This window comes from Bos indicus x Bos taurus, chromosome 3, assembly GCF_003369695.1.
Source record: "Bos indicus x Bos taurus breed Angus x Brahman F1 hybrid chromosome 3, Bos_hybrid_MaternalHap_v2.0, whole genome shotgun sequence".
In the NCBI taxonomy this organism is placed as follows: Eukaryota; Metazoa; Chordata; class Mammalia; order Artiodactyla; family Bovidae; genus Bos; species Bos indicus x Bos taurus.
Window position 1 is genome coordinate 70,108,633 of NC_040078.1, and position 72,089 is coordinate 70,180,721.

At 40.0% G+C, this 72,089-nt stretch overlaps 2 protein-coding genes across 3 annotated transcripts; one reads left to right on the forward strand and one right to left on the reverse strand.

Annotated features, from left to right (window-relative positions):
• Positions 1–3,676: 3,676 nt before the first annotated feature.
• Positions 3,677–26,223, reverse strand: TYW3 (tRNA-yW synthesizing protein 3 homolog). Its single transcript, XM_027536871.1, has 6 exons — positions 25,956–26,223; positions 21,917–21,997; positions 18,978–19,076; positions 18,688–18,759; positions 15,832–15,965; positions 3,677–4,163 (listed from the first exon to the last, which is right to left on the reverse strand). Exons 1-6 carry the CDS (start codon positions 26,127–26,129, stop codon positions 3,947–3,949), a joined length of 777 nt encoding a protein of 258 aa, XP_027392672.1. The 5' UTR covers positions 26,130–26,223; the 3' UTR covers positions 3,677–3,946.
• Positions 26,224–26,264: 41 nt separating this feature from the next.
• On the forward strand, positions 26,265–54,959 carry CRYZ (crystallin zeta). Of its 2 annotated transcripts, XM_027536870.1 has the most exons (10): positions 26,269–26,366; positions 26,902–27,045; positions 31,491–31,614; positions 33,207–33,359; positions 36,933–37,096; positions 43,496–43,547; positions 49,317–49,466; positions 53,010–53,111; positions 53,210–53,305; positions 53,721–54,959. In XM_027536870.1, exons 3-10 carry the CDS (start codon positions 31,504–31,506, stop codon positions 53,883–53,885), a joined length of 993 nt encoding a protein of 330 aa, XP_027392671.1. In that variant the 5' UTR covers positions 26,269–26,366; positions 26,902–27,045; positions 31,491–31,503; the 3' UTR covers positions 53,886–54,959. The 2 variants fall into 2 exon arrangements, with proteins under 2 accessions (XP_027392670.1, XP_027392671.1); XM_027536869.1 differs by lacking the exon at positions 26,902–27,045 and having other exon boundaries at positions 26,265–26,366.
• The last annotated feature ends 17,130 nt before the right edge of the window (positions 54,960–72,089 follow it).

Consider the following 72,089-nt stretch of genomic DNA (forward strand, 5'->3'; position numbering starts at 1 on the left):
TTAGTCATATATTCTCTATATAGTAGTATGTATGTGTCAATCCCAGTCTTCAATTTATCGCTCTTCTCCTTACCTACCAATAACCATAAGTTTATTTTTTACATCTGTAATTCTATTTCTGTTTTGTAGATAAGTTAATTTGTAGCCTTTTTTAAGATTCCACACATAAGCAATATCATGATATTGTATTTCCCTTTGTCTTACTTACTTCACTCTAAGACTTACTTCACTCTAAGTTCTCATAAGAGTATGTATTATAGCAGTGATCCTCAAATATTGTTGGCTAGATATTTACCCCCAAAAAATTTTTAAAACTCTGTACCTAATATAAAAAATTTATTTGCATTTTATGTATAAGTTTAAATCACTACCAAGGATATAATTTCTAACACATTAAAACATCAGCTCTTTATAGTAAATGTATGCCATCACTTTCTAAAATATAGCCAAAATACTCCCAATATCTGTCTTAGGTCAGGTTCTTGCAGAAGACACCATTCTGGTGCAAGTGATTTATTAAGCAGGAGCTCCCAGGAGAAATGGGGAAGGGAGTGGGAAAAATATGATAGGGTTCAGGTGAAGTCCAAACCTCAGCCTGATGGGAAGCTTAAATGGCAATTGCACATCCAAGTTTATCCCATTTCTGGGCAACAGAATTGTCTTTTGAAGCTCTGCACTTGTCATTATTGGCTGTGAGACAGGGAGTATGCATGTGGTGGGGGTGGAGGGTAAAGGACAGGAAGCAGACTTCCAGGCATTTTTTCCCTCTACTTTAGAATGAAGAGGCTGCAGCAGCCTAAAGCAAGAGCAGCAAAGCATACAAACTGGGAGGCAAGGGGCAATACTAAGTCGAGGGAGCTGTGGCTATCTGGATGGGTTCCAAACCTATCCTCAAGAATACCCCACGGTGTGATATCATTAATTATAAAAATACACTAGACTTCTAATTCTCAAAGATGAAGTAGATACACTTTTTCCGACTCCTTCCATTAAATGCAGCTAAAAACTCTGCACAGGGAATTCCCTGGATGTCCAGCAATTAGGACTCAGCAATTTCACTGCAGGGCCCCAGGTTCAATTCCTGGTCAGGGAACTAAGATCCCATAAGCCACACAGCATGGCCAAAAAAATAAAAACTCTGGACACTACATATAAAACAAACATAAGAAGACTCTGAAAAGTGACAAGGGAAAGGTAGACCAGCTAGGGATTTGGGAACCTCAAGAACAACACAGTCATGAGTTCCCTGGCTTTTCGCTTGACCTCACATATCCCAGACTGGGCTCTAGAAATGCCAGCAACCTGGAAATGCAGATGGGCACAAACAAACAAAAAAACACAACAAAAGTCTGCTTTCTCTAGCCAAAGAACCAGGAAATAGTCAAACAAGAGAAAACTTCTGAAAAGTAATAGCTGTACTGGAGAGGCCCAGCAGTTATTCAGAGTGTAGGAGCAGACCAGGCCAGGAGAGGCAGGAGTCATTGTCTCAGAAGGTAAGGCTCCTGGGATGGATGAGTTTAGCTAGGGTGCAGACAGGAATACAAGACGAAGGCCAAAGACAGAGACTTGGGAATGCCTACAGTGCTTTCCAGGTGGTGCTAGTGGTAAAGAACCTGCCTCCCAATGCAAGAGACATAAAGAGATGCGAGTTTGATCCCTGAGTCGGGAAGATCCCCTGGAGGAGGGCATGGCAACTTACTCCAGAATTCTTGTATGGAGAATCCCATGAATAGAGGAGTCTGGCAGGCTACAGTCTATGGTGTCAGAGAGTCAGACAGGACTGAAGCGACTTAGCACGCACACACGCACAATGTCATTATCCTTTGGTTTCCAACTAGAGAGCAACTTGGGAGCTTTAAAAAAAAATGTGCTTATCCCTGGACTTTCTCAGGTCTTTTGTGTTTTTCAACATTCTAAACATGATTCTAAGGGGCAAGAAATGTTGGAAAATGTTAAAAGTTTGGAGAGAAAAAGAACTGAGAAAGATTATAAATAGGGAAATGATTGAGAAGAAGGCATTCAGGATGCTGATGAAAGGGCAAATTCAGGGAGAAGAGTGTTAACAGGCCAAGTGCTACAGGATGGCAAGGAGATGGAGGACTCTAAATGACTAAAGGAAATATTAGTTCTTACTTTAAAGGCCAAAGAGAGAGTTCAGAGCTGTGACAGAAAAAAAGGAGTAAACCTGGGCATATATCCAGACAAAACTATAATTTGAAAAGATACAGGCACCCCTATGTTCATAACAGCACTATTTACAATAGCCAAGACATGGAGACAACTTAAGTGTCCATTGACAGACAAATGGACACAGATTCGGTTTGGTACATATAGACGATGGAGTATTACTCAGCCATAATGAATGAAATACCATTTGCAGCAACAGGGATGGACCTAGAGATTTTCACTCTAAGTGAGGTAAAAAAGACAAATGCCGTGTGATATCACTTATATGCAGAATCTAGATCACGACATGAATGCACTATGAAACGGAAGTAGTCTCATAGAGATTCAGACTTGTGGTTGCCAAGGGGGAGAGGAGCGGGGGAGGGAAGGACTGGGAGTTTAGGATTAACAGAGGCAAACCGTTACATTTAGGATGAATACAGAAATTAACACAACATTGTAAATCAACTATACTTCAGTAAAAATTAAGAAAGAATAATAATTTTTTTAAAAATAGAAAAGAGGAATAAAGAAAAATCTCAACAGAAACTTTGGAGCTTCCTGGATCCCATTCCTGATAAATTTTAGATGATAGCAGATAGTTATCAAGTTGATCAACTTTTAAAATGAGAGTATAAAATGGTATTTGTCAGAAGGAAAGCATCTGTGATGCAAATCTAAAAATAATTTATATGAAGACTTAGATAAATTATTGAAATATTAGGAAATGCCAAAACCACAACTCAGTGTTGACTACCTCATACAATTTTTATTTGATGTTCTGGTGTTTTTGTCTTTCAATTTATTAGCTCTATGGCTAACTAGTAATTTCTTTTTAAATATATATTTTTTATAATTTGATATTCTGAAAATACATTGTGAAATGTCTTCAACTTATAGTGAAAATAAATAGCAAAATAGTAATATATATGCAAAATTGTCTATTAAATGCTTTCACATTTTTATTTAACTTAGATGTCAGCACTCCTTTGGTATAAATATGGAAGGGATTAGAATTACTATTAAGCAGAAGAGGAAATGGAAGCCCTTGGAAATTGATTTGCTCAAGGACCTCCAACTTCTCTGTCGCAGTCAGAACTCAAACCAAGGCTTCTGATTCTTTGAGGTTTTTCACAGCACATTTATTTATTGAAATTTCTGTGTCTTAAGTTATCATTTCTGACTGAGGATAGTGAAAAGCTATGCCCACCTGTTCCACAGAGGCTGTGCCAGTGGCAAGCTCTGGTTTATGAGAAATAATGGGGAAAGAAGGTATAAGTATTTTGTCCTGAACAAAAAAAGATATCAGTTGTTTTATTCACAGAGTCTAAAGAAAGGAAAAATCCTGTCCTTGGACTCCAGGAAAATAAGCAGCAAAGTGATCCCCTTGAAAGCTGTTGATTTCAAAGTGAAAACTAAGAAAAATGTTATGATTTTTACTCAAATATTCCTAATGTTAAGGTTCCCTTGGAATGGTATTATAGTTCTGTTTTGAAGTAGACACCGAAACTTAGAGGCATTAAAAAAAATCATAATTTTATTTTTGCAATGACTATGTGATTTAAAAAGATAGTATATGAGTAAATATTATACACAGTTGTTTTTAAAAGTTAAGAGTTTCCCTAAAATATAGAGAAAAGTTAAGAGTTTCCCTAAAATATAGAGAAAAGTTAAATCTTGCTTTTCTGAAAGTCTGATACACTCAACAAACTCTTATTAAGAGCAGCTTTATAATATCTATTAGAAACATCATTCTACCAAGACATTTTGGAACCAAATCTCAGTAATCTTCAGGGAAGATAGTATCACTGATTCCTGGATCATCATGGTCATTATTTTCAAGTTCTTTATCATGTTCTTCATTAACATGTTTGCCACGTGCTTTTCCTGGGTTCCTTTTTTTTTTACGAATATATGATGTATTAACTTTTTCTTTAGGTTGTGAAGTTGTAGAAACAGTTTCTTTTTCCAAAGCATGTTGTAGGCAGTGGTAAAACCTGTAAAGAAATAAAACACTTCTGTTATGTATCTGTGTGTTCTCAAAAAAATGACTGAAATATACCTCAAACATAAAATTACATAAATCTGGTATCTCATGTTAACCTTAAGATATGAAATAAATCACAGAAATAATGTGCTTCTTGTTTTTATGATTGCTTATTTATGAAAAGAAATGCATTTTCAGTTCTTTAAGAACAGTCTTGAAAACTGGATTGGAATCACCTCTTGACAACCTCTATCCTACCTAATTTCTATTCCAGATGTAGGAGTCAAACAAAGGTAAAAAAAAGAACAGAAATATTTTTCTTAAAAAAAAAAATCATAACTGTAACAGAAGTCAATTTTAGAGAATTTGGAAAATATATGAAGTTACAGAATGACCTCCACATAATTACCTAAAAATAACCATTCTCAATATTTTTATTTTTTCCAGTTTATGAGTGTATTCTGAATTAATACATCTGTCCATGTATACATACACCTGTCTTTTATACAATTGTGATATTACAAAGTTTTACTTTGTTTTCTCAAATTTAATATTTATTGAAAACACTTTCCACATCACTAAATGAATTACAAAATAATACTTTTAAATGGTAGTATAACATCATGTCACTTAGACTGTCCTTTATTTTCAAGTTTGCCCAATATAAACAATGTTATAAACGTTTTGGAAATAATATGATCTGAGTTTTTAGCTATTTAGGATAGATACTTTGAAAGTAATTACATGGTTAAAAGGTATAAATATTTAAGGCTCTTGATAAATACTGTTTTCTAGAATGGGTATTCAAAAAAAAATATGCTCCTAACAGCAGAACTTGAGACCACTTCATTCATACAGTGAATATTACATCAAAAACCGCTTGACTTTGATAGGTGATAAGGGTCTCTCATTATTTAAGTTTTTATTTCTTTGAAAGTGAACATTTTTTGTTTATTGTTATTTGAATTTTTTACTGTAAATTATTCTTCTCCTTTACTCATTTTTCCAGTGGAGGGTTTGTGTTCATTTTTGGCAGACACCGGAAAGCAGCAAGTGGCTTGGTTTGCTCCGTGTGCTTCACATCAGTGCTCCACTGGGAAAGCTGAGGTTGCTAATTTCAACCTCATTGAATCTTGAATTCCTCATTTACAAAACTAGCTGTTATCCTGTACCTAGCACGGTTGTCAGAGGGTTGGTTATATATGTAAGTACCTAGCACAGACCCTGGCACTGATTAAGTTCTCAAATGTGACTATTCTTACAGAATATAAACTCCATGACACCAAGGACTCCATTTATCTTGTCATCTGTTCTGTTATATTCTTAGCATGGAGTACAGTGCAGCCACACCTGGTTAAAAATATGCCCAATAAGTGAATAAATAACAACTGAACAAAAATGGTAAACATCCGAGGTGTTATCCTAGGTCCCAAATAAAATGATCTAAAAGTTGAGAACACTTCTGCCATTGTTGAGATCTTATCATGCTTTTAACAGTTCCGCTCAGTTGTGTCCGACTCTTGGGGACTCCATAGACTGCAGCACACCAGGCTTGCCTGTCTATTACCAACTCCCAGAGCTTGCTCAAACTCATGTCCATCGAGTCAGTGATGCCTTCCAACCATCTCATACTCTGTCATCTCCTTCTCCTTCTACCTTCAGTCTTTCCCAGCATCAGGGTCCTTTCCAATGAGTCAGTCCTTCACATCTGGTAGCCAATGTATTGGCGTTTCAGCTTCAGCATCAGTCCTTCCAATGAATATTCAGAACTGATTTCCTTTAGGATGGACTGGTTGGATCTCCTTGCAGTCCAAAGGACTCTCAAGTCTTTTCCAACACAGTTCAAAGGCATCAATTTTACGGTGCTCAGCTTTCTTTATGGTCCAACTCTCACATTCATACATGACTACTGGAAAAACCATAGCTTTGACTATAAGGACCTTTGTCAACAAGGTAATGTCTCTGCTTTTTAACATGCTGTCTAGGTTGGTCATAGCTTTTCTGCCAAGGAGTAAGCATCTTTTAATTTCATGGTTGCAGTCACCATCTGCAGTGATTTTGGAGGCCAAGAAAATAAAATCTGTTATTGTTTACATTGTTTCCCCAACTATTTGCCATGAAGTGATAGGACCAAATGCCATGATCTTAGTTTCTTGAATGTTGAGTTTCAAGCTGGGTTTTTCACCCTCCTCTTTCACTTTCATCAAGATTCTTTAGTTACTCTTTGCTTTCTGCCAAAACGGTGGTGTCATTTGCATATCTGAAGTCATTGATATTTCTCCAGGCAAGCTTGATTCCAGCTTGTGCTTCATCAAACCCGGCATTTCACATGATATACTCTGCACATGAGTTAAATAAACAGGGTGACAATCTACAGCCTTGATCCTTTCCCAATTTGGATCCAGTCCATTGTTCCATGTCCAGTTCTAACTGTTGCTTATTGACCTGCATACAGATTTCTCAGGAGGCAGGTCAGGTGGCCTAGTATTCTCATCTCTTGAAGAATTTTTCACAGTTTATTGTGATCCACACAGCCAAAGGTTCTGAGGTAGTCAACAAAGCAGAAGTAGATGATTTTCTGAAACTCTCTTGCTTTTTCGATGATCCGACAGATGTTGGCAATTTGATCTCTGGTTCCTCTGCCTTTTCTAAATCCAGCTTGAAGATATGGAAGTTCTCAGATCATGTCCTATTAAAGAATTGCTTAGAGAATTTTGAGCGGTAGTTTGCTAGCGTGTGAGATGAATGTAATTGTGAGGTATTTTGAGCATTCTTTGGCACTGCCTTTCTTTGGGATTGGAATAAAAACTGACCTTTTCCAGTCCTGTGGCCACTGCTGAGTTTTCCAAATTTGCTGGCATACTGAGTGCAGCACTTTAATAGCATTATCTTTTAGACTTGAAACAGGTCCATTGGAATTGCATCACCTCCACTAGCTTTGTTCGTAGTGATGCTTCCAAAGGCTCTCTTGACTTCAGACTCCAGGATGTCTGGCTCTAGGTGAGTGATCATACCATCGTGGTTATCTGGGTCATGAAGATATTTTTTGTATAGCTCTTCTGTGTATTCTTGCCACCTCTTCTTAGTATCTTCTGCTTCTGTTAAGTCTATACCATTTCTGTCCTTTATTGTACCCATCTTTGCATGAAATATTCCCTTGATATCATTAATTTTCTTGGAGAGATCTCTATTCTTTCTCATTCTATTGTTTTCCTCTATTTCTTTGCACTGATGACTGAGGAAGGCTTTCTTATCTCTCCTTGCTATTCTTTGGAACTCTGCATTCAGATGGGTATATCTTTCCTTTTCTCCTTTGCCTTTTGCTTCTCTTCTTTTCTCAGCTATTTGTAAGGCCTCATCAGACAACCATTTTGCCTTGTTGCATTTCTTTTTCTCTGAGATGATCTTGATCATTGCCTCCTGTACAATATCATGAACCTCTGTCCATAGTTTATCAGGCACTCTGTCAGATCTAGTCCCTTAAATCTATTTCTCACTTTCACTGTATAATCATAAGGGATTTGATTCAGGTCATACCTGAATGGTCTAGTGGTTTTCCCTACTTTCTTCAATTTAAATCTAAATTTTGCAATAAGGAGTTCATGATCTGAGCCACAGTTAGCTCTTGGTCTTGTTTTTGCTGACTGTATAGAGCTTCTCCATCTTTGGCTACAAAAAATAAAATCAATCTGATTTTGGTATTGACCATCCGGTGATGTCCATGTGTAGAGTTGTCTATTGTGTTGTTGGAAGAGGGTGTTTGCTATGATCAGTGTTCTCTTGGCAAAACTCTGTTAGTCTTTGTCCTCCTTCATTTTGTATTCCAAGGCCAAGCTTGCGTGTTACTCCAGGTTATCTCTTGACTTCGTACTTTTGCATTCCAGTCCCCTATGATGAAAAGGACATGTTTTTTTGGTGTTAGTTCTAGAAGGTCTTGTAGGTCATCATAGAACCATTCAACTTTAGCTTCTTTGGCCTTAGTGGTTGGGGCATAGACTTCAATTACTGTGATATTGAACGGTTTGCCTTGGAACCAAACAGAGATCATTATGTCCTTTTTGAGATTGCATCCAAGTACTGCATTTTGGACTCTTGTTGACTATGATGGCTATTCCATTTCTTCTAAGGGATTTTTGCCCACAGTAGTAGATATAACGGTCATCTGAATTAAATTTGCCCATTCTAGTCCATTTAGTTCACTGATTCCTAAAATGTCGACGTTCACCCTTGCCTTCTCCTGTTCGACCACTTTCAATGTACCTTGATTCACGGACCTAACATTCCACATTCCTATGCAGTATTGTTCTTTACAGCATTGGACTTAATTTCATCACCAGTCCCATCCATAACTGGGCATTGTTTTCGCTTTTGCTCCATCTCTTCTTTCTTTCTGGAGTTATTTCTCCACTCTTCTTCAGTAGCATACTGGGTACCTACCTGGGGAGTTCATCTTTCAGTGTCATATCTTCTTGCCCTTTCATACTGTTCATGGGCTTCTCAAGGCAAGAATACTGAAGTGGTTTGCCATTCCCTTTTCCATCATGCTCTTATATCCTATTATAATGGGAGATTATGACAGGAAGTTTTTGACATCTACAGGATAGATTGCTATCTGAGCCAATTATGTTCTTTATTTTAATTCAATAAACAGGCTAAGTTCCACTTGCAAAAGCTCTAAAACTGCCCTTAGAAAACCAAGCTAATTGCCTCTTCCCAAATACTTCACACAATGCTAAGATATACCTAACATGATTACCACATTTCCTATCCATATTTTAAGAACTTATGTAATCACCACTATACATCTTGATATTTATCACCATTCTTGGCAGATAACTAGGGCTAAATGGTATTTCTAGAATGAATAAATCAATCTCAAAGAGGGAGGTACAGTGAAAGAGAAAACAGTACTTTACGAATTAGAGCAAAAGGTTTTGAAAATTTTAAACTGATATTTATTTTAGATCCCATAACATGGTCACAACCTTTTCATTTAATGTATTCCTTATATCCTTGCTTAACTGAAACCTGGTTCCCCACAAACACACCACTGCCTGCATTCCTGTCAAGTGGAGAATGCTTACTCTTTCAGTATCCTGCCCACCAGAGAGGTGAACGATAAGGTAAGAATTCACCTGCCTTACCAATACTTTTCCAGACTAAACTCCTTTATCAACCCCTCAGATTATGTACCAATATTCTGTTCAGTCCTTTACACTCATGAAAACTTCTACACTTGGCCTGATCTTTGTCTCCAGGTCTTGCCATTATCCTGGGTGACTTCAATGATTGGTTTTCTTCTCATTTTCCACACTGCCTATATAGCATAGTTTTTAAAAATGCCTCAGTAGAATGACTTGCTTTATCTAAAACAAATCTAAGCATGCTACAAAACGGTATGAATCACCCTTATCTGATCATAAGAGGCTATTCATGATGTTCAACATTCTCTTCTATCAGTCTCTCCCCAACCCTGCTCTTTAAACTTAGGTAACCAGGTCTTTTCTCTGGATTCTACTGTATTCCTAGAAAATTAAAGATAAGATTAAATTCCTCTTTTATGAGCACAGCGAATTAACAGCTGTGTAAAATACCTTGTTGACCACACTAAAAAGGTAATTAAAGAGGAATGGGTGTGTTACTTCTAATCTTCCATTAAACAACCTAAGAATTCAAAGCTATAATCCTTGGGGGACCAAAGAAAAAAGTGGTAAAAAGGAACAAAGACCTTTTCCGTGTTGAGAGCCAAGAATACAATTTCAACTACTTTTTTTTCTTTGTTAAGGGAACTTTTAAAATGTCCTTTGGGAAACTATCTTACTCAATAAGTCAGAAATTTGTTTCTCAATTACATGTTTTCTTCTCATGCTATGACCCTTTACACAGCATTCCAAAGCCAGATTCTCAAAGTATATTTTTCTCAACTTTCAAAGGCAACAAAAAGAGCTGGGAGAATAAAAAGAAATACATGCTCAGGCAACTCTTTTTCTGCTCCTCTCCAAAGAAAAGCAAGTTGTCTTCCGTTTTTCCACCTCTGTAGTCAAGATTATCATGACACAGAGCAACTTGTATATAGTTCTCTTCATGACAGAACTTTTCAGACCAGCTCTGGGAAAACGAATTTTTGTTCTTCAGATCAGTTAGGGGACCATGGGCAATAAAAAGCTGGTATTTCTGACTTCTTAAATAGGAACATACAATTAATGAAATCTTAAGCACAACTTCATGTCCTTTTGCATGCGTGCATGTGTGTAAAGTTGCTTCAGTTGTGTCTGACTCTGTAATGCTATGGACTGCTTCTCCAGGCAAGAGTACTGGAGTGGGTTGCCAGGGGATCTTCCCAACCCAGGGACTGAACTCGCATCTGCTGTGTTTCAGGTGGATTCTTGTAACCCTGAGCCACTGGGGAAGCCCTCACACCCTTTTAGGCTTCTATTATTCACAAATAACAAAAGAAGACTATTCTCATATATTATGTATTTGGATTTTTAACTGATTTTAAACTCTAGCATTTTATTAAAAAACGTATGTGACAGAACCTGTGCCAGGTGCTAAAACAAGTAAGAGATGGCCTGAGCCCTCAGGGAGCTCAGGGTTTGATGGGAGCGGCAGAGCTGTAAAGATACATTCAATGTGCCACGAAAAAGCTAAGATAAAACAGGAGAACATGGGGCACTCAGCTCCAAGAAAGATCAAGAAATCCTCCGTGGGGAAAAAAAACCCAAAGCCTGGGCTGAATCGCAAGGATGAATGGGAGCTGGTGAGGTGAATTCCTCCCTCTTCTGGCACAGAGAGGAATTATGAGAGGAAAAACTGAGGGGAGAGGACATCCAAGGAGAAACTACCAGAAAATGTATGTTTTCCCTTTATATTACTTACTTCTCTGACCATAAGTATATAGAGAATTGTGTGAGTTATTTATTTACCAGCTTTATTTCCATTAAAAAAAGTAAGACTTGACTCCTCCTCCTCCTCTACCCTCATTTCTATCTGCTGCCACGTTAGGATTATGCTCTGCAGGATCATTCCCATTCACCTTGCTACTTAGAGTCCTGTTACTTCTTACCCAGACTGTGTAGCAGGTCTATTCTGGTAGCCCCATCAGTAAGCCATCTTACATGTCTTCCAGAATAATGACCTTAAGTCTGTGAAGCCATAAAAGTAGCACTATTTTTTTTTAAGTAGCACTACTGTTAGAACAAGTCTGTCAAATAAATTCAGCAAGCATTTATTAACCACTGTTTTCCTACCAGACACTCAGAAAATGATAAGAAACTATACTTGCCTTTGGGGAGCTCAATATAATGTATTGACTTTTAAGTTCCTTTATTATTTATGATTAATTCAATAAAGTTATTGGGTTTCTACTCTATAAAGTTTTAGGATAAGAGATATTTAAAGTGTGGGTATGTATGGACATGTGTTTGGTTGGTATCTGTGTGTGGGGGGAGTTAGTCCTATTTAAAAGGTGACCATCTTGAGGTGGGGGAAAAAGACATACATGCAATTAAATAAGTGTAATTCAATATGGTTCACATTTCTCTTTGCACTGAGGCATAACAGTAATAATGTTTGTAAATGTTAAGACTCTGAACCAAGGAAATTGTTAAAAAAGGTTGAGACTAAGATAAGATATTAAGGAAAGGCTGCTGGGATATTTGGTTAGATATGTTCAATAGGTTACTAGATATATGGGCCCAGAACTTGGGAGATATTTGGAAGATCTACCGCAGGTGCCGGTAATGGTAAAGAACCCTCCTGCCAATGCAGGAGGCATAAGAGATGTGGGTTCAATCCCTGAGTTGGGAAGATTCCCCTGGAGAAGGGCATCCACTTCTAGTACTCTTGCCTGGAGAATCCCTATGGACAGAGGGGCCTGGAGTGCTGCAGTCCATAGGGTCTCACAGAGTCGGACATGACTGAAGCGTCTTAGCAACCAGTGTCTGGGGAAGCTAAAGCAATGGGCCATGGGAGGAATCTTAGAGAACAATAGTATTTAACCAATAGGTAGAATAACAAGAGAAACCCAGAAGGAAGCTAAGAAAAAGCACCGGAAGGAAAGTAGCAAAGTGATGTCACACAAATGCTTACCAACAGGTGTAAGAAAAATGCTCAATGTCATTAATCATCAAGGAAATGCAAATCAAAATCATAATGAGATATCACCTCACACCTGCCAGGATGGCACTTATCAAAACAAAACAAAAGACAAGTGTTGGCAAGGATGTTGAGGAAAGGATGCCAGTGAACTGTATAATGGCTAAAATTGTGAATTTTATGTTATGTATATTTTACCATAAAAAAGTAAAAACCAAAAAACCAACCATTAGAAATATTTACTTTTTTGCTCTAATTTGCTTAATTTTTATCAATATTATATGCCAATATACTTGGACTTTTTATTCTACATTTTATTTAACATTTATTTTCTTATTACACAGGTGGTGAGAAGAGGAACATGGCTAATTTCATCCAATCTAAGTCAGTCTTGATCTCTTATTAACAGCTACAAGCCCTCCTCTTGTAATTGGTAAATAAACCTCCAAAATTCCCATGTTTCACCTGGAAATCATTATAGATGAGATTATCTTACTCTTCCCATGAAGAAGTGGGCTTGGGAACCGTTTTTTATGAAAGAGACCTCTTGCTATTAAAATAATATTTTAACTTTTGATTATCACATTTCAAGAATATTTCTTGTTGCTAGAATGCTACTCATTAGGATTCTGACTTTTAAAACTTCTCTTATTACAGCTGTTTGAATTGTGAAACTTTGGTCCCATGACAAACCAATTTTATACTCAACATCTGATTGCAGAACTCATCACCTCCAGTGTTTAATTTTTCTCTTTTCCACATCAGAAGAGTAGCTCTTTTTCTGCATTTGGTTGAATATACAGCTGTTCCCCAAGGAGCTCCCTAATTTGTTCACTCTTTCTGAATTCACATGTAATCTTCTAATCAGTATCTTAAGACACTTTTTACCCTTCTTTAATTTTTCACTGATTTTATATGATGAGCATGACTCTCTTGATAGCAGCATGCACACTATAATCTCAAAACATATTTTTGAGTCAATGGATTTAAAGCATAATTTGATTTTATAGTTGGTGAACGTGGCTCAATTAACTTCACCAGGTGTATAGTTAGTTCATCCTGGGCTATATTTATAATCTTGTTGAAATTCAAGTAAGAAAACAGAAACTGATTTCCTACCTCCTACTTTTTCACCAACAGTCTCACAGTTAGAATACTAACAAATGTAGCCAACTTTTGGAATGGTACCAATAAATACTGCAGCCTGGCACACTGCAGTCCATGGGGTTGCAAAGAGGTAGACACGACTTAGCAACTGAAAAACCACCAATAAATACCTATGTACAGTTCAAACTCTGTAGCCTGGTGGAATGGAGAAGGCAATGGCAACCCACTCCAGTACTCTCGCCTGGAAAATCCCATGGACGGAGGAGCCTGGTAGGCTATAGTCCATGGGGTCGCTAAGAGTCGGACACAACTGAGCGACTTCACTTTCACTTTTCACTTTCATGCATTGGAGAAGGAAATGGCAACCCACTCCAGTGTTCTTGCCTGGAGAATCCCAGGGACAGTGGAGCCTGGTGGGCTGCCGTCTATGGGGTCGCACAGAGTCGGACACGACTGAGGTGACTTAGCAGCAATAGCAGCAGCCTGGTGGAATGGCTGGGTACCTTCAGTTACTTTCTTGAAATCACTTTTAATGCCCACAGACAGCCACAATATGTCATGAATTAATTAACTTATCTCCAATGTATCTTGGCTGATATAATTTATATGGCATTGCTGGGAGAACTGAGAAATAGTCACTTGCATAATTTTGTTAATTTTATGGTTCAAATAAGGAGCTCTGGCTGAAAAAGCCTGGATGGTGATACTGATGTAATTATAGGTTTATTCTCTGTATGAGTCAGTGAAGAAGGAGAAAGGCTATCCTAAGAATCATGACATGACACAGATGGGGCCTGTCATTCGATATATGCTGTCTAAAATATGCTAAAATTGTTAAGACAGATACAAGAAAACTGAAGCCAAGAGAGTTAAGTTGTGGTGGGTGTAGGATTTGAACTCGGTTCTGCCTCTGGAACCCAATTCTACCTCTTTCCATCATGCCACTCTGCAGCCAGAGTGGCTTCTGGCTTTAGCTGTTTCGTAAAAAACTCTAGGTATTAAAGAATGTTAAGGTATTAAAGAATGTTAAGCAGACGAGTTAAGCAAGAGGATTCCTTTTCATTTTACAGACAGGATTCTGATGGTAATACGGAGAATGGCTAAGCAGAGAGACACCCTGGAAACATTCTACTCTTAGATCAGTAGTCCTGAATGAAGAATGTGGCAGGAAGGGTGGGGAGAGAAGAATGAGTCAGGAGTGATTTCGGCAGTGATTGACTGGTTGTGAGGTGACCAAACGAGTGCTGCTGCTGCTGCTGCTAAGTCTCTTCAGTCGTGTCCGACTGCGACCCCATAGACGGCAGCCCACCAGGCTCCCCCGTCCCTGGGATTCTCCAGGCAAGAACACTGAGTGGGTTGCCATTTCCTTCTCCAATGCATGAAAGTGAAAAGTGAAAGTGAAGTCGCTCAGTCGTGTCCAACTCTTAGTGACCCCATGGACTGCAGCCTGCCAGGCTCCTCTGTCCATGGGATTTTCCAGGCAAGAGTACTGGAGTGGGGTGCCATTGCCTTCTCTGGACCAAAGGGGTGGGGAGAAAGCAAAAAGGAAATAATAAATGACAATGAGATGATTTCTTCAATAACTCAGAAATACACATTTTACTGATGGTAGGTTAGTGGCATTTATCTTCGTATATAAAAAGCAGCATAATTGTCACTTCTTTATATCAAAAATTCTATTCTGAGGAAAAAGTTGAGAAAGAGTAATGTAAAATTAATCAAGCAGAAACAAGGGAAATATAAAGATGTGCACGGACAGCCATAATCCTTCTGACTGGGACAATTATGCCAATTCAAATCTAATTCATGACAAGAGCTGAGTTCTGATCTAGCCAGAGGTATAAAATATTTATCAGATTAAAATTAACCAGGCTGTTCTCCTCAAAAGGAGATTTTAAGTAATCTTCAGTAGGTCCCATCCCGGGGGCAGAGTGTACCATGTCCCTGGCTGCCTTCGGCTGGATCAGTTATGTCCCTGTGGCTGCTTCGCTCTCACCTGAGTGACTGTTTCTCCTTAATGCCTGGTGCTGGCAGCTGCATGTCCCACTCTTCTGCCGGAGCTTCCTCCGCTTTGTGCCCCATGAAGTACCCACTGCAGTTTGGCCTTTATGTATACTATGTGCTGAGTCTCTTCAGTTGTGTCCGACTCTGGGCAACCCTGTGGCCATTACCCCACGAGGTTCCTCTGTCCGTGGGGTTTCCCAGGCAAGAATACTGGAGTGGGTTGCCACTTCCTTCTCGAGGCATCTTCCCAAGCCAGGGATGGAACCCGCATCTCTTATGTCTCCTGCACTGGCAGGCAGGTTCCTTACCACTGGCCTACTCTCATCAATTATTTTCATTATCTTTATTATTCATGATAAGGCTACAAATATAAAAGCAGCTGGGAGTATAAACTGGAGATGATGTGTATTAATATTTTCAAAGAAGACCTAGGTATATAAGACTAACATGGAAATATATCATTAACATACCTTTCAATTCTCTTCTTGTTTTCTTCCATTTTTTGGTTTGCTATCTTTAACAGGAAGTTGATATATTCCTCTGTCACCATCAGTTTTCCTTGATGGCTTAAAGGAACTTCTAAGCCATGTGTGCTCCGGACAGCCTACAAGGAACAATTTAGATTGGATGACTTATGTACTAGAGATGCTGAAGATAACTAAAGAACAGTCAACTCAGGGCTGTGTTTATATATAGTTTAGCTCCATTACAGCACTTAGGTTTGCACTTTGATACAATTTAGTCAAATACAGTTGAATCAAAGGAGAGTAAATAGATTTTCCCATCATATAAAGTCATTTGCAAAGAAAATCGTTTTATACATTGTCTTTCAGAGAAGCAGATATTATCAAAGAGCCCAATAAACTTAATAGTATCAATCTCACTAAATCTAAGGAAGTTTTAATACACTATTTAAATAAAATAAATGAAACCTCAACAGAAGTTTTAAGGAAAAATCAAAATGGCTTGGATGCTGAAGGGCCTCTTAGCACTGCTTCTGCAGGGTGGTTACAAGATAAAGCAGGCCTGTTCCATCACACAAAGTGGCTGCTTTCTTGATGCTTTAGGGTTGCCAGTCTTAGTAACCCCATTGAGGAAACAGTCAGCATGTTCCCAGTAAACCCAAACACTGGATATAGGTTCAGAAACAACAGAAACTCTTATGAGGCAGAAAAATTCATTCAACGAGCCTTTACTGAATGTCTGCAATTATCCAGGCCCCACAGAAGGTATGAAGATATAGGATGAATACACATGCTGCTACTACTGCTGCTAAGTCACTTCAGTCGTGTCCAACTCTGTGCGACCCCATAGACAGAAGCCCCCCAGGCTCCACCGTCCCTGGGATTCTCCAGGCAAGAACACTGGAGTAGGTTGCCATTTCCTTCTCCAATGCAGGAAAGTGAAAAGTGAAAGGGAAGTCGCTCAGTCGTGTCCGACTCTTCGAGACCCCATGGACTGCAGCCCACCAGGCTCCTCTGTCCATGGGATTTTCCAGGCAAGAGTACTGGAGTGGGGCGCCATTGCCTTCTCCGATGAATACACATGGTCCCCATCTAAAAGACAGCTAACACGTCTGAACAAAAAACCAAGTGAACAAAGAATCACAATCCAACACGGTACTAAGAAGAAACACATAAATGTGCGTGTGCACGCACGCATGTGCCACACACACACACACACAAAATACTAAGGAAACGTATTCAGTAGAAGAGGAGCAACTGACTGAGACAGGTGGTGGTTTTATGGGATTTTAAAGCATACATATAATTTCACCAGATGTAAAAATGGGAGAAGGGGAGCATTCAGCCAGAGAAAGAACTTTTCTATAGTAACAGGACACGAAAAGCATAATACATTCGGGAAATGACCAACAGCATTTTATCTGGCTGGCGTGGAAGCATGCTAGTGGAACATGAGCATAGATAAGGTAGATGCAAAATAGTTTAAGTATATAAGGTCTTGAAAGTCAGAGAAAATACCAGGTGACCTTGACTTCTTTAAAACGGGCATTCTGACACTACTGGCTAGAGGGACTGAAGGAAAAGATGGGGAGGACGAGGACCAGGCAGGAGACTGCTGTAAAGACAGAGGTGAGAGATGAAGAGGGCTTGAGTAGGGGCAGTGGAAGAGGGCTGGGAGAGGTGCAGTCCGGAGTGAGGACTTAGAGGTAGATGTGACAGATCTGTCACTAACTTAATATAGAAGACAAAGGAGAGAAAGGTGGAAGAGTGGTTCTGTTTTTGCTCGGGCCACCAGATGTACATAGTGGGGAGGGAGATGTGGACTCAAATCAGTACCATGAACTTTGCTTTTCTGTTTCCTCATGCTATACAGATGTCTTCTTTCGTAAGCCACCTCTTTTTGGAAAGCAGGTTATTTGTTAAAAATAGATAGAAAATTGGGAAGTCTTGGGAGCTAGAATGGAAGACAATCGGAAACACTACAAAAGCAAACAATGTGCACATTGCCAAACAGTAAACACGAACAGTAGCTACTGCAGGAGAGGGCAAAAGTCACTAGGGGCTGGCTTGGCCAGGAAAGGACTCAGAAAGGCTGTGGGACTTGCAAGGAAGTTTAAAGATCCTCTAGTCCAGGGGATGGCAGACTTTTTCTGTAAAAGGATAGATAGTAAATATGTTCAACTTTGCAGGCCATATGATGTCTGCCATTGTAGCACAAAAGCAACCTTAGACAGCAATTCATCAAACAGGGGTACTGGAACTAGTCTCCCGTGGGCTGGATGTGGCCCTAGGGCAGCAATTTGATAGATCCCTGACACAGCTGAAAAAGTTCAGTCCCTGATGGATCCCTGTAGAGGACTTTAGGGCCCATCTGTGATTCTTTGCAATACATCATGGTGCTCATTAAATTGGGCCGTGACTATTCAGAATGTGGAGGCCAAAGAGAATCAGGTTAAAAATAAGTGGTGTATGTGTTAATCGCTCAGTCGTGTCTGACTCTTTTGCGACGCCATGGACTGTTGCCCATCAGGCTCCTCTGCCCATGGGATTCTCCAGCCAAGAATACTGGAGTGGGTTGCCATTTCTTTCTCCAGAGGATCTTCCCAACCCAGGGATCAAAACCAGGTCTTCATTTCAGGCGGATTCTTTACCATCTGAGGCACCAAGGAAGCAGAAAAGTAAGTGGAGGGGAATATTATAAGGCCTCAGGTGTAAAGCTAAGAACTCTGGACTTTGCCCTGTACAGAACAGTCACTGAAGATTTCTGAGCAGGGAATGGCAGGACGATTTGAGTAGAAGGTTATTTGATAATCTGGATTACTTCATGATCAAAGAATTGCTTTTTACCAAAAGGTACCTTACCAGCATAGTCTTTCCTCTCTTTCCCACAGTTATGCCGGAGTTCCTGAAGCCAGAATCTATTGCCACTGAATGCTGTAAGAAAATAAATTTGTTAAATTCTGATCATCTGGCTAACCAGATAAACACTTTAGCTCTACAAACTGCTGAAACATAATATAACCTCAAATCTATAATTAGATAAAACATTAGTTGATTAAACGAGCATTGCATTAATTGTGGTAGAAGAGTTAAAGTTCCAAACTAAATCTACTCATATACCTATAAATTCAAGTATAATCACAAAATTTTACCAGAATCTGTGCATCCTGCAACTGTCGACACTGCACGTGAAGAACAAGTGGCTCGAATTTCAAAATGGCATCGCCCTTCGCTTTCTGCAGGGCCACAATCTAAATATACGGAAAATATTAGGATTAGACACAAATACATGATCCTATTCCTTGGTGACCCTTTATCCTATGTTCCTTCAATATTTCCAAGGAACTTTCACACTCATTCTGCATCGTTCTTCCACAGTAACTTTTCACTCTGCTTTCTTGGATCTCTTTCTCCAAAACTCATTCATCTGCTTATTCTTTTAAGAGACTTGATTTCTAATCCTCTCATAAACTATCTGTGGCATTCTTTCAAACCATACCTCAAACAAGTAAACTATTTACTTTATATTTTTAATGAATATGGAATGTAAAGACTGTACTGCTGCTGCTGCTGCTGCTAAGTCACTTCAGTCGTGTCCGACTCTGTGCGACCCCATAGATGGCAGCCCACCAGGCTCCCCCTCCCTGGGATTCTACAGACAAGAACACTGGAGTGGGTTGCCATTTCCTCCTCCAATGCATGAAAGTGAAAAGTGAAAGTGAAGTCGCTCAGTCATGCCCGACTCTTAGCGATCCCAAGGACTGCAGCCTACCAGGCTCCTCCGTCCATGGGATTTTCCAGGCAAGAGTACTGGAGTGGGTTGCCATTGCCTTCTCTGAAAGACTGTACTGCTGCTGCTGCTGCTGCTGCTGCTAAGTCACTTCAGTCGTGTCCGACTCTGTGCAACCCCACAGACGGCAGCCCACTAGGCTCCCCTGTCCCTGGGATTCTCCAAGCAAGAACATTGGAGTGGGTTGCCATTTCCTTCTCCAATGCATGAAAGTAAAAAGTGAAAGTGAAGTTGCTCAGTCGTACCTGACTCTTAGCGACCCCATGGACCGCAGCCTACCAGGCTCTTCCGTCCATGGGATTTTCCAGGCAAGAGTACTGGAGTGGGTTGCCATTGCCTTCTCTGAAAGACCGTACTAGATCTGTCTAAATGCTTTGTTGTTAGATTGAAGATTGAGACACATGTATTATTATGCTTCAGCTAGAATCTATTATGTGAACCGAGAACTTCCAGATGTTCAAGCTGGATTTAGAAAAGGCAGAGGAACCAGAGATCAAATTGCCAACATCTATTGGATCACAGAAAATGCAAGGGAATTCCAGAAAAACATCTATTTCTGCCTCATTAACTATGCTAAACCCTTTGACTGTGTGGATCACAACAAACTGTGGAAAATTGTTAGAGATGGGAATACCAGATCACCTAACCTGCCTCCTAAGAAATCTGCATGCAGGTCAAGAAGCAACAGTCAGAACTGAACATGGAACAACAGACTGGTTCAAAATTGGGAAAGGAGTATGTCAAGGCTGTATATTGTCACCATGTTTATTTAACTTATAGGCAGAGTACATCATGTGAAATGCTGGGCTGGATGAATCACAAGCTGGACTCAAGATTGCTGGGAGAAATATCAACAATCTCAGATATACAGATGATACACCACCCTTATGGCAGAAAGTGAAGAGGAACTAAAAAGCCTCTTGATGAAGGTGGAAGAGGAGAGTGAAAAAGCTGGCTTAAAACGCAACATTCAAAAAACAAAGATCATGGCATCTGGTCCCATCACTTCAGGGCATATAGATGGGGAACAAGAGAAATAGTGAAAGACTTTATTTTCTTGGGCTCTAAAATCACTGTGAACAATGAATGTAGCCATGAAATTAAAAGACGCTTGCTCCCTGGAAGAAAAGTTATGACCAACCTAGACAGCATATTAGAAAGCAGAGACATTACTTTGCCTACAAAGGTCTGTCTAGTCAAAGCTATGCTTTTTCCAATAGTCATATATGGATGTAAGAACTGGACAATAAAGAAAACTGAGCTCCAAAGAATTGATGCTTTTGAACTGTGGTGTTGGAGAAGACTCTTGAGAGTCTCTTGGACTGTAAGGAGATCATACCAGTCAATCCTAAAGGAAATCAGTTTTGAATACTCATTGGAAGAACTGATGCTGAAGCTGAAACTCCAATACTTTGGCCACCTGATGGGAGGAACTGACTCATGGAAAAGACCCTGATGCTAGAAAGATTGAAGGCAGGAGAAGGGGACGACAGATGGTTGGATGGCATCACCGACTCAATGGACATGAGTTTCAGCAAGCTCTGGGAGATGGTGAAGGACAGGGAAGCCTGGTGTGTTGCAGTCCACGGGGTCACAAAGAGTCGCACATGACTTGATGACTGAACAACAACAGAATCTGGACAAGGTAGTTGTTACTTCTGTCTGCCTAACCTACCTGCACCGTTCTCCCTCCTTCACATCATTTGATTCTGGTGCGACTGTCAGTTGTGACCCTGTCGCTCATGGCTCCCACTATATAATATCAGACAATGAGTGCCTGGGTCTGATCAAGGAGAGCATTCTATTCTACTGGCAAAGATAACTCATCTTGGCGGAGAACACCTCACCAGGCAGGATGACTCAGAATCCTTTGGAAATAATGCATGGATCTTAAAAGTGAACCTTTTTCTGCTGGGGTTGCTGGCAGCTATCTTTCCCACCACAAAGATTATCTGCAGCAGAAGAGAAATGCAAACATACAGAGAGAACCAGTACCCAGAGGAGACTGAGTGAGTACTCTGAAGACAACATTTAAGCGCCTGAGCCGGTAATGTAAAACGCCTGACTAATATAAATTTATATGAATGCACCTAAACATTTTATTTTAGGGAACTAAATAATACAGCATAGACAGCAGTCTCCCACAACTAAAAAAATAGCCATTGTAATGAGTGCTCTTTAGGCCTTGTAATCTGCAGTCATTAAAATTGTGCACATAAATTGAATTTTCTATTCTTTTCATATATATTTAAAGTGACTGTGAATTAAAGTTTATTTCTAAATTTACATATAAAAACTTACCACATCATCTTTCACACAGGCTTTGTGTGTAACCAGGAGCCAGCAACAGTTTTGTTTCTGAACCTCAGAGCCATTTACACTCTAAAATGAAAAAATAACATAATTTAAGTTAGTCACATAATATTTAGAAAATAAGAAGTACAATGTGTAGCATATTTCGTGCTTGTGCTGTTCTTAGTCACTCAGTCGTGTCCAACTCTTAGGCGATCCCAGGCTTCTCTGTCCGTGGGGATTCTCCAGGCAAGAATACTAGAGTAGGTTGCCATGCCCTTCTCCAGGAGATCTTCCCAACCCAGAGATCCAACCCAGGTCTCCCACACTGCAGGAGGATTCTTTTCCGTCTGAGCCATCAGGGAAGCCCATTTTAGGCTTTCTCCTAAGAATTAGGAATCACTAAGAACAACTGAATAGGCTTTTGGGCAAAATTAAACATAAAACAAAAATGAAATGAAATTATTTGAGATAGAAAGAAAGTAATTTGTTTATTAAGATAAAAATACTTAACATTTCCTGAAATATGGTCTTGTTTTTGTTAGGAGAAAAGGTATTATTACAAGGGGTTGTACACTAGTAGCCCCTAAGTTGTACTCTAGCTGTTTTATACGATTAGCAGAACATTAAAAACATTTTTTAAAATTCCTTTTGTAAGAAAGCACTGTTTCAGTCCCACACAGGACCTACCAGTTTTTACTGATGCCTGATCTGTTCATACCTTTCTATGTCCCTAGTCACTATAGGCATAAATTTGTGACCTCTGGATTAGACTTCATATGTAGCACCAAAGAGCACCAAAGAGCTAAGACTGAAAGTTCAGAATTTCAAGAAGGCAAATATTTTACCAGTATTCTTTGCTTATTAACTGTAAAAATGTTTATTTGTCAAGTTCTATTAGGTGCTTTGTATATAAACAGAAGAAAAGCTATGACAAACCTAGACAGCATATTAAAAAGCAGAGACATTATTTTGCCAACAAAGGTCCGCATAGTCAAAGCTATGATTTTTCCAGTAGTCATGTATGGACATGAGAGTTGGACCATAAAGAAGGCTGAGTGCCAAAGAACTATGCTTTCTAGCTGTGGTTTTGGAGAACACTCTTGAGAATCCCTTGAACAGCAAGGATATCAAACGAGTCAATCCTAAAGGCAGTCAGTCCTAAATATTCATTGGAAGGACTGATGCTGAAACTGAAGCTCCAATACTTTGGCCACCTAATGTTTAGAACTGACTCATTACAAAAGACCCTGATGCTGGGAAACATTGAAGGCAAAAAGAGAAGAGGGCAGCAGAGGATGAGATGGTAAGATAGCATTACTGACTCAATGGATGTGAGTTTCAGCAAGCTCTGGGAGACGGGGAAGGACAGGGAAGCCTGGCTTACTGCAGTCCACGGGGTCGCAGAGTCTGACTTGACTGAGCGACTGAACAACAACAATAAATATAAACAGATCCTATCCTCAAGGACAGCTGAGAAAGGATACAGGAAACCACATGCACTTTCTATGCAGTAAACATGGTTTATATATAAACTGTAATTTTTTCCAACTAACTTATTGAAATAATTCCAACAAATTGGAACTGCTAGGACTAAAAATATCCAAAATTTATTGTTTTGAGTCTAAACTATAATAGATTTCCCCCTACTATACAGAGGGGATTTCATCAATCTTGGCCCCCAGTGTTTATGTGGGTATGTTTCCTAAAACTGTACAAATGTTAATATTGGGCTTCCCTGGTGGCTCAGACAGTAAAGAATTCACCTGCAATGCAGGAGGCCCAGGTCAGATCCAAATATGGTATTGTAAAGAAATTGCTTTTTGTTTGCTACTGTTCAACTCAGTCATCTTCTTATGCTTAATCCTTACTAGTCACTCGTGTTATTTCATTTTCTTCTTCTTCTTCTTTTTGTTTTATTCATCTTGGTTTATCAATGTCTTTGTTACTGGTTTCCAAGAGCTCATTTATGACTAAGGTTAACCATTTGTCAGGCAATGAAAATGAAATACCATATTTTACTGTCAATTTACTATGATGTTTTATATTTTGGTTGTGTATTAAAATATAGTCATGCTGTGTTTCATGTAAATAAATCAATCATCATACTTCTACAAGGTGACTTTTATACATTAGGAACACAGGAGACTTTGCCATCTGGCTTTGGAATGGAGAAGTGTTGTGCTTCTCCAAATAACTGATCTGTTTTCACTGAATGACCTCAGTCAGGGACTGATGTTTCTGATCTAATGCTGGCTGCCCTAAATCTTACAACCAAATGTGTGACCCACCTCTAGCAAATTAACAGTCTAGTGATATATTTTCAGGACTAATGCCATTTCTGCTTTGTCTTATCTACGCTCCTTTTATCCAGATTTTCTCACTTTTTATTTTCCTTCTTGTAATGCCTACTTGTAAGTTGATCCAAATTCTTCCAGAAATAAGGCAAAGTGAAACAAGGTATAAGGTAACACATATAATGAAAAGATGTTCAGGAAAAAGTCCTAAAGGTAGTTCAGAAGAAGTAGTCATTGCTTCCAAGTGGACGTGTGTGTGTGTGCTCAGGTAGGAAAGGGGAGTTTGGGGAGGTGTGTCTCAGATATGCAAAGATGGAGGTAAACATTTCAGGAAAAATAAAGATGAACAAAGGCAGATAAATGTAAGAGGAAAAAGAGAATAGTTCAGTTTCAGTGACCAGCTTAAGATGAAGAGTCAGAGGGGAAAAACAGCTGAAGAACACCAGGGCTTCCCTGGTGGCTCTGACAGTAAAGAATCCACCTGCAATGCGGGAGACCTGGGTTCCATCCCTGGGTTGGGAAGATCCCCTGGAGGAGGGCATGGCAACCTACTCCAGTATTCTTGCCTGGAGGATCCCCACGGACAGAGAAGCCTGGCCGGGCTACAGTTCATGAGGTTGCAAAGAGTTGGACACGACTGAGTGACTAAACACAACAAAGCACAAAGTATTTCAGCACAGATGAGTGACACACACAAACTGTGCTTTATAAAGGGGAATCTGTTACCAGCGTGTAACTTGGTTTGGAGTAGGGAGACTGGTAGTTCAGTGACCTGTTAGGAAATCACTGCGTAAATTCAGATAAGACAGGGCAGGAGAAATGAGGGAAGAGAGAGAAAGCAAGCCAAGCAATGGAAGCAAATAAGAATGAATAGACCCTGCTAACTTGGGAGACATTCACATGACCTGTCAGTGAGAGATCTAAAGAATGAGTTTACAAGCATGGTGTCTTGCAAGCTCTGAATTCAATCTTAATGTTAAAGTGAATACACAGCTAACTTTTATAGTGCACTTAATATGCCAGGCAGGGTGCTAAAGTTTTAAAGTTGTGTCCAACTCTTTGTGACCCCGCGGACTATAGAGTCCATGGAATTCTCCAGGCCAGAATACTGGAGTGGGTAGCCTTTCCCTTCGCTAGGGGATCTTCCCAACCCAGGGATCGAACCCAGGCCTCCCGCACTGCAAGCGGATTCTCTATCATCTGAGACACAAGGGCTTCCCTCGTGGCTTCCTAAAAATTACCAGAGTTGTAATAATGGAGTGGGCCACTAGGAGGCAGTGAACTCCTTAACCATAGCGAGCAGCAATCAACTGGTTAACAATGGTTTGTTAGAGCTGTCGACCAGAAGGGAGCCGCCTCGCCAGACTAAAAATCTTTAAATCTCCTTAGTATTGAAAAAATTAAAATTCCCTTAGTGTTTACAAAAAAAAGTCTCTAACCCTTGCAACTCAACATCATTCCCAGGCTAGTAGTTTCAGCATCATTTGGGGGCTTGTAAGAAATGCAGATTATGCCCTAGCCTTGACGTATAGAATCAGAATACGTATTTTAAAAGTTCTCCCAAGTAATTAATAAACACATTAAAATTTTAGACACATCGGTTTAAGTAACGCTGTCAGTTTAAAGAGACCGAGATCACCGATCAGAGAACAAATTAGGCAAGCTGGGTTGGGGTGTTACATCGGGCGGGTGTAGGAGTTCCCGTCGTGCACACTACAGGGCAGGGCTGGAAGGGCACAAAGGGTCCTCACCCCGTCTAGGAGGATGATTCGGCCAGCGCAGGAACTGGTGGTGAAAAACTGTTCTTGCCCATTTAGGAGCTGCACAATCTCTAACACGTCCTCGTCCACACTGCCCTTCCGGCTGAGGTCCGCTTTGCTCAGACACTGCGCCTTCCACCTCTTGAACTCTGCGCTAAGATCCATGCGACGAAAGAGTTAGAGTCTGGACTTTTCACGTTAGCCTTGTTTTCCCTGGAGGCAGCCATATTGACGTCAATGGTGGCCGGGAAGGTCCAAACTCCTTCCTGGGACCCGCCCCTGGGGCGGGGCGGGGCGGAGCCTGAAACTGCTGTGGTCGGCCGGGGCCGGTCGGGCCCGCCCGCTTTTCCCGTGCAATCTCGGGGGACGCTCGCAAATTTTGATTTTCCACTCTAGAACCGGGTAAGTGGTTTTAAAAGTCCCTCAGTTCAGGATTAGGATTTCCCCAGCGCTCGTCCAAAAGGAACCGAGTTGGATTTTGGCTGCGTTCCTTTCCTGCGCCCCGTCCTCCCGGAGGACGGGGATGAGTTTGTGGCCAAAGTTACTCCGCACCGGGGGCTGCTAGTTGATCACCCGTTGGTCACCAGGGAAGTTTGACTTACTGGTCCTGAGAGCCCGGTTTTGCTTACTGGCAGGGTCCGCGTTTCGGGTCCCACAGCGGGGCGCCCACCCCGCAGCCTCTGCCTGCCTGCCCCCCACTAGTTTTCCCCTCGGCCTGGGCTCTGGATTCCTGCGGCCTCTCGCGACTGCTGTGACCCGCGGCCACTCGGGTTCGGGTTTCATAGGGCTCCTTCTCTCCGGTCTTTCCTCCTGCTTTGATGACATCTTGGAGAGAATTGTGTAGACCCCTTCTACCCCGCCATGACCCTCATCTAGAAGACTCTTCAAAAAACAAAATTCCCTGTTAACACGTCGTTGGGTATTTACACGTTTCTAGAGGAGACTTATCTCAGTGACCAAGGAAGGTGTATTAATGATTCAACCATTGAAGGGCTAAAGTTTGGACTGATTGTCAGCAACTAGTGGAAATGGCTTCCCACGTGGCACAGTGCTAAAGAATCCGCCTGCCAACATAGGACAGGTAAGAGAGGCAGTTTTGATTCCTCACTTGGGAAGATTCCCATACAGGAGGAAATAATAGCAACCGACTCCAGTACTCTTGCCTGGAAAATTCCATGGACAGAGTAGCCTGGTGGGCTACAGCCCATGGGGTCCCCAAGAGTCGGACAGGACTGAGCATAGCACAGCATTAGTGGAAAATGGCTGTGTGATTCCCACTGAAACCTTTGGGACACTCTGTGAGTGTCTGGTCAGCAGTAGTAAATCCCACGGAGCTCTGCTGCCCCAGGGCAGGAAGAGCCTGACCAGTTAGTTCCACCCAATCTTTTCTTCCCAGACACCTGCAGGGGGTTAGAATAACTATCTGATCAACTCCTCCTTCCCTCCTAATCAGAAGTGGGTACTAAGAGCCCGGCCCATGAAGTAGTATCCTGACAAGGTCATTCAGCTAAGAAGAGACTTTTCTTTGGCTGCTTTTAATTAAAAAAATTTTTTTTCTGGCTTAAGAATAAATGATATTATGAGTCATTCTTGATCAACTGTAGCACATTTATAATGTTTGATTCTCTTTCCAAGTTTTTTTTTTTTCTTGTTAGAAATTCTTGAAAAGTACGAATTTTTAAAAAAATAATATATCTTTGCTTTGGCTTTGTGAATCGATCTGTTCATTCTATGTGAGAATATATTTCCAACTTTTTCCCTATCCCTTTAATTTTCATTTAAACCCAATGGATTCAAGCATAGCTTGAAAAAGATCAGTGTTGAAGGAAGAATTTTAAATTCTGTATTTCCTCTATTTGCAAAATATGGTTGGCAACATTTCACAGGTTAATAAGTAAAACTGAACAATAAACCAAGGTGCTCTGATTGAAAGTTTATATTTGATAAATATAGCAGAAAAACCTGCTAAAGTACATTTTAATTAAAAAACACAAGCAGTGTGATGAGCCCGATGCTGACTAAGTGATTTACTGTGAATAATAGAGTTTACAGCCTGTCAGGCGTGCTCTGAAGCACTCCCCATGTGATGCTGCAGTTCATCTTCACAACGGAGCATTGGCCCCATTTTATAGATAGGAAACTTATTATTATTTATTATTATTATTATTATAGTTTTCCTGAAAGAATCACATTCTGTGTATCTCTAGTAGATCCCTTAACTTATGGGCATTTGAAAAATTTCAGACTCAAAGCAGGTGTCTTAATCATAAAATATGTAATGCTACCTCCAAGTTAGCTGAATTTCATATCTCTACCTCAGTCTGTCTCACTGTCATCATTATAAATTCTATCTCTAAGAAATTAAAGGTCCTCTCTGCCAGTATTTCAAAGGGTGAGATGAAAAGGATTTTACAGTTAGGGGGGAAAAAATGCCCAATAACATTTAAGGTGTTGGGTTTCAGCTCGGCTTCAGTGTGACCCTGGTGAATCTCAACCCCTTAGATGTTTCCTCATCTGTAAGAAGGATGGTGATTTTATTTCCAGTTCTGCATACAATTAAATGGTGGTTTTAGTAACTTGCTTCTGTGAAAATTCTGTTAATGGATGTGAAAGATATGCTGTTTAGAAGAAATCAGGTATTGCAAGGGTTTAAGAATAATAATTAGTATTTTAACAATTTTTTAGCTTAGCGCCTATATTATGAAGCGAATGATCCTGTAGGTAGTCGAGGGGGTTCAAAGGCAATGAATGCAGATGGGAGCCTGAGCGATTATAGTGGCAAGGGCTCAGCAGGAAATAAGACCACCAGAAGCAAAGCAGAAGTTAGAGTTGTCAAGGCCATGCCCTGTTTCCTTATGAGCTCCACAGGTTAAGGGGCAGTACTGAGCAAGACCGGGCTGGAGGTGGGGTCTTCTAAATCCAGGATTAAGGGTGAGTCTCTTCCTTTGTTCTTTTCTTCCAACTTAGCAAATGTCCAGATGCGAGGAAAAAAATGTATGTGCTAGATATTTTTGACAGATCCTATTTCAGGGTAATTTTGCTTTTATTATTGCTGCAGTTCTTTGAGGGTACTAGTGATGTCCATTGGTGAGAAGATAGATGTGAGAGCTTGAAAGAAAGAAATAGGGAGGAAGTAAGTAGATATTGAAAGTGGAAAGAGAGCTATACCTCTTAACATGGTGTGTGTGTGTGTGTGTGTGTGTGTGATGCACGCGCGCAGGCATTGAAGGGAGATGAGGGCAGAGTGGGGAGTCTGGGGCTTGTTATCCTTGCCCTCTGTGCTCTCTGTGTGTGGCACAGTGCCTCCCTTATAGTTAATGTTCAAAAATGCATGTTGAATGAATAACAACCAATGTTTGGTATTAGTGCTTTGTTTGAATAGTTCTCTGGACTGTGAACTTTTTGAGGTTAAGGACTTGATTTTACAATAGTCCCATAAATATTGTTAAATCAAAGATGACTATAGGATTATAGAACCAAAGATATCTTAATGAATACGAAATTGGAAAGGAGAAGCTGAGGGGGAAAGGAATCATGATATCACTATGTATAGAAGTAAATATTTGCTGGGTTCTGTGCTTCATACCTACCCTGGCTCTTGCATGGTAACCCTGAGCAGAACTCAGTTTTCAGATGAAGAAGCTCAAAAAAAGTGACTGCCTTGCCCAAGGCCACATGGCTAGTAAATGATAGATCTGGGATTCATACTGAGAGCTGTCAGATTCCAAAGCCCGCACTCTTTTCACAACACCATGCTGAGGACGAAAAGGAGAAAAAAAGAGCTATGTTCTTATTTTCAGAGTAGAAAACTCTGGTCTGTACACCCTTTTCTTTTTCTGTTTTATTTTCTTTATATATATTTTCGCTTTCAAGTCTTAAGAAATACTCAGCTTGAGTGAAGATCCAAACAGAAAGGCAGGAGTGAAACTGCGGGGTAGGTTCGGCATGAGCTGCCTGTTCCGCTGTCCTAGTTCCTGCACGGGCTTCTTACCCTAGGACTGGTCAGCTGCTGTGCAGTGGGTGAGGCTTACACCTGCTCCTGACCCCACCCCCTTTTTTAGTAAGAATACTGCCCTTTAGGCTATTTCATTGCTAAACAGCCTTTTAGCAATGGAGAGTTTATTTTCTCTTCTATACTAGGTACTGTATTAAATCATTTTGAATAAAGAGTTTTAAAATGGCACAACTTTTGGTTAATTATATCAAGAACTTTCCATTAATAACACCATTAAAGTGCTTTGATTCCCCCCACACATGGAAGGGCATTTTATAGTTAGCATGAGCTTGTTCCAAGGAGTCCTGTGTTGGGCTTCAGTACAGTGAAGTCTGAATTCTTTCATCTCAACTCTTAGTTTCTGCAGCTCTTTTTGATGTTTCAGCTGCTCGTGGTTGGTGAATATGATTACTCCAGAAGTTATCAAAGATGTTCCTGGTGGTGGCAGAGTTTAGCAATATTTGGTGTGGTTAATTTCAAGAAATTGTCATAGCAGACAAGCAAAATTATGGAGGTCAGACAAAGCCCTTTCATTACATCTCTATAGATGTAAGATTTCCAGTTACCCAATTCTCTGTCTATATATATGTTCTTTACCTTTCTAAGCTTATTTTAACTTCGAGTTTTCATTTCAGTATTTACAGTGGTAGAAGAGAAAGGGTAACTATAAATTACACTTATGATTTATAGAGGATTACACTCAAAGCAGTTTTTAGCTGTTTATTCTTCTTTGTTAAAATGAATGAACTTCATAAAACTAAATGTTTCAGCATGGATAAATCTCAAAAACTTAATACCGAGGGGAAAAAGCAAGTTTCAGAATTCAGTACAATATGATCCACTATGATTATAAACTTTATTTATAAAGTTTGAAAACATGCAAAATAATAACAATAACACATACTGTTTAACAGTGCAAATACATGTTGCAGTGGAATTACATCCTGCCTGAGAAGTATGAGCTCTGAGTTTATGGGAATAGTTACCTCCTAGAATTGTGGAACAGAAATGGGTTTGGGGACGGTTAGAGGTGGCTTCAGTTATATCTATAATACGACGTTTTAGGTTTTTACAGTGGTAAGGTTTGTTAAAGCTGGGTAGCAGGTAAATGTTTATTGTATGTTTTACATTTCTCTCTATATCTGAAATATCATCTAACAAAAGAAGATCTGTTTATCTAATGTTAAGAAAACTTACATTAGCTCCTAGAATTTCCAAGATGTTATAGCCCAAGCTTACACAAAACGAAACCTAAGATAATTGTATCATGCATCGTCTATCCAGATGTTTTTGTTTGTATGTTTGATTCCCTTGTTGAAAGCACTGAATCCCTACAGGAAATAATATGAAGCATTTTGCTTTGTAGCTGAAGGATTTGTAAGATGAAAGGTCCTTAAACATGAAATGAGATCAGTGGTAAGCTCATGATTTAAATTGTTGTTTGAAAAATTGTTTGATCTTCCCCCTCCAGGGGGGAAAACACAGTGATAGCCTAGATACAATATGACAATGTGTTGGTTTTTTTTTCTTAGTATCTAGATCACCATGGCAACTGGACAGAAGTTGATGAGAGCTATTAGAGTTTTTGAATTTGGTGGACCAGAAGTGCTGAAACTCCAGTCGGATGTTGCTGTACCAATTCCGAAAGACCATCAGGTGGAAATCATTACTTATAAACAGGCAATAATTATACTGAGTGTATGTCTCTAGCACATGAAGTTATTGTTCGAAAGAATGATTTATAAAGACATTGCTTTAAGACGGACCCTGGAAAAGGGAATGGCAAAACACTCCAGTATTCTTACCTGGATAATCCCATGAACAGAGGAGTCTGGTGGGCTACAGTCCACAAGGTCACAAAGAGTCAGATACGACTGAGCTACCTTCACTTCTGTTTACACCTTAAGCTCCGACAAAGAGAACATATAATTCTAACTAGTGAAGTAAATGTATAAAAAGAATGAAGTTGAAAATCATCTGTGTAGTGAAGTAATTGGATTTTTCTGAATGGAGTCATGATTATTCAATTACAGTCTTTCATGATCTTTGTTTTATGCATGGGGAGAATAATTTTCTTCTGCATACATGCTTTTTCACATACAAGAGATTTTAAATATAGATTTTAATCATTTCCAGTGACTTTAACAATATACTTTTTCAATAAAAATTGTATATTTTTATTACTGCACCTACCATCACTCCCATGTCTAACTTCCTTAGCAAGCCTTATGAGAGTTTTTACAGTTTGGTTATGATTTGGCAAAGATTTATTTCTTATCATTTCTTCTCAGTAGACTGCTGTGACAATACAAGCTTTGTCTGGTTTCCCCAAGAGGTCCTTTCATTCCTTCTGTCTTTGCACATACTGTTCCTTTAACCTGAAATATACTTCTTCCATTCTGAAAGATATCTACTAATCCTTTAAGATCTAGATCAAATACCACTTCCTTCATAAGGCCTCTCCTTACTTTGATAGCAGAAGTAATCATTCTGTATTAAGGTCCGATGAGCTTCTATAATAGATGTAGCCTCAAAATTTCAATGGTTGGCAGCCTGGATGGGAGGGGAGTTGGGGGAAGAATGGATACGTGTATACGTATGACTGAATCCCTTTGCTGTTTACCTGAAACTACCACAACATTGTTAATTGACTATACCCCAATATAAAATAACAAGTTTAAAAAAAAAAATCTCAGTGGTTCTCATTCACTAAATTCCACAATTCTAAAATGTCAGTGGATCGAGTTCTTTCCAAAGTGATTAGGGACCTGTGCTTCTTCCCTTGTGTGGCTCTGCCACCTTCAACACCTGTCTTCTGAGGTCACTAAGAAAGGGTGGAAACACTATGTACATTGCCTAGGAAGGACTCTGTGGGTCAGTCCCGAAAGTAGCTTTCGTCACTTATGTTTACATTCCATTTGACTGCTTATAACTCTGAAGAAACCAGGAAGGAATATTCTTCCTACCTTGCTGTCCAGGAGGAGAAAATAGGTTTGATAGAGTCTCTGTACACATCCCCTCAGATATCTCCACCACTATTTTCCCCAGATGTTTTTAGTATAGCATGTAGACCATTCTGTCTTACCTTTTTATTTATATGGTGATTTCTAAAACTGGAATGTGAGCTCATTGAAGGCAGGGTTCTCCTCTATTATTGTAGCTCCCATGATCACTCCACTCCAGTCCTATGAAAATGCTGAATGAATGCCTAACTGCTCTGTATGAACTGAAGTACATTGTCATTGCAGGTTCTCATCAAAGTCCAAGCGTGTGGTGTAAACCCAGTGGACACATACATTCGCTCTGGCACTCACAATATAAAACCACTTCTACCTTATACTCCTGGCTTCGATGTGGCTGGGATAATAGAAGCTGTTGGAGAGAGTGTATCTGCTTTCAAGGTATTACATTTTAAATTATTTCTATTTTAGCTTAATATGTATATTTTTTAACATTTTGACATAGCTTTAAAATGTGTCTGTATTTAAGTCTTTAAAAGGCTCTATTACACAATTTCTACCACTTGGGGGACTCCTCTAGTCAAAAAAGAAATTACCTTTTATCCAGGGACCTTGCTTGTTTGCATTGTTGGAAATAAGTGTTGGGTAATTGCTGTGTCTCCACATCCCCATAGAATTGAACTGTGATCCTTTGATTTAATAGAAATACTTAAGGAAAGAATATAATAAGCAAGGAAATTATACTGTTTCCTAACTCCTGATAATACTCAGCCAACAAAGTTTTTTCTTTTTTTTTCCTTCTATAAAATTTAGTTCTACAAAATAAAGGGAAGGCTAATTCTTTTGAATAATAAGTAAAAGATGAACAAATGCAAGGTCAACTATACATTTTTAGAGCTATGATTCAGACCAAGGTGGCTGAGTCAATGTAGATGTTATGAGTTATGATCAGAGCTTTTGTTATTTATGTACAAAAAGATATAAAAAACCTAGATAGCATATTCATGTTCTAGCATCTGTCCTCATCATTCCTTGACCTGCTCAACTGTGGCAGCACATTTACCAAAATTGAACTGAGCGAAGATGAACAGGGTCTGGCCCAGGAAGCCAGGAAAATTCCTTTTGCTTTCTACTCCGCTGCCTCAGCAGTCCCACTCCTGCCCCCACCGCTCCACTGAGACGATGTTTACTAATGTCACTAATGGCCTCTATATTGCTGAAGCTAATGGGTCCTTTTATGTTATTATCTGTCTTGACTTCTCTGGGACATTTGACACTCTCAGCCACTTACTTTTTCTTACCAAAAAAAAACCTTCTTCTTCAGCTTCTGTGACATTATATTCTCCAGGTCTCCTCCCTACCCCCACCTCCCATTCCTCTCTGAGCATCCTTTTTCAATCTTCTTTTTCTCTGGATGTTCCTCACTTCTTGGTGTTGCCCAGTGCCCACTGACCCTACGTAGACTCGGCCTTTTGTATTCTCTTCCTTCTTCATGATGGGCTCATATGCTCCCTCAGTTTCCATTATCTAGTGTGATATCTTTAGCTTAGAAGCTGGACCTATTCTTTCCAAATACGGTGGCCACTAGCCATATGTGGCTGTTTGAAATTCAAATTCAATTAAAATTAAAAATTCTATTCTTCAGCTGCTTAATAGAGCCAAGTGTCCAGTGGCCACTGTTGGACAGTGCAGATGGAGAGCATTTATATCATCACAGAAAGTTGTGTTGCAGGGCCCACATCAGCAAACTCTAGGAACCTTTTCAGTTCATTTCAGTCACTCAGTCGTGTCCGACTCTTTGCAACCCCATGAATCACAGCACGCCAGGCCTCCCTGTCCATCACCAACTCCTGGAATTCACTCAAACTCACGTCCATCGAGTCTGTGATGCCATCCAGCCATCTCATCCTTTGTCGTCCCCTTCTCCTCCTGCCCCCAATCCCTCCCAGCATCAGAGTCTTTTCCAATGAGTCAGCTCTTCACAGGAGGTGGCCAAAGTACTGGAGTTTCAGCTTTAGCATCATTCCTTCCAAAGAACACCCAGGGCTGATCTCCTTCAGAATGGACTGGTTGGATCTCCTTGCGGTCCAAGGGACTCAAGAGTTCTCCAACACCACAGTTCAAAAGCATCAATTCTTTGGCGCTCAGCTTTCTTCACAGTCCAACTCTCACATCCATACATGACCACTGGAAAAACCATAGCCTTGACTAGATGGACTTTTGTTGGCAAAGTAATGTATCTGCTTTTCAGTATGCTATCTAGGTTGGTTATAACTTTTCCTTCAAGGAGCAAGCATCTTTTAATTTCATGGCTGCAGTCCCCATCTGCAGTGATTTTGGAGCCCCCCAAAATAAAGTCCGACACTGTTTCCACTGTTTCCCCATCTATTTCCCATGAAGCAATGGGACCAGATGCCATGATCTTAGTTTTCTGAATGTTGAGCTTTAAGCCAACTTTTTCACTCTCCACTTTCACTTTTACTCTTCACTTTCTGCCATAAGGGTGGTGTCATCTGCATATCTGAGGTGATTGATATTTCTCCTGGCAGTCTTGATTCCAGCTTGTGCTTCTTCCAGCCCAGCGTTTCTCATGATGTACTCTGCATAGAAGTTAAATAAGCAGGGTGACAATATACAGCCTTGACATACTCCTTTTCCTATTTGGAACCAGTCTGTTGTTCCATGTCCAGTTCTAACCGTTGGTTCCTGACCTGCATAAAGGTTTCTTTCTTTTTCTCGTACAAATCTTTGATGGCTCATCAGATTTGCCTTGCTTTAAAATTCTCTCTCTCCTTTTCTTCCCTCTTCCTGGAGTTTAAGAAGCTTGAGATTAGGGAGAATGTCTTGCTATTAATATCCATCACAGAACTAAAAGTACTGCTTTTCATAGTGAATTCTTAAACAGGTTGGGATTATATTCAAATCAATGCAGTGTGTTTTTAAGCTGTAAAAACAGGATTAATCTGATGTTAGTCATACTTGACCATTTGCAGGCAACACTGTTAAGCAGTGATACTTGTCTTTGACTCCTGGGTGCCCTTGGAACCTTTTCTGTCTCTATCTCACCCTATAGTGTTGTATTATAGGGCAAATTTAAGTGTATTGAGAGTTATTGCTTTAATGTTTTGCTTATTCCAAGGACTATTTACTTGTTTTTTTTTAATTGAAGAAACAAGATTTAGAAAAGGTGCTTGTACTGAGCAGTCTAATTTCCTTGGTGTACAGGCCACATGGAGCCAGCTTGTAGTGCTTGCATGGTGCCTGTCCTCACCCTCAGTTACACATCTGCCTTCCAGTAGTGAGGACCCAGCAGGCGTTTATGGAGAGTTTGTTATATGTTTCTGGTGCTGCAACAGGTCAAGACACTTTTCCTGGCTCATCTTTGTTGTTGGGATCCAGGCAGAGTTGCCTGCCTTTTGGTCCATGCATAAAAAATGAGGGGAATGCGGGAACAAACCTACAGAAAGGATTTGGAACAGTTTGGAAGAAACCTTACATTGTATTTGTTTCTTCTCCCCAGTGTTTTGTATAAAAAACATGTATGTTAACTACCATTTATTAACTGCTTGATCTGAGCAAATTACTGAACTTATTTATGCCTCCATTTCCTCATCTTTGAAGTGGGATTATCTAAAGGGAGGCAATGAAAGTTTTCCTCATAGACTGTTGTGAAGATCAAATTAGAGAACACTCATTAGACACTTAATGCTGTGCCTTGCACAGCAAGCTGTCAATAAAGGTAAGTTATCATCATAATCTTTAGACCATTCTGGACATTCTCTCTTTTCTTATTTTTCCTATTTCCCTTGATTTTTCTTCTTCCTAGTTTCCATAATAAAACATTGAAAAATGTTCCATATTTTGAAGTTGTTTTTATGAGACCTTAGGATGTAGACAACAATATATAAATACTCATTTTATTTCTTGTTATAAGTGTTGCATTCTAAAGGGTTGCACCCATGTTGACAACCTTTTTAATCCCTGAAGCATTTATTAATTTATTGCTTTCCGCAGAAAGGTGACAGAGTTTTCACTACCAGGACCATCTCTGGGGGCTATGCTGAGTATGCTCTGGCAGCCGATCACACTGTTTACACACTGCCAGAAAAGCTGGACTTTAAACAAGGAGCTGCCATCGGCATCCCATACTTTACTGCTTATCGAGCTCTGCTCCACAGGTAATAACACACTCTGTCAGCTTTATAACCAGCACCAGAGGAGGGCGATATTAATTGGAGGAAGGTAATATATAATTTATGCTTCCTACCACCCGTCTACCCATTGGTCATTTTTGGTTCCCATTAAGTTACTGTTAAGGTTTATGGAGCAGAAACTCTGCTAATTTGGTAGATTGTTCTAATCACTGAAGAAAAAGACAAGAACTGCAAAACCCCATCTTTGTCTTCAAGATGCTCATAGTCTAGTAAGGGAGAGAGACATAAGAGTAATAATACTGATATATAATGTGGAAAGGACAGTGGTAGAGATGTGCATAGGGATTTACGGGATCACAAGGGACATGCCTGTGGCAATGAGGTCAGGCTTCCTGGCAAGGCATAAGTCTTGGATTATTTTAAAGCCATGGTTCAAAAATCTCGTTATCCAGCTCCAGAAACTACTTGCTGCAACTTTAAAGTACAGTGGCTCTACCCTAGTCCCCCTGGTCAGTTTCCATGGCTGATACCTGAGGATCTGTATCTTAATCAAATTCCCTAGGTATTTGAAAAGCATCAGAGAGCGTTATCCTGGGGAAGGGTAGCTGGGAATAGGGAGGGTATTCTAGAGAATGGGAAGAGCTGGTGTGGGGAGCAAACATTGGGGTATCTGGGGAGAAGAGCTATAGCAGTTTGCTTTTGTTAGAAGATTTCAAGGCAAAAAGTGGCGAAGAATAAAGTTGGAACATAGTAATCTCTCAGTAGATGTTAGCTGTCATTATCAAATAGGTGCACCTCAGATTGTAAAAAGCTAGATTATAGTGCTCACATATTGTTCTGTAAGGACTTAGGGGTCATGTAGTGTTTTATTTGGGAGAATGATATTGTCATATCTGTGTTTTATTAGGATCACCCATCTGCTATGGGAAGGATGGATTTTATGACAGGAGTGGAGAAAGACATGCGAGAAGCTTACAGAAGTACCCTCTGAACATTATTAATACTTAAGGGCCAGAGCAAGGCTCATGGTAGAGGTGGAGAGGAAAGGATAACTATTTAGGGAGTAAAATCAGAAATATTTGGTAACTATTTGCATGTGGAAAATGAGGGCGCGAAAGAGCTTAAGAATACTTACAGCTTTATAACGGGTAATGTTTGACTTGACAAAGAGAAGGAGGGAAAAGTTTCAAAAGGAAACTGAGTTCAGTTTTGGACATAAAACTGAGACAGACATCATCATGGAGAAGTCCAGCAGCCTGTCAGATGAAAGAGTCTGAAACTCAAAGGCTGGAGCTTTAAATTTGGGGCTGTCAGCATGTGGTAAGAGCTGACGAAATGAAATTCCTCAGGGAGTGAGAACAACAGTGGAGAGAGACTGAAACTGTACTGAGCATTAACATTTAGAATGTGATCAGAGGTAGGGGACAGTCCTGAGAGAGGCAAAGGGCGTGTAACCCAAGGCCAAGAGAGTCTAGAGGTCACTGAGTCTGTTAAACATCCGTTAAGCTTGTAGGTGTGGAAGCCAGGAAGGCCTCAGTTTTAGTACTGTCTCCACCTACTACTAGTCAAGTTGCTTTCCTGTCTCAACTGTAGTTTATTGACTTGAAAAATACAGATAATAATAGCAAGCACCTTGGGGTGTGGTGGAATTAGATGAGGTAATGCTTATAAAGCTGTTCAGTTCAGTCATTCAGTCGTGTCTGAGCCTTTGTGACCCCATGAATCGCAGCACGCCAGGCCTCCCTGTCCATCACCAACTCTGAGAGTCTACCCAAACCCATGTCCATCAAATTGGTGATGCCATCCAGCCATCTCATCCTCTGTCGTCCCCTTCTCCTCCTGCCCCCAATCTTTCCCAGCATTAGGGTCTTTTCCAATGAGTCAACTGTTCATGTGAGGTGGCCAAAGTTTTGGAGTTTCAGCTTTTAGCGTCATTCCTTCCAATGAACACCCAGGACTGATCTACTTTAGGATAGACTGGTTGGATCTCCTCGCAGTCCAAGGGACTCTCAAGAGTCTTCTCCAACACCACAGTTCAAAAGCATCAATTCTTTGGCGCTCAGCTTTCTTCACAGTCCAACTCTCACATTCATACATGACCACTGGAAAAACTATAGCCTTGACTAGATGGACCTTTGTTGGCAAAGTAATGTCTCTGCTTTTGAATATGCTATCCAGGTTGGTCGTAGCTTTCCTTCCAAGGAGTAAGCATCTTTTAATTTCATGGCTGCAATCACCATCTGCAGTGATTTTTGGAGCCCAAAAAAATAGTCTGACACTGTTTCCACTGTTTCCCCATCTATTTCCCATGAAGTGATGGGACCAGATGCCATGATCTTAGTTTTCTGAATGTTGAGCTTTAAGCCAACTTTTTCACTCTGCTCTTTCACTTTCATCAAGAGGCTTTTTAGTTCCTCTTCACTTTCTGCCATAAGTGTGGTGTCATCTGCATATCTGAGATTACTGATATTTCTCCCGGCAATCTTGATTCCATCTTGTGCTTCCTCCAGCCCAGTGTTTATCATGATGTACTCTCCATAGAAGTTAAATAAGCAGGGTGACAGTATACAGCCTTGACGAACCAGTCTGTTGTTCCACGTCTAGTTCTAACTGTTGCTTCCTGACCTGCATATATAAAGCTGTTAGTACGCGAATAGTACAGAACAAGTGCTCAGTTAGTGTGGATGTTGTTAGGGGTGGTAGTTGATGTTGCTACCAAGGAGGGAAACTAGCTGTCAGTGCAGCAGTGAGGACTGTTTGAGGATAAAATAACAGCCAGGCTTAGTGATAGGAGATCAGTGGTGGCTTTTGTCAGATCATTTTCAGTAGAGTGATGGAGCAAAGCTTGAATGAATGGGTTGAGAAAGGAAAAGGAAATCGATTCTTGAATAGAGACTACTCTTAAAAAGCAGAGAGACAGGCAGAAAGAGATAGGAAAACTACTTGAAGAAAGTGTGGGAACAAAGGGTTTTTTTTTTTTTTAAGATGGACAGGACTTGGTTATTTTTATAGCTAAGAAAGGATGTAGCAGAAATAGACAGATGGGAGGCTTGGAGAAGAGGGCAAAATAGCAGATGTAACAAGATCCTATGCTGGGCAAGGATTGAACTTAGCACAGAGGTAGAGAGATTGGCTTCTGATCAAAAGGAGAACTCACCTGTTGAACCTGGAAGAGGCAGTGAGAGAGTCAATTCCTAGGGCCGGTTGATAAGAAGTCCCGGGGTCTCCAAGGAGAGAGGGGTCTGGAATTCTCAAGGAGGAGGAAAGGACAAATTTTTTTTCCCTCTACATTCCTTGGTCTTAGTCACATAAGTCATGTTTATCTTTAAGCTTTGAACTGATGATTACACAACAACTCAGTTTAAACTCTGTACTAAGGGTTATATAACAACAGTGTGTCCTGCTTGAGGACAGTTTCTGGAAAAAACCTTCTGGCTAATCCTGTTATCTTAAAATGTAAATTAAGGGAGTGGGTCTAGTAAGATCTTTACAACCTCCAGACATTCTTTTGATTCATTGTAATAACTAATTAAAAAGTATATAATTCCATTGCTAACACTAGCAAGGGGGCACTCTTTCTGCCCCCTTCTAATGTCTGTGTCAGAAGCTTTCTCCATCTCTTTTATACTTTAATAAAACTTTATTACACAAAAGTTCTGAGCAATCAAGTCTCGCCTCTAGCCCCAGATTGAATTCCCAAGAATCCCAGCGTCTTTTGTGGTTCAATAGCAATCTTTCAGCGTTGGTATACTTAATGGAAAGTTTGTGGGCAGGGAGGTGAGGCATTGAAGGAACTCATATGTGATTGCTTCATTTTCATAACTAAATAGGAAGCAAAGTGACCTTTTGAGAATCAGAACTGTAGTGGTACCAAAATGCATAGTCATGTGATTTTTTTTCTTAGGGTATTTAGCCATTTGGATACATTATCCAGGGAAAGTAGCCCATAGTATTAATCCAGGGCTGGAATATTAGTGGCAAATTGAAGAGTACAAAGGAAATGGGAACACTGGAGAGAAAGAAAGAAGTTGGGGTAATGTCCCGTGGCATCCAGGCTGATGGGAGTGCGGCAGGAGCAGCAAGAGGGCAGAAAAGGAGCAGACAGCAAGCTCTGTGAAGCCAAAGAAAAGGTTTTGAGGGAATATGGGGTTACCGAATCGGAACAGGAGATCAATACTGGTTATTAGTTTCTGATATTCCTCAGGTAGAATGGTTAGGGATAACTACTAGGTGTGGGAAGAGTGGTAGAAATAGAGGAGAATTCAGGAATTGTGAGTTTTCTTCCCATAAATGCTGAAATCTCTCAGGTTGGGGCTGGATTTAGGGTGGAAGAAGAAACCTATCGGAAGCTCCAGTACTTTGGCCACCTCATGCAAAGAGCTAACTCATTGGAAAAGACCCTGATGCTGAGAAAGATTGAGGACAGGAGGAGAAGGGGATAACAGAGGACGAGATAGTTGGATATCATCACTGACTCAATGGATGTGAGTGTGAGCAAACTCCAGGAGATAGTGAAGGACAGGGAAGCCTGGCACATCGCAGACAATAGGGTCACAAAGAGTTGGACATGACTTAGAGACTGAACAACAAGGAAACCTATGAGCCAGGTCCTAGGAGGGGGTAACACAGCAGCACCGAAAGCCAGGCCACATGCTCCAGCCCTGCTACAGGCCCCAGGGGCGGAGGACTATTAGTGTTCTCCAGAGAAGCAGAACCAACAGAATGTGTATATTGATGGATGGAGTCCTGCTGAGTCTAAAATCAGTAGAAAGACCAGCAGGCTGGAGAGCCTGAGAAGAGTAGCTGTTCAAGTCTAGAGACAGTCTTCTGTCAGAATTTCTTCTTGCTCTAGGAGAAGTCTGTCTTTGTTTTGTTAAGACCTTCAAGTGGCCAGGCCAACCCACACTATGGAAGATAATCTGCTTTATTCAAAGTCTCCTGACTTAAACATTAATCTCATCCAAAATAGCACCTACACAGAAATATCCAGAATGTTTGACCCATATCTAGCACCATGGCCCAGCCAAGCTGACACTTAAACTTCACCATCACAGTGACTCCACAAGGCTAGAAGGATGGTAGCCATGGAGACCCAGTAGACAGTTTGCCTGCTTTTTCTCCACCTGCTGCAGGCCCAGGGGTTTAGGACAATGTACTTAGTGTGTGGAGACTTGTTTATAAGATTTGGAAAAAAATCATTGAAAGTATTTCATGACCCAGAGTATAATATTAGTAATCCTATTCCCTTAAATTTGTATTTTACTTTTTAAAATGTCAAAGTGTTTTGGAATAGCTGTCTCAGTTTATCACTCCAAACCCTCAGTTTAACTCACTGTGCTCAACCCCCCATCCCCAAGCGAGCATGTTGGAGAAACTTCATTTACTGACTCACAGCTGCCATTTGTCAGCTGTTGGCACACGGCCTTGAGCAGGACTCTGGGTGACTGTGTTCTCACTCTCAGATTGAACAGAATATCTGTACAGGGTGGTGTGATTTAGTTGCTAAGTTGTATCAGACCCTTTGCGACCCCATGGATTGTATAGCCCACCAGGTTCCTCTGTCCATGGGATTTTCCAGGTGAAACTATTGGAGTGGGTTTCCATTCCTTCTCCACTCTACAGGGTGACCACCCCCTACTGTCCTGGTAAACAAGGGATCCTCACTGAGAGTCAGATCTGGACCACACAGCTGTTGCTGGCCTGTGACATCAGCATTTGTCCATGTGAAATAATAAAGCATCACTGTGTCTTGCTGCATGTTTTTGCTTTCAGTGTAATAGAAAAGGAGTGGGTGAACCAGAGGTCAAAAGAATATGTCGTTCTACCAGAGGCTCTGGGCATTTTAGGGGGTGGTAGGGGAACCTGTGTGACAGGACTTGTTATATTTCTTACTCTCTTCCCATTGCTGACTCAGCATTGGTTTCTGAAACAAGGGCTTGGAGCCAGGTTTTGAAAGTCATGGAGAAGGAAGACAGTAGCTGCTGCATTTACTCAGGTGTGAGTCTGAACCATGAAATAAAGACTGAGCTGTAATGACCGTTTTTGAGACACTTTCTATGGGAATGAATGGGAGACTCCAGTTCTTCTGGGTGAAGCAATTTCCCTTGGCACATCCACAAAGCCTCTTAGCAGGTAGCACGATTATGATCCTGGCGCCCCAACAATATCTGGCACATGGTTGACTCCCAGTAGACATTTGTTGAATGAATAAATGAATTGAATGTTTTCTTTTATCTGTGGCTCTAAAGAACCATTGTTTGAGTCTGGGGAGCGTGGAGAATATCTCAGGTTGTCTATCAGGATGAGTTTCCTCTTTGGGTAACTGTTGGTTGAAATGAAGGTAGAATTTTCTTAAGAATTATGACAAATACTGAGCTTAATTAGCTCCAAAGTAAGGCGATGAACCTGTGCTTTCTTTTTCAGTGCCTGTGTGAAACCTGGAGAAAGTGTTCTGGTTCATGGAGCTAGTGGAGGAGTAAGTATTTCTTTCTTTTAAGTTTTTTGCTTTTTTTTTAGAGGTTATGTTTGTGGGTTTCACATTATATTTCTTTAAGTTGCTTTTAAAAACCAAATTTATAAATATAGTCAAGGGTGATGACTTTTTTCTTTTTGTAGTGAGACTTTAGATTCTGTCTTCTGAAGGTGATTCCCCATCATATTCGTTTAGCATTTCTTGGTTAATAAATTCAACAGATTACCCGATCAGAAATGCATGCATTCGGTTTTCCACCTGTGTTGGGTATGGACCAAGATAAATGGGCTTTGTTTTTCTTTTCAAGAAGTGAATGTTATAAGAATATTTATTTAGAATTTTAAACAGTCCTTTAAGGTTAATATAAATTCCACATCCCCTTGGATAAAGGCTCATTAAAGCTTTACCTCTGTTGCCCCAGACAGCACTGCAAAGCCACACTGTGAGTTCTTCATCCTTTCCAGCTCCCTTCCTGCTCGCCTGCTGCGCTTTGATGACATTCGCAGGGTGCATAGTATACAGCTGTGTCCTTCACACCACAACCCACAACTTAAAATGCTAATGGGTGTGTGTGAGGGGGTGGGCGTTGGGGAATGCTCAGAACTTATCAAACCAGCCCTGCAGTGAAATCACCCAACACAGAGCTGTCAGAAACCTCTTCAAGAAACTGGCTGTCAATCTGCCTCTGAGGAGCTTAGAGGAAAAGTTAGAGCTCTGAGGTTGGAATTTAACAAGAAATCCACATGACCTCTATCCTGCATGTAGAGGCTTTAGAAATTTTGGAGACACGATTTCGCTTTTTTAAAATACAGGGCCTGGGGCTGGATGTATGAGGAAGCAGATTAACCTTTTCAGGACACTGTATTCCAGAGAGGAGATGGAAAGAAGTAACCTATTAATGGCAGATTGTTTCCGGCATAATGAGGGGCATCCTGAAAATGCATTTACCTCTAAAAGTGGACAGGTAGTACAGAGAATTCAAACCTCTGTATAATTGTTACTTTCCGTGGATGTATCATGAGGTTTCAAGCCCAGCTTCCTATGTACTTCCAATAGATCAACTCAAGGATTTCACAGACTGTTTACTTAAAAAAACATCAAGATTGTCTTTCTGGGGCTTGAGAAAATATGACACATACCCTTGTCAAAAACTCCCGTTGTTTAGCCTCACTGAAGAGGCAGTTTGGGGGTTAAATTAAATTTAGCCCTAAATAAATAAATTTAATGCTAAATAAGGACAGAATCTGTCCAACATGCATTTATTTAAATTGCCTTGGCTTTCACAGAGCTAACCTTGTGATCTGTGTCAAAAAGAGAGATTTCAGTAGGAAGGGGAAGAGACGAGTTTATAGAAAATCTCTTTTTATTCCCTTTACCCTCTTGTAAAAAGCCAGGTCGCTTCATCATGATTTTTTTTTTTAAAGCCAAATCCAGACTGTTCTCCATGCTGGCTGAGTTTGTTAAATCCTTGGCTGGCAGGGATAGGCTGGCGACCTGGTGTGTGAAGCGCTTCTGATCCTCTCTGCCCATCAGGGGGAAACAGTGCTGAGTTTTGTCTTGCTTCTATTTGTACTTTCTGTCCTCATTTAAATCACATTCCTTTGGGATTATGTTGTGTATTTAAAACTGTGTAGAATTTGTGAACACAGCCAACATCCTGATATGTTGGTGGGGAGTGCTCTGTTTTATTGTTAGCAAAATAAATAGAAGAAAAAATAGTTGACACATAATAGTATATAATCTATTGAAATATTGTTAGTATAATTGTTGACAAGAATAGAATAAGCAACTCTTTAAAATAGCTCTTGAGTGCCCCTTTGAAGTAGTTAGATCATAAGGAGATAATATTTACATTATCTCTTAGGTTAAATTGTGGTTTTATTAGAGGCCCCCCTTTTTTTTAATTGAAAAATTAAAGTAGCAAAAATCAACCATGCTAACCCCATGGTGTATTGGTATTTCGTGGAACTGAATGTCTCTCACACTCAGAGTGAGTTCCCTGTGTTTGTTTTGGTTAAATCAAACAAATCCTCATCATAACCCAGCGGGGTTCAGGCTCCTCACTCCCATATGCCATACAATCTTTAAGGTCTTATTTCAGGCTTGGGAGTTTATGATTCTGTTACAATTTTAATTAGTTTCCATCATCTTTTTCATCTCAATTCTCTTCTATCTTGCCCAGTCCATAATGACTGTATCTTCCTTTAAATCAGTGGTTTTCAATAAGGGGTAATTTCATACCATCTCTTCTCCCACTTGGGGACATTTGGTGGCGTCTGGGGATATTTTTGGTTGTCACAACTGGATGAAAGGGTCTGGCATCCAGTGGACAGAAACTGGGCATGCTCCTTCTAAGCACCCTTCACTGCACAGCATAGTCCCCACAGCAAAGAATTACCTGGGCCAATAGCGCCAAGCGTGAGAAAGCTGATTCTAAATGTATGGGATGACCCTCATCTGTACCTTTCATTTGGCATGGGGTCAAACATGTTTCCTAGTATTAGAATTTAAATGATTGCTTTTATCTATATTCCTAAAATAGTTGTATTTCTCCTTTATGCTCAGCACATTTATCTAGTGCTCTAGTGATCTCATGCAATCCTGTGGCTTTAAGTACTACCTATAAACTGATGATTCTCAAATGTATGTGTCCAATTCTGAACTCTTTTCAAGTCCATTATCATATTCAACTAATGATTGAGCATCTTCAGTTGGGTGAATCCAGTGTGTTCAAAGTGAATTCTTGATGCTGTCACAAACTTGATCCTCTCTCATCTTCCTCATCCAAGTCAATCTACCCAGTTATTCTGGCCTGAGACCGAGGAGACATTCTTGATTTTTCTCTATTCCTCACCTCCCACCTCCAGTCTTTGATGAAGTCCTTATCTTCCTGCTCCCATGTCCCCCTACCTTCTTTTTGCCACCCATATAATTAGAATGTTCTATTAAAAGCCCAATTCAGATCATATCCCTCTCCTGCTTAAACTCTCCAGTAGTTCTGCATGGCTCTTAAATATAATCCAAAGTCTTTACCTTCAAGGCCTTGTGTGCCTTGGCCTTTCTGTACCTCTCTGGCCTCATCTTTTGCTCCCTTCCACATGTCCCGCCCTTAAGCCTCTTGACCCTCTTTCTGATGTTTGAATGCCCCAAGCTCATTCGCACTTCAGCAGGATAGCCGTGACCATTCAGCCTATAGCATCCTCCATCAGGCGTCCCATACCTGTCCCAGATGGTGCTTGTCCCTCTCTCCATTCAGGTCTCTTCAGAATGCCTTTGCTGATGACCTAATTGGCCTGGTTCTCTATCTCTTTATAACCCAATATGCTATTTTTTTCAAGTATTTTTCATTCTCTGAATTTACTTTATTTGTTTATTTCTTCACGTGTTTATTATCTCCCCCTTCCTAAGAACATATGTTCACGTGTGAAGAACCACATCTTGCACGTCAGTTCAGTCAATTCACTTGCATCCGACTCTGCGACCCCATGGACTGCAGCATGCCAGGCTTCCCTGTCAATCACCAACTCCAGAGTTTACTCAAACTCATGTCCATTGAGTCTGTGATGCCATCCAACAATCTCATCCTCTGTCATTCCCTTTTCCTCCTGCCTTTAATCTTTCCCAGCATCAGGGTCTTTTCTAATGAGTCAGTTCTTCACATCAGGTGGCCAAAGTATTGGAGCTCCAGTTTCAGCATCAGTCCTTCCAATGAATATTCAGGACTGATTTCCTTTAGGATTGACTACTCTGATCTTCTTGCAGTCCAAGGGACTCTCAAGAGTCTTCTCCAACACCACAGTTCAAAAGCATCATTCATCGGTGCTCAGCTTTCTTTATGGTCCAACTCTCGCATTCATACATGACTACTGAGAAACCATAGCTTTGACTAGATGGACCTTTGTTGGCAAAGTAATGTCTCTGCTTTTTAATATGCTGTCTAGGTTGGTCATAGGTTTTCTTAAAGGAGCAAGTATCTTTTAATTTCATGGCTTCAGTCACCATCTGCAGTAATTTTAGAACCCAAAAAGATAAAGTCTGTAACTGTTTGCATTGTTTCCTCATCTATTTGCCATGAAGTGATGGGACCAGATGCCGTGAACTTAGTTTTCTGAATGTTGAGTTTTAAGCCAACTTTTTCACCCTCCTCTTTCACTTTCATCAAGAGGCCCTGTAGTTCTTTGCTTTCTGCCATAAGGGTGGTATCATCTGCGTATCTGAGGTTATTGATATTTCTTCTGACAATCTTGATTCCAATTTGTGCTTCATCCAGCCTGGCATTTCACATGATGTACTCTGCAGATAAGTTAAATAAGCAGGGTGACAATATACAGCCTTGACATACTCCTTTCCCTATTTGGAACTGGTCTGTTGTTCCGTGTCCAATTCTAACTGTTGCTTCTTGACCTGCATACAGATTTCTCAAGAGGCAGATCAGGTGGTCTGGTATTCCCATCTCTTTAAGAATTTTCCACCGTTTGTTGTGATCTACACAATAAAGGCTTTGGTGTAATCAATAAAGCAGATATTTTTCTGGTATTCTCTTGCTTTTTTGATGATCCAACAGATGTTGGCAATTTGATCTCTGGTTCCTCTGCCTTCTAAATCCAGCTTGAACATGTGGAAGTTCTTGGTTGTTGAAGCCTGGCTTGGAGAATTTTGAGCATTACTTTGCTAGCATGTGAGATGAGTGCAGTTGTGCAGTAGTTTGAACATTCTTTGGCATTGCCTTTCTTAAGGATTGGATTGAAAACTGACCTTTTCCAGTCCTGTGGCCACTGCTGAGTTTTCCAAATTTGCTGGCATATTGAGTGCAGCACTTTCACAGCATCATCTTTTAGGATTTGAAATAGCTCAACTGAATTCCATCACCTCCATTAGCTTTGTAGTGATGCTTCCTAAGGCCCACTTGACTTCACATTCCAGGATGTCTGGCTCTAGGTGAGTGATCACGCCATCATGGTTATCTGGATCATGAAGATCCTTTTTGTATGGTTCTTCTGTGTATTCTTATCACCTCTTAATATCTTCTGCTTCTGTTAGGTCCATACCATTTCTGTTGTTTATTGTGCCCATCTTTGCGTGAAATATTCCCTTGGTATCATTAATTTTCTTGAAGAGATCTCTAGTCTTTCCCATTCTGTTGTTTTCCTCTATTTCTTTGCATTGATCTCTGAGGAAGACTTTCTTATCTCTGCTTGCTATTCTTTGGAACTCTGCCTTCAAAAAGGTATATCTTTCCTTTTCTCCTTTGCCTTTCACTTCTCTTCTCTTCACAATTATTTGTAAGGCCTCCTCAGACAACCATTTTGCATTTTTGAATTTCTTTTTCTTGGGGATGATCTTGATCGCTGCCTCCTGTAAAATGTCACGAACCTCCATCCATAGTTTTTCAGGCACTCCGTCTATCATATGTCTTGCACGTAGTAAATAATAAATATTTATCGTATTCATGAATATAGATTTGCCCATGTACATACCTATCTCTTCTACGTAAGTGATAGATGACTTACTGTTGTTATGTAGTATTTTATGTGTACTGTTAAAGTATGAAGTCACTGAGCATATTTTGACCATCTTTAAACCCTATATCTTCTGCACAAAGCAGATGCTAAGTGTTTTGCACAGTGTTTCTTATTTCTTTGTTTAGACCCTTAACATTTATTAGCAATACTCTAGAACCTAGAAGAACCTTATTTTAATTGTATGTATTTGATAAATGTTTGCAGAGATGCAAAGTTCCTAAAACTCCTGGGCTGTATTTTGTTTTTTAAGGTTGGAATAGCAGCATGCCAAATTGCAAGAGCTTACGGCTTAAAGGTTTTGGGCACAGCTAGTACTGAGGAAGGACAAAAGATTGTTTTGGAAAATGGAGCCCACAAAGTGTTTAATCACAAAGAAGCTAACTATATTGATAAAATTAAGGTAAAATTGTTCTATAATTTTATAAAACTAACATTTTGTTTCATGTTCTTTTGTAATTTTTTTTTATCAACTACTCTCTTAAAGTTGTTTGTTTTGCCTATGTGTTTTAAAGCTTTAATTAATTTAAAAAAGTAGAGATGTCTACTTTTCGAACCTTCACTATCATTTCTGTCTTGTTTATTTTTACTAAATAAAATATAGCCTCTCTAGAGGCTTACAGTTATAAAAATCAGTGCTCTTTAATGCAAATCACATTTTAAGTAAAGCCACAGCTTTGTATTTGCAGCTGTAAGGCATTTTTTAAACATGTATTTTTATATATTGTGAAATGATCACCACAGTAAATTTAGTTAACATCTGTCCCCATACATAGTTATAAAATTTTGTTTCTTGTGATGAGAACTTTTAAGATCTATTCTCTTAGCAACTTTCAAACATGTAATAACAGTATTCCTAACTGTAGTCACTGTCCATTACATCCTCATGATTTATTTATTTTACAACTGGAAATTTGTGCCTTTTGATCCCACCTTTATCCATTTCATCCATCCCGCACCCCTTGCCCCACCTCTGGCATCAAAAAGGTATTCTTAATATAACTTCTATTGGTGTAAATTTTCCATAGAAAGTTGAATTATCCATGGATTACAAACTGGATCTGTCTGGCCTAGGGAATTAAGTTTCTTTGTTTATTGGATGTTTTTGGAGGAGAAACCACTACCTCATCAAAAATAGTGAGGCAGAATTTAGTTGCTGTTACATCTATTCCATTGTTGCAGTGGAATTCAAGCAGGTTCTGGAGTTCTCCATCTTTGCCATAGTAACAATTTACTAAACACTGATTACTTTGCTGACCTCAAACTACTTGCTCATGTTGAGAAAGAATTAGGATATCCCAGGTACTGATGACAGTGTAAACAAGGTCATTACAAACTGAGGGGAAAATGAGTGTGAGTTTGTTTATTACCTCTAAATCATCTTGCCAAAAAACTGAATAAAGGCTGTCCTTTGTATATGTTGAGGAATACAAAATTGGTTGAGCATGCACTCCTGGTATCATTATCAAAGATGAAAACTGGCCAGTTATTTTAAGAATAGGTTTTTGTTTTGCAATATAATTCTAAGACCACAAGACCTTATAGCTTCTATCTCCTTATACTGTTTCCTTCTGCTTAAGTCTCTCTTTCTCCAAAAACATTCTCTTAACCTTTTCTCCTCCCCTTCCCTCCTTTACCACACATTTCTTGAAAAAGTAGGGAGTACTTAAACTGCTTTTACTTCCTTACCTCCCACTGCAATTTTGCTTCCACCCCAGGGCTTTCCAGGTGGCCCTAGTGGTAAAGAACATGCCTGACAGTGTAGGAGATGTGAGAGATGCAGGTTCGATCCCTGGGTCAGGAACATACCCTCAAGAAGTGCAACCCATCCCAATATTCTTTCCTGGAGAATCCCATGGATGGAGGAGCCTGGTGGGCTACAGTCCATGGGGTCACAAAGAGTCGAACATTACTGAAGTGACTTAGCCTGCATGCACACACCAGCTACTTACGGGGCGTGTCAGGGGCACTGATAATCCCCTCACCAGTAGCTGCTCTTGGCTCATTTCTCATTGAACTTGACCCTGACCACACCTCCTGGAAGCTGGCTCTCTTCTCACTTCTCTAACTTCACTTTTAGTCTCCCTCCTCTTCATTTCACTTGGTCTTCCATAGGTCTTTCCTCTTGGTCTCTCACTTTCTCTGGTGCTGCACCTTCATCCTGATCCATCTCATACACGTCCTTAGGCTGCTGGTTTCCAGCACTGTCTCTGGCCTGTTTCATTCCTTCACACCATCAGCCTGCTTGACATGGCCATTCATCTGGTCCCTCAGGATAGACACCCACATTTCATTTCCTGTTCCTGTTGTTTAATCACCTTTCTCCCTCCTGCACATCAAATTGGTCACGTTATCTATCAGCTTCATCTCTGACATGCCTTTCATATATGTCTCTGTTTCTTTCCCCTTCACTGTTGTAACTTCATTTAGTCCTCATCTTTTCCAGTCTTGACTCTTACTCACGGCTGAGCTAATGCCCCCTTCTGTCTCCTCTACTGTCTCCAGAGTTATTTGGTTCTCTGTTTCAAAGAAAGAAAAAGAAAAACATCCTCAGAAATAAACGAGAGCTCCACAAGAATAGGAATTTCTGTTTTCTTGTTCCTTGCTGTACTTCCAGTGCCTAAAACAGTGTCTGGCACAAGAATTAACTAATGAACATCTGTGTCCACAAAGTCCAAATCTTTTAATGTGGCATTTGATGTATTTTCGTGGTCTGAACCAATGTGTAGTCTCTTATCTCCTACCTCTCCGCTCCCACCCCCGCCCCCATCTCCTTCACAAATGCATACTCCAGCTCTGCTGGGCCACTTTCCAGTTCCAGCTTTTACTCTCCATCCCTACATCTTTGCTCTTCTGTTTCTTTGGTCCAGACTGACTGCCTCCTGTCTAGCTTCTCCTTGCCCCTTATTCCTTCTCTTCTACTTAAGAACTCCTACTTATCCCTCAGGGCCAGGTTGTCATCCCTGTGGAATTACCTTTGACCTTTACAGGTGATCAGAATTGTAACTTTCCCTCTAAAACCTATGGTTTGTTTCCCTGGTGGCTCAGGTGGTAAAGCGTCTCTGCAGTGCAGGAGACTCGGGTTGGACCCCTGGGTTGGGAAGATCCCCTGGAGAAGGCAATGGCACCCCACTCCAGTACTCTTGCCTGGAAAATCCCATGGATGGAGGAACCTGGTAGGCTACAGTCCATAGGGTTGCAAAGAGTCAAACACGACTTCACTTTCACTTTCACTTTCAATGCAGTACTTAGCCCATCACATCACACCTTTAATTGTAGTGTTTTCCATTTTCCTCTTTATTTTGGGTTCTCTATGTCCATCTTGACATTCATAATACCTCACACAGTGCTGGGCATAGGTGTTCATTTTTTTCTTAAAATGAAAATGTATAGCTTAGCTTATTTAAGAGCCGGTTTTAGATGTTGGGAATTGACATCAGAAAGCCCAAAAGAAAAGGAGTAGTGTGCCAAGCTGATTGTAGACTACTGAGAACACAACTAAATGCACACACACACAGAATACTGCAATACCAAAAAGTCAGTATTTTTTTTCTTTTGTTGTCTGTTTTTTAATAAAAATGGGAGCACCAATGCAGTTTTTGATTTTTGATTTGTTGCTTCTTCCTCTATTAAAATATATTTTGAAGACAGAAAATTTTCACCTAAGGAAGAAGTACTTTATAGTCAAGTTGAGTCTAAACACATGAAAATTTTGGACAAATTTTATTTCATTATAGCAATTTATTTAATACAAATCTGTCATTTTAGATGTGGCTGGTACCTTGGAATTACAGCATCACTGTATAATTAAATTATCTTAGAATTGGCATTATTACTCTTTAAAATATAGCATCTTGTGTCATTTGAAATATATTTCTGTAATATATGGCACTATGATAATCTTTTTTTTTCCCTAATCTACTGTGCATTCTTTTATATTATATAGAAATCTGTTGGTGAAAAAGGAGTTGATGTGATTATTGAAATGTTAGCTAACGTAAATCTTAGTAATGATTTGAATCTTTTGTCACACGGAGGACGAGTAATAGTAAGTATTTCATTTTTTTTATCACTTTGCAGTTTTTTCGTAATTTAACACTATTTTGCAGTAATCTTTAACTGTAGACATGTTGTTTTTCATACTAGGTTGTTGGCAGCAGAGGCACTATTGAAATAAACCCACGGGACACCATGACAAAGGAATCTAGCATAAAAGGAGTTACTCTGTTTTCATCCACCAAGGTAGAAAAGTGATTCTGATACATTGCTGTAATTTGCCTAGTCAGGCAGACTGAAAATTTAAGTCGATGTTAAGGTTAGTTATCTAAGTGGGTTAAGGATTAATCCCTGGAAGGTAACTAGGGTTACAATATAATTTATTTTCCAAGCCAGGGCACTTATGAAGGAGAGAGGAGATACTGTTGGTAATTACTAATTACTCCACAACAATAAGTATTTTGTAAACTGAGACCGCCACAGACAAATTGCAGTATTGGTTAACCTATAGGAAACTACTTTTTTGTAGTTCTGGACAAGTTGACAAAAGCCACACATTTACGAGAAAACTCTTACTGCTTTCTTAGACTCTGAAAAATGTTAATGCTTCTGAAAATTGTCATGTGTTCCTCTACTGAAAAAGATGTTTTCTTTCCCTCAGGAGGAATTTCAGCAGTTTGCAGCAGCCCTTCAAGCCGGAATGGAAATTGGTTGGTTGAGACCAGTAATCGGTCCCCAGTATTTACTGGAGAAGGCTACCCAAGCTCATGAAAATATCATTCATAGCAGTGGGGCTACTGGAAAAATGATTCTTCTCTTAAACTGATCAGTCCTTCCATTGATTTCCTGTGTAATTAGAGGTTTCATATCTCAGTTTTATGTACACTGTTTGCTCTACTTAGCATTCATTTGATTCAGTGAGTTCCTTAACATTTAAAAAAAAGGTTTGTCTTTAGTGATCATAAGCATTGGAGTACTGTTTATTTTATAGCTGGCAACTTTCTTTATGCCTTCTACTTCTCATCAAGGAATCATTGTAATAGGAAATAGGATGTTAGTGGTCACTTGGCATTGGAGGACATTACAGAAATTCCTAACCGATACTAATCATTAATCCCATACCTTTGACTAAAACATACTAATTCAAAATAGGACTGCTTGATTTCCAAGCCTGCTGCTGCTGCTAAGTCGCTTCAGTCATGTCCGACTCTGTGCAACCCCACAGACGGAAGCCCACCAGGCTCCACTGTCCCTGGGATTCTCCAGGCAAGAACACTGGAATGGGTTGCCATTTCCTTCTCCAATGCATGAAAGTGAAAAGTGAAAGGGAAGTCGCTCAGCCGTGTCCATCTCTTAGCGACTCCATGGGCTACAGCCTACCAGGCTCCTCCATTCATGGGATTTTCCAGGCAAGAGTACTGGAGTGGGGTGCCATTGCCTTCTCCATTTCCAAGCCTATTTCTCCTTATAAAGGTTCTTTAATCTCTGATTAGCCCAGAACTATATTGGACTCTGATGATTCTCTGGAGTAAATGAGACCCCTTTCCCAAACTAACTCATCTAGATCTACAAGTTTCTCAGAAAGGCAAGATAAAAAGTGTCCAGAGAAATTTGTTATTTTCCCAATATTCCCAATATTTTATGATATTCACTAGGTTAATGAGCCACATATTCTGTGAGAACAGCAGCTTTCTTTCTGCTATAATGATACTGGGTGCATAGGTTCCAAATAGATATGTATTGATTGATTCAACTTCAAAGTAAATTTAGAATTATCTCTTTGTGTGATTGGGATCATATATTGTTATTTAAATTAATAATCAAATTAGATGCATTAAGAATGATCTGCTTTTGTTATTATAACATGGTAATTGCAATAAATTCTAGAAGCAATTAAAAATGGTGGTTTTCTAGTTTATTTTACATGTAGTACTTGCCTTATTATCAGTTTTACATAGCACCAAACTAAGGTTACTTCCTAACAGTGTTCTGTGTTGGAAGTCTTTATCTAAACTAAATAAAAGGATAATTACCTGGAAATCTTGCCATCAATAATGTATATGTTAGTCGCTCTGTCATGTCCAGCTCTTTGCAAACCCATGGACTTAGCCCACTAGGATCCTCTCCATGGGATTTCCTAGGCATTATTATTGGAGTGGGTTGCCATTTACTTCTTCAGGGGATCATCCTGACCAGGAATCGAACCCAGGTCTCCTGCATTCTGCATTGCTGGTGGATTCTTTACCAACTGAGCCACTAGGGAAGCCATTAACATTATGTCTCAGGAAATGAGGTTTGATTGTTATTTTTGTTCTTGTTTTTCTTCATGTGAACACAGCCTCCAGTCTGTTGTTGTATGGTTGATTCTCTTGACCTGATTTGTTCTGTTGAATAACAACTGCTAGTTTGAACAGGGAATCCTGCTTTCATAGTGAACAGAAAGCACTGCTAACTTTTATACTTCAGGGCCGTCATTGGCTTCTGGCTCATATGCCATGTTGGAAGTGTTTTTACTATTTGTATTTTCCAAGTTTATTTGTTATTTCTTTTACAGGTTAGTCTTGTAGAGTAAACATTTTAAAAAGTTGTTTAAAAAGCAATGTTAAGAATCTAGAGACTAGCATTTTATATACATTTCAAAATGGAAGATTTATTCCCATTCAAAAAGATAAAGGAATAATTATTTTGTAAAAGTCAGCTTAATCTGTTTTCACATTTGCCTCATCTATTGAATAAGCTAAAGCATACTGCTAACTTAACACTGCACAATTCATTAATACAGTTCAGTTTATTTAAAAGAAAAAACTAGCCAAATTTTATGCATTAACTACCATATTTGTGATTATATAGCATCAGAGAAGGCAGTGGCACCCCACTCCAGTACTCTTGCCTGGAAAATCCCGTGGACGGAAGAGCCTGGTGGGCTGCAGTCCATGGGGTCGCCAAGAGTCGGACATGACTGAGCGACTTCACTTTCACTTTTCACTTTCATGCGTTGGAGAAGGAAATGGCAACCCACTCCAGTGTTCTTGCCTGGAGAATCCCAGGGACGACGGAGCCTGCTGGGTTGTCGTCTATGGGGTTGCACAGAGTCAGACATGACTGAAGTGACTTAGCAGCAGCTTTGGACATATTTCCTGTACACATCTCCTTGTCATTCTAGTTCTGTCCTTGTCTGAGTTTTCAGCAAACTGTTTTCACAGCACTATTGCTGCTTGTAGTCCCAGGGCTACTACCCCAGTCACCAGTGCTGTCCCTGATACAAAGTAGAGAATAACTTGTAGAATCAACAAGCATTATTTCATGTTTTAACCATCTGAATTTCTGTCCATTTGCTTTGACCTTAGAATAGTATTTGCTTAGAATCATATAATATGTGGTTAAAAGATCAAACAGATCAGCCACCCTGAGCCTAAGAAGGTGAACTGTCATGCCAGTGGTCACGTGATTAGTAGGATAAACCTGAGCTGACATTATGTTGGTGGGCTGAAATTAAACTCATTTAATTTCCAGGCCTTTGGCATTCCTGGCTTGTAACCCTGGCTACAACACGTGTTGGGCTGCCTGGTTTCCGGCCTCATTTTGCCCAAGATTGTTAGTTCTGACCCTGTTAATCATCTTTGCCTCAGTTGTCACTTACCTTCTGATTCAAGTCCTTTATGAAGGGATTATTCTATTATTTCAAAATATTGAATACATTGAGTTTAGAAGGCACTGTGCTGGGATTTGAGGATACAAAGGTATATAAGACATAGTCCACATTCTTGAGCTTAGAATGGAGTAGAGATGAGAGCTGAGTAAAACACATGGAGTAAAATGTGTGTATATAAGACATAGTCCACATTCTTGAGCTTAGAATGGAGTAGAGATGAGAGCTGAGTAAAACACATGGAGTAAAATGTGTGTGTGTGTATATATATATATATATATAGATAGATAGATAGATTTATTTTAAGGAATTTTCTCATACAATTATGGGGCCTGATGAGTTTCTGTATTGCAGTACTAAGGCAGAATTATTTCTCTGGGAAACCTCAATTTTTGTTCCTATGGCTTTCAACTGAGTGCATGAGGCCTACCTGCATCATGGAGGGCAATCTACTTAAAACAATCTACTTGAAACATGACACATTGACAGAAAACTGACCATCACAAAAGGTGACCTAGGGACAAAAATGAGGGACACCTAGGGTAGCTTGAGGTTGCCAGCTACACACTTAATATTTCAATGCATTTGTTCGCTCCTGCTATCCAAAGTAGCTTTGGCCAGAGAAGTACAAAATAACTTGTATGCTTCAGAAAAGGGAAGAAAAATCAGGTAGCATTTTATAATGTCCTTAGCTCAGCTTTACAGAGGCAAGAAATCCTATGTGTGCCAAGGGGCCTCCACAATTCACAGCGTAAAAGCTTTTTTTCTGCACAAGATAACTCAAGAACAGCAGGTCACTTTGACCTGGCTCTTTCAGCCTCTTCAACCATGTCTCACATACAGGAAAACAGCTCAGCTCAATCCTTAGTTCTTTTTCCAATGCTACCTTTTCCTTTGGTCCAGTGATTTTTTTTTAAATGTCATTTAAAACTGTCAGAGGACAATTTTGCTAATCCATGGGGCTTAGGAATAGCTTGTATTATGGGAGCTTCCTCCAGCCAAGGAAGGAGTCTAGGAAATGTATCATAGAAAGAAATCTAAATCCACTTTGGACCGTGTCAATGATCGATAGGTGTTGATGGGGACAGTCCATGTATGTTCTTTAAGAGGGAGTCTAACACTGATCCCAACTGATTGCCTGATACAGATGCTCATTAAACGTGTGTTAAATGTGGCGATGGGCTTTCCAGGTGGCTCAATAGGAAACAATGCACCTGCCCGTGCAGGAGACATGGGTCCAGCCCTTGGGTTGGGAAGACCCCCTTGAGAAAGGAATGGCAACCCACTCCAGTATCCTTGCCTGGAAAATTCCATGGACAGAGGGGCTTGGCAGGCTACAGTCTATGGGGTCACAGAAGAGTTGGGCATGACTGAGTGACTGAGCACAAATGCACGCAAGTAAATGTGGCCACCGATTAGCAGTCTTGATTTTATCTTTTCCCAGCTTCATGTAAAGGTATCCACAAAGAGACAACAGTACTAATAACTAAAGAGGAAACCCTGTGCCAAAGTCCATTGGGAATATATACTAACTCCAGTGTCAGTCATTTGACATATTGACCCAAATTACCTGCAGAGTAGGTAAAAAGAAAAAGCCTCCACTCAGTCACTACCTCTAATGCAGGCCACCTAGAGTATCAAACCTTATTACACAGAAAGTATCTGAGCCAGCTAGAGACATATGCCCAGGCCTCAGCATTCCTCATCTCCTTTTTATAGACTACAGGATTAAATTTTTGGTACAACTTCAGGTTCAAGGGAAGGGCGACTTCGTACTCTTGGATATACAGTCACTCCAGAGAAAGCCTTGTAAATGGGTGGAGAGTGGCAGACTCAGATTGTAGCAAATGCTGGAGACTACACAGCAGTCACGTAACAGACATTTGTCTTTGACTTTAGAAAAGCCAGACTAAGAGCTGTCAATTGGAGGAAAAGGCACAAATAAAACATGCGAGTTAAAGTTAAGTTTTAGGGGCAGAATGAGGACTATAGCCCAGGAGACAGTGTCTCAAATAGCTCTGAGAAACTGCTCCAAAGAGGTAGAGGAGATGGTGAGTATATACGTGATTTTGGTGAAGGGGAATTACATGCAATCAAGCACATAGGTTTCGCAGCATATTGCTGCTAGTCTTGTGAAGGTCACTGCTAATCACGATGAGCAGACGTCACCATGAAGGACTTTAATGCTTTTCTAGATACAAAGAGATGCAAGAATTGGGCTCATAAAATCTTCTGAAAATATCTAATTATCTGAAACCTGTTCTGCCAGATTTTCCAAGAGTACAAAGTTCCTCATTGCTGATCTTCACGTGAACTTTCACCCCAGGGGGTGTTGAAAGACAGCAGCTGCAGCAGCTCATAATTTGATCCTTGTAGAGGTAGATGGCAAGTGCCAGTTTGTAGGTGACAGAGGAGAAGACATTCATGTCTTACTTGAGCAAGTAGTTAAGAGGCCACCTCACTCCAGGTATAGATCTGAGAAGAACAGCTCCCTCATGAGCAGGGAGGAGAGCCAGGGTACATGAAGCCCTCTGGTAGGGTTAAGAGCGTGGGTTATGGAGGCAGAAGACCTGGCTTTAAATCCTGGCTCTACTATTGACTAGTTGTAGAGTCCTGGGCAAGTTACCAAGTGATCTGAAGTCTCATTTTCCTTACATGTAATATGGTAGTAACATCTACCTCAGAGAGTTTGTACAAGTTAAACAAGATAATGTCTGCTGCTAAGTTGCTTCAGTCGTGTCCGACTCTGTGCAACCCCATAGATGGCAGCCCAACAGGCTCCCCCATCCCTGGGATTCTCCAGGCAAGAATACTGGAGTGGGTTGCCATTTCCTTCTCCAATGCATGAAAGTGAAAAGTCAAAGTGAAGTCGCTCAGTCATGTTCGACTCTTAGAGACCCCGTGGACTGCAGCCTACCAGGCTCCTCCGTCCATCAGATTTTCCATGTGAGAGTACTGGAGTGGGATGCCATTGCCTTCTCCGAAGATAATATCTACAAAGTACTTATTAGCACTCTGTCCTGTGGTTCAGTTCAGTTCAGTTCAGTTGCTCAGTCGTGTCCAACTCTGCAACCCATGAACCGTAGCACACCAGGCCTCCCTGTCTATCACCAACTCCTGGAGTCCACCCAAACCCATGTCCATTGAGTCGGTGTTGCCATCCAACTATCTCATCCTCTGTCATCCCCTTCTTCCCTGCCCTCAATATATCCCAGCATCAGGGTCTTTTCATATGAGTCAGCTCTTCGCATCAGGTGGCCAAAGTATTGGAGTTTCATCTTCAACATTAGTCCTTCCAATGAACACCCAGGGCTGATCTCCTTTAGGATGGACTGGTTGGATCTCCTTGCAGTCCAAGGGACTCTCAAGAGTCTTCTCCAACACCACACTTCAAAAGCATCAATTCTTCGGCGCTCAGCCTTTATAGTCCAACTCACATCCATAGATGACTACTAGCAAAACTATAGCCTTGACTAGACAGACCTTTGTGGACAAAGTAATGTCTCTGCTTCTGAATATGCTGTCTAGGTTGGTCATAACTTTTCTTCCCAGGAATAAGCGTCTTTTAATTTCATGGCTGCAATCACCATCTGCAGTGATTTCAGAACCCCAAAAAATAAAGTCAGCCACTGTTTCTACTGTTTCTCCATCTATTTGCCATGAAGTGATGGGACTGGATGCATGATCTTAGTTTTCTGAATGTTGAGCTTTAAGCCAACTTTTTCACTCTCCTCTTTCACTTTCATCAAGAGGCTTTTCAGTTCTTCTTCACTTTCTGCCATAAGGGTGGAGTTATCTGCATATCTGAGGTTATTGATAATTCTCCCAGCAGTCTTGATTCCAGCTTGTGCTTCTTCCAGTCCAGCGTTTCTCATGATGTACTCTGCATATAAGATAAATAAGCAGGGTGACAATATACAGCCTTGACATATTCCTTTTCCTATTTGGAACCAGTCTGTTGTTCCATGTCCAGTTCTAACTGTTGCTTCCTGACCTGCATACAGGTTTTTCAAGAGGCAGGTCAGGTGGTCTTGTATTCCAATCTCCTTCAGAATTTTCCACAGTTTATTGTGATCGACACAGTCAAAGGTTTTGGCATAGTTAATAAAGCAGAAATAGAGGTTTTTCTGGAACTCTCTTGCTTGTTCCATGATCCAGTGGATGTTGGCAATTTGATCTCTGGTTCCTCTGCCTTTTCTAAAACCAGCTTGAACATCTGGAATTTCACAGTTCACGTATTGCTGAAGCCTGTGAGGATTGGAGGATTTTGAGCATTACTTTAGTAGTGTGTGAGATGAGTGCAATTGTGCAGTGGTTTGAGCGTTCTTTGGCATTGCCTTTCTTTGGGATTGCAATGAAAGCTGACTTTTTTCAGTCCTGCAGAAAATGTCTAAATAATCATCCTTTCATTTTTATTAACCATAAAAAATAAGTTGAGAAAAAGGAGGAATGAAGATGGAGCATCCTGAAAGACACCAAAAAATAAAAGGAAACCTAAATACAAATTCCCATAGGAGGTACGAGTCAGCATTACTGACTACAGTAAACTTCATTGATCATATGGGTAAATTTTATCCCTCTTCAAAAATGTAAAGAAAAGCGATGAGAAAACAAGTAAGAGCCAACAAAAAACAAATAGAAACCCAACCTATGTTTTTGGCTGCGCCAAGTCTTCTTGCCTTGCGTGGGCTTTCTCTAGTGGCAGTGCACAGGCTTCTCCTTGTGGTGGCTTCTCTTATTGTGGAGCACAGGTTCTAGATGCACAGGCTTTAGCAGTTGCAGTGCGTGGGCTCCGCAACTTGTGGTGTATGGGCTTAGTTGCTCCGTGGCATGGGGAATCTTTCCAAACTAGGATCAAACCCATGCCTTCTGCGTTGGCAGGTAGATCCTTATCCACTGTACCACTAGGGAAGTCCTAAATGCATCCTTTGAATTACAAGTGTGCTCCCTCCAAAGAACCCAGGGGGGGAAAATAGTAATTAAGGAAATCTTTACTGAGCCAACCAAAAGAGCTAAGTTTATTCACTGATAGTATATATTTTCTCCATGCAAAATCAATGGAAAGTATGAGTAATAAGCATATCATTTAAATTTTTAAAACTTTATGTAATCAGATACTTGAAGAGAATGTGCAGAAGAATCACTATTTACAGTTCTGTTATTTAAAACCTGGACAATGCAAGAGAACAAACAGAAAAACTATTAATGAGTTCAGAAAGTAGTTAATTGCATAAGAAATATACAAAATTAATATCTATAAATTAATAAAAGTCAGTTGATCAGTTAGAAAATATAATGGGAAAAGACTTTATTCACAATGGCAGTACAACCATTACTAATTCAAAGACAGTGAAATATAACTAACCAAATCTAAAAGAAGCATATAGGATCTTAAAAAACAACTATAAAACTTTCCTGGGAAACATAGAAGAACACTCAAAGATTTCTAGGTCAGATTTATGTAAAGATTTTCCTTCCCCTCATACTCTACAAAGTAATTCATACTAAAATCTCAATAGGACTTTTTAGGAACTGAAATCAGATTGATTATATTCTTTGCAGCCAAAGATGTAGAAGCTCTATACAGTCAGCAAAAACAAGACCAGGAGCTGACTGTGGCTCAGATCATGAACTCCTTATTGCCAAATTCAGACTTAAATTGAAGAAAGTAGGGAAAAACCACTAGACCATACAGGTATGACCTAAATCAAATCCCTTATGATTATACAGTAGAAGTGAGAAATAGATTTAAGGGCCTAAATCTGATAGATAGAGTGCCTGATGAACTATGGAATGAGGTTCGTGACATTGTACAGGAGACAGGGATCAAGAACATCCCCGTGGAAAAGAAATGCAAAAAAGCAAAATGGCTGTCTGGGGAGGCCTTACAAATAGCTGTGAAAAGAAGAGAAGCGAAAAGCAAAGGAGCAAAGGAAAGATATAAGCATCTGAATGCAGAGTTCCAAAAAATAGCAAGAAGAGATAAGAAAGCCTTCAGCGATCAATGCAAAGAAATAGAGGAAAACAACAGAATGGGAAAGACTAGAGATCTCTTCAAGAAAATTAGAGATACCAAGGGAACATTTCGTGCAAAGATGGGCTCGATGAAGGACAGAAATGGTATGGACCTAACAGAAGCAGAAGATATTAAGAAGAGATGGCAAGAATACACAGAAGAACTGTACAAAAAAGATCTTCACGACCCAGATAATCACGATGATGTGATCACTGACCTAGAGCCAGACATTCTGGAATGTGAAGTCAAGTGGGCCTTAGAAAGCATCACTACGAACAAAGCTAAAGGAGGTGATGGAATTCCAGTTGAGCTCTTTCAAATCCTGAAAGATGATGCTGTGAAAGTGCTGCACTCAATATGTCAGCAAATTTGGAAAACTCAGCAGTGGCCACAGGACTGGAAAAGGTCAGTTTTCATTCCAATCCCAAAGAAAGGCAATGCCAAAAAATGCTCAAACTACTGCACAATTGCACTTATCTCACATGCTAGTAAAGTAATGCTCAAAATTCTCCAAGCCAGGCTTCAGCAATATGTGAACCGTGAACTTCCTGATGTTCAAGCTGGTTTTAGAAAAGGCAGAGGAACGAGAGATCAAATTGCCAACATCCGCTGGATCATAGAAAAAGCAAGAGAGTTCCAGAAAAGCATGTATTTCTGCTTTATTGACTATGCCAAAGCCTTTGACTGTGTGGATCACAATAAACTGTGGAAAATTCTGAAAGAGTTGGGAATACCAGACCACCTGATCTGCCTCTTGAGAGGCAGACCTGTATGCAGGTCAGGAAGCAACAGTTAGAACTTGACATGGATCAACAGACTGGTTCCAAATAGGAAAAGGAGTACGTCAAGGCTGTATATTGTCACCCTGCTTATTTAACTTATATGCAGAGTACATCATGAGAAACGCTGGACTGGAAGAAACACAAGCTGGAATCAAGATTGCCGGGAGAAATATCAATAACCTCAGATATGCAGATGACACCACCCTTACGGCAGAAAGTGAAGAGGAACTCAAAAGCCTCTTGATGAAAGTGAAAGAGGAGAGTGAAAAAGTTGGCTTAAAGCTCAACATTCAGAAAACAAAGATCATGGCATCTGCTCCCATCACTTCATGGGAAATAGATGGGGAAACAGTGGAAACAGTGTCAGACTTTATTGTTTTGGGCTCCAAAATCACTGCAGATGGTGACTGCAGCCATGAAATTAAAAGATGCTTACTCCTTGGAAGGAAAGTTATGACCAACCTAGATAGCATATTGAAAAGCAGAGACATTACTTTGCCAACAAAGGTTCGTCTAGTCAAGGCTATGGTTTTTCCTGTGGTCATGTATGGATGTGAGAGTTGGACTGTGAAGAAGGCTGAGCGCCGAAGAATTGATGCTTTTGAACTGTGGTGTTGGAGAAGACTCTTGAGAGTCCCTTGGACTGCAAGGAGATCCAACCAGTCCATTCTGAAGGAGATCAGCCCTGGGATTTCTTTGGAAGGAATGATGCTAAAGCTGAAACTCCAGTACTTTGGCCACCTCATGTGAAGAGTTGACTCATTGGAAAAGACTCTGATGCTGGGAGGGATTGGGGGCAGGAGGAGAAGGGGACGACAGAGGATGAGATGGCTGGATGGCATCACTGACTCGATGGACGTGAGTCTGAGTGAGCTCCGGGAGTTGGTGATGGACAGGGAGGCCTGGCCTGCTCCATGATTCATGGCGTGCTGTGATTCATGGGGTCGCAGAGAGTCGGGCACGACTGAGCGACTGAACTGAACTGAGGAACCTGAAAAAATGTTTATGAAGTTCTTTGTGTGTGCGTTTGTGTGTGTGTGTGTGTCTATGGGAAGAAAAAAAAAAGCGGGCAACTAAGCAGAAATCTTCAGAAGGAAAGAGAAAAAGTCTCACAAGACATGAAATTAGAGTTACTAAAGTAGAGACATATTAATCCAAGAATAGCAATAGAGCAGTGGAACAGTCTAGAAATGTTTCTCACTTTCGCAGGTGATAAAAATAGCTTTTCAGAGGGGAAAAGTTACTTAGAGAACTGGGTACCCATTTGGAGAAAAACGACTACAATCTGACTTCACATATAGTATCAAAAGACTTTTAGATGGTTAGAACGTTTAAAATGTGATAAATGAAATTATATAAAACAGAAATGTGATAGACTATTTTTACAATCTTTAGAGGTGAAAATTTCTTCCTACTATTATTCAAAAGCTTAGATTATAAAACAAAGAGCAAATTAGGAGAAGTGAAAAAAGAACTTCAATAACAGATATGGATTAGTAGTGTTCAAGACATAGTATTAAGAATATTAAGTTTAAAGGATAGAGAAGATGCATATTATAATTCCACTTCTATATTGTTATCTGTGTTTACTTAAAGCATTGCAAGTGATGGGTGCGTGCTCAGTCATGTCTGACTCTCTGCAACCCTATGGACCATAGACTGCCAGGCTCCTCTGTTCATAGGATTTTCCAGGCAAGAATACTGGAATGGGTTGCCATTTCTTCCTGCAGGGGATGTTTCTGACCCAGGGATCGAACCCACATCTCCTGACTGCAGGCAGATTCTTTACTGCTGAATCATCAGGAAGACCATTGCAAGAGATATCTGGTAGTTATTTTTTTAAATGTTTTATCTTAGTGATGGGGTTATAAATATTTTTCCCCAACATGTTTATTTTTCTGACATTTTCAAGTATTTTTTAACAAAATGTTATTTCTGACAAATCAGTAGCTAAATTCTATTTAAGAGAAGTATTTTCTAAAATAAAGATTTAAGGAGTTTAATATCAAAATAAACAACTTATTACATCTCAGAGTCATATATTTATTTTGACTCTTCTATAACTGTATGGCTGCACATTCAGAATTAGTTCCTACCTGTGTTGATAATTTATGATTTATCCTTATGACATGCTCCATAGAAAATTATAGTGTATTTGTATTAAATTTGTCCTAAGTGGATCATAATGATTTATTTATTTTATTCTTGTTTTTTGAAATAATATATTGTCCTCTGAAAATATTCCATTTTCTTTTTAAAAAGATTCTTTTGGTGATAAGAACTACCTGATCTTGAGGAAACTTTGTGTTTACATTCCCAGTAATGAACTCTCAGACTTCACTTATGGTTAATATAAAACCCAAGATGAACTTGGGTTCATCAATTTGTTTTGGATGTTTATTTTGATTGCAGCATCACATTTGAAATCCAACTGAAAGCCTCACTTCTAATCAAAGCAGTTTTAGTAGGTGTGACAAATGTGTTTTAACAAAATTGTACCCTTGCATTATTCGGTGAGCTATTATTTTCTTAGGAATTAACACTGTAATTCTATTTCACAGTTTATCCATGTAATTTGAGTTTTTACATGTCTTGCAGTTTCTTTCATCCTGGAGTAGGTTCTGAGTTTATTAGCTGGTTTCACATATTCTTGTTTATAGATCTATTACTAACTTCTAAGTGCATCTCAGATTCTGTTCCTTTTATGTCTATCAAACTACATTTCCACATAAATGAAAACTTTAAAGATGCTGGAATTCTTTGCCTTTTTATCATCAGCCTGCTGGTTAACCAAATGAAGAATACTGTTTTCCAGAGTGTTATTCCACCCAATGGTAGGCAATTTATCTGAAATTTTTTTCTAATTGAAGAAAACACTAACCCTATTCACACTTACAAATTTATGTGCAGCCTGCTTCCCTGGTGGCTCAGAGGTTAAAGCGTCTGCCTGCAATGCGGGAGACCTGGGTTCGATCCCTAGGCCGGGAAGATCCCCTGGAGAAGGAAATGGCAACCCACTCCAGTATTCTTGCCTGGAGAATGGACGGAGGAGCCTGGTGGGCTACAGTCCATGGGGTCGCAAAAAGTTGGACATGACTGAGCGACTTAACTTCTTTTTTTGTTTTGTCTTTATCTCCTGCTTCACTGGAAGTGATAACATCCCTTATTAAGAATAATTTCTGTCTTTTCTCTGAATCCCATTGCTCTGGCCTCTTCATGAACTTCGGTCTATCAGTTAGCCCCTCAATTTGTACCTTCATTATCTCTTTTAAAATACAAACACCTCAATTTCTTTCCCATCTGGTCTTCCAGAACATCATTTTCCTGGTACCCTTGGACCCTTCTCAGTTTTCTTACAAACACTGCTTCTTCCATTCACCTCTTAACTGTGAATGTGCTTCACTGTGTTTGACTCTTTCCTGTATATGTTGCCCTTGACTGGCACTCCTTTTTCTCTATGCATTCCCTTATCCTGAACCCAGGCATTGGTATCACCTTTGAGCTAATGACTCTCCAACTTTTATCTCCAACCTTCTCTAAGGCCCATATGGACTTCCCCACTGGAAAGCACTTGGATGTTTCGTGAACCTCTCCAAATCAGTATGTCAAGAACTGAATTCTTCCCAGTCACAAACCTGTTCCTCTTCTTGTATTTCCTATCTCAGTGCATGAATATAATTTTGAACCTGCTGACCCAAGTCCAGCAATCATTCTCTCTTCTTCCCTTTCCTATGTCCCCAGTCCTGCATCCAGTTGGTCACCAAGTTGAATGGATTCTATTCTCTTTGTACCTATAGAATCTGACTCACTGCCCATGCCTTGGTTGGAACCCTTGGTACTTCCTGCTTGGAATTCTATCCTGGTGTTCTCACTGGCTGCTCGACTGTTACTCTTGTCCTACTTTAAATCCATTGGCTACACACTGCCAGAATGTTCTCTGTTTAATGTCTGATTAAAATAGCTTAATGCATTTTAGGAAGAACCATGAGCTCCACAGCTTTGCACAAAGGGCCCTGCCTTTGCAGCTTCAGCCTTCACTACATGGGGTCTTAATCAACACATTGTTCCTTTAGACAATACACCATACTCATCTCTCTGCTCTGACACCCTTCTCAGAGTTTAAACTGAGTTGTTTGTCATGTAATCATAAAAAAATATTTTACGTGACTAAGACTAACGAATGTAGAGGAAAAAAAAGGCATTTGTCCTTTCCTCCTCTTTGAGAATTCCAGACCTCTATCTCCTCCTTGAGAGCCCCAGATTATATAACAACAATGTGTCCTGCTTGAGGACAGTTTCTCCTTCCAGAAAACCTTCTGGCTAATCCTGTTATCTTAAAATGTAAATTACGGGAGTGGGTCTAGTAAGATCTTTACAACCTTGAGACATTCTTTTGATTTATTGTAATAACTAACTAAAATACATATATCACTCCCTTGCTAACACCAGCGAGAGGGGCGCTCTCCATCCCCCTTCTGATGTCTGTGTCAGAAGCTTTCTCTGTCCCTTTTTTCACTTCAGTAAAACTCTGCTACACAAAAGCTCTTGAGTGATCAAGCCTGGTCCCTAATGCGGAAGCTAAATCTTCTTTGGAGGTCACGAATTCTACACCATTCACCATAAGCTATCAATCTCTTGCCCTAAACAGTGTGAGACGGCCAAACTCGCAACACCCAACACAGGTTGGATGAAATTGGAAAGTGATACTAGTCACATGTACTCACAGTCCAGGGAAGAGGGACTGAATGCCATCTGGGGTCACAAGGGGGATGTATTCAGAGGCAGAATGAACCAGAAGGAGTGTGAGAGGCAGGCTTTGTAGTAACAAGGGGGTAGAGGATGCTGTGGTTCCTGTTGGGGTGTGATTTGTTTGTTTGAAGAGTTTCACAGGCTGGCTTCCAGGGAAAACTCATTAAACTGAGGACAGGATAGTTGTAGCCAGTCTGACTTACAGAGGAACTAGCTGGGTGGGGAGGCTTTCCTGCCAGGTGAAGGCATATCTGGCAAGAGTAGAGGAATGCAATGGCTAAGCTTTTGGGACCCTGTGAGACTGAAAGAGGTCAAGGCAGCACATGAAATTTCAAGCCTTGCAATATGATAACCTCCTGGACAAAGTCTTCCCTGACCACCTCTATCTAGTCAGAGTCGGGCACCTTTTCTGTACTCCTAGAGTAAATGTGAACAGTTGCCACCCTGCCTAGACTGTTAAATTCTGTTTTGGAAGAAGATAGGTCTAAACACACACTCACACACACACACACACACACAGCCCCCACAAACATAGAAGCAAATAAGCACATCCGCTATTGCAATCTACTACTTACTTGCCTGCTTCCATAACTACAGTAGTGTAAATGTCTTGAGTGTAGGGACTCTGTCTTTCATTTCCTGAATTCTCTGTACCTCACACACGGAAGGAACTTACCAAGTATTTCTTGAATAAGTGAGTAAATATTCAGTATGGACTAATTTGTGGAATATACCTTCATTTCTGCATGAAAATATACTCAAAATGCATTTTAAAAGTAAACATTCAGAACACTTTGATTTCACCAAAGATAGGGAATTTGCAACCAGGTGGTCCAAGCACTCTACCCAATTTTCCCCCAGGGTAGGGGTATTCAGAGGCTGACTGCGGGACTGGGTTATGCAGTACAGAAGCAACAGCACTCAGGTTCCTGAAAAGTAGACTCTGTCTAGACAGAAATACTTGGGGAAGATTTTTCAGGGAGCTGGGTGCCCTGAGCCCATGACTGGACTCACTGAAATAATAGAATCTGTGTTATTACTATGGCTGTGACCTCATTTACCTCACTTCCAGCCCCCAGGGTGAGGACCAGGACAATTTAATGCTCCTTTCTAAAGTGATTAGAGGGGAGAAATCAACTTCCAGAGCAGAGGTAGTTTAAAATCCTTTTTCTTCTTTTAATGATTCCTGCTCTTCATCTTCACTTAGTCCCTTCATTCATTTGACCCCTCATTTCTCCTCAGTCCATTGGCCTTAACCTCCCATTCCATCAAGCCTAGGGTGGTCATTAGAAACCCTCAACTGCCTTGAGCCACGTTCGTACAAAAGCCACTCAAGGAAACCTAACCCTGGATCAAACCTATAATCAATCTTCAACTTCCAGCCTTATTTTCACTACTTTGCTTCATCTACATTTAAGTTTATCCAATTGCGTGTAGCATATGCTGCTCAGCCTTCCCCTCTGACTTGCCCTTCAAACTCAGACTCTTCCTGCCCTTGCTCCTGTCCATGTCATTTATTTCCCATTTATAACCTTTTCTCCAGACAAAATTGGAAACTCATCATTTAATTTTATGATGATTTGCATGTATTCCTGTGTGCATGTATTTAGAAGATGAACAAGACATTTTTCCTTCTGGAAGGTAGGTAGAATGTGGGAGCAGCTATTCATCAGATGTCACTCAAACCATTTGTGGGCGTGAATTTCTATAAATTTAAAAAACACAATTGGAAAGAAGATGGAATCACTGAAGTTTAGTATGATTAGCAGTTTTGGATCAGGAGGACTGAATGTTTTCATCTTTCCCTTTAACTTTCTTGCACTAGAACTTAAGCTTCTTGAGGTGAGGAATAAGACCTAGCAGAGTGCTAGCCAAGAGCAGGCACTCAAATGTTTGAAGAATGAAGGAGGATAAAGGTGGGTTAGGTTTTCCTACCTGTAAAATTTCTGTCTCAACTAATACACACACACACACACACACAATGTATATCATATTTAATTTGAAGTTTAAATTGTGTCGCAGAAGAAAACACAGAGGTATGTATACAGGTTTGTACATTAACTATAAATTACAAAATTGACATTTGGATCAAGTATGAAAAAGTTGACCTTATGTGCTATCAAAGCTTAGCTCTTGTTATCTTGCTTCAAAGAAAACCTTACTTTGGATGGTCAACAGAAAAAAAAATGAAATTCTTCAAAAAATAAAAGTAAAACCAATCCATCCCTCAAAACATTTATTTCCCTTTATTATTATTTTTTGGATGAAATAAGCATCTAATCCTCTTAACCTCATTTAATTTTTACCTTGAAAATGTTTAGTAGCCTGTTCTTAAACTTATATTCTAAATACAGAAAGTGCATAATGTAGGTCAGTATTAATTTTTAGAATGTCAATTCAACTTAGCAGAAAAAAAAGCAACTGATGTGCTTCAGTAATAACTTCCACTTGTTTTTAACTTGTTTTATTAAAGCTTGCAATTCTATTTAATTGGCATGTAATTTAATTGTCACGTAAGTTATTTAATTATATGCTATAAATGGAAAATGTTGTTTATAGGCAATCATATCTCTTTTGTTAGACTCTGGAATTCTAGATCTTCCTCAATCTCATTTTTATATGTAATTCTTTCATGCTGATTATTTGTATTGCATGATTGATTTATATCATATATTAAATTGATTTTGCCATTGTTTATAGTGGTGTGTGTGTGTTTTGTAATTCAGAAGGCCAAAATTTAGCATACTTTATCAATGAAAACAGAAACCCAGAAAACCTGTGTTTCTTTCTTCAGGCAAAGTAGACTATCACAATATTTCACATATGCCATTCAATCAGCCTGGCTTGCCCTACCCTCCAATCTTTGCCTAATTTCAGCATATTACTTTTGGAGTCAGTGTTCTACTCAGAAAGCTCTTCTGATCTCATAACAGATGGCTTTTTTCCAAGTCCCTTTAAGCAGAATAATAGTATCGCCTCAGACAGAACTAGGGTCTAATCTTTATCTTTCACTAATAGGGCAACCTTGGGCCTCAGGTAGCCTTAGATTTCTTGGTTGTAAATCAGGGACCACAATTACTTACCATATTGGGTTGCTGTGAAATATATTAGATAAATCTTATTGTGCCTTTTCACAATGGTTGGCACATAGAAAGCTTGTGAAAATTTTCTCTCTCTTCTAGTAGGTGCTCAATAAATATATGTTGGATGAGTGAATAAATTACAATTATCTATTCTTCCCAGTTTTATTGATGTATAATTGACTACAATTATCTTTGACTTGTCTGACCCCCACTACCATTTGTCCAGGGACAGGTGATGGTCTTTTGTCTCATGTAAGGTAGAGAATAGTACTTGCCACATAGTAACTGGTTGGTAAATTGTGAAAATCTCTAGCTCTCCCATTTGACTAAAGACTTTCACAACTACTTTAGCACACACCATTCACTTAATGATTATTTGTTAAGCACCTGCTCTCAGACAGGCATTGTTGTCTAGGCAGGTTATAGGTCAGTGGCAGTGTCTGTTTTCATAGCATATGCACTTTAGTGGAAAGAGGCAGTGATAAGCAAGTAGACAGCTAAGTACACGGAATGTTGAGTGATGATAAGAGCTATAGAGAAAAATCAAGCAGAGTGAGGGGCAGGAGAGTGTTGGGAGCCATTGCTATTTTATGTAGTGTGATTAAGGATGCCACCCACGAAGGTGATCTTTGAACAAGAGATCTAGAAGAAGTAATGGAGTCAGGCATGCAGATAAAATACCTGGACATAGAGTATTCAAGGCAACGCGAATAACAAGTGCAAAGCCCTGAGGAAGGAGCATGTGGTGTAT

Bases quoted from the DNA above. Each gene is read 5' to 3' on its own strand.
- TYW3 (XM_027536871.1), bottom strand. From the start codon at position 26,129: ATGGATCTTAGCGCAGAGTTCAAGAGGTGGAAGGCGCAGTGTCTGAGC. The intron at 18,760-18,977 runs GTAAAATTTTGT...ATTTTCTTACAG, and splicing joins TGCAGGATGCACAGATTCTG to CATTCAGTGGCAATAGATTC. The intron at 15,966-18,687 runs GTAAGGTACCTT...TGTTCCTTGTAG, and splicing joins AGAGAGGAAAGACTATGCTG to GCTGTCCGGAGCACACATGG.
- CRYZ (XM_027536869.1), top strand. From the start codon at position 31,504: ATGGCAACTGGACAGAAGTTGATGAGAGCTATTAGAGTTTTTGAATTT. The intron at 31,615-33,206 runs GTGGAAATCATT...TTGTCATTGCAG, and splicing joins CAATTCCGAAAGACCATCAG to GTTCTCATCAAAGTCCAAGC. The intron at 53,306-53,720 runs GTAGAAAAGTGA...TCTTTCCCTCAG, and splicing joins CTCTGTTTTCATCCACCAAG to GAGGAATTTCAGCAGTTTGC.